The sequence below is a fragment of the Aythya ferina genome, assembly GCF_964211825.1.
Source record: "Aythya ferina genome assembly, contig: HAP1_SCAFFOLD_412, whole genome shotgun sequence".
NCBI lineage: Eukaryota > Metazoa > Chordata > Aves > Anseriformes > Anatidae > Aythya > Aythya ferina.
In genome coordinates, this window is record NW_028181162.1 from 983 (window position 1) to 63,714 (window position 62,732).

At 38.6% G+C, this 62,732-nt stretch overlaps 1 protein-coding gene across 1 annotated transcript; it reads right to left on the reverse strand.

Annotated features, from left to right (window-relative positions):
- Positions 1 to 8,893: 8,893 nt before the first annotated feature.
- Positions 8,894 to 60,131, reverse strand: LOC311429188 (vacuolar protein sorting-associated protein 41 homolog). Its single transcript, XM_084540313.1, has 22 exons — positions 60,016 to 60,131; positions 56,635 to 56,781; positions 55,384 to 55,450; positions 47,179 to 47,276; positions 44,697 to 44,826; positions 42,864 to 42,979; positions 41,192 to 41,248; positions 38,420 to 38,481; positions 37,594 to 37,675; positions 28,906 to 28,998; positions 28,289 to 28,416; positions 27,313 to 27,457; positions 25,989 to 26,030; positions 25,801 to 25,851; positions 24,458 to 24,595; positions 21,519 to 21,573; positions 20,180 to 20,320; positions 18,576 to 18,712; positions 12,011 to 12,110; positions 11,156 to 11,200; positions 10,758 to 10,837; positions 8,894 to 9,266 (listed from the first exon to the last, which is right to left on the reverse strand). The coding sequence occupies exons 1-22, from the start codon at positions 60,109 to 60,111 to the stop codon at positions 9,186 to 9,188; spliced, it is 2,091 nt and encodes a 696-aa protein (XP_084396439.1). The 5' UTR covers positions 60,112 to 60,131; the 3' UTR covers positions 8,894 to 9,185.
- Between the last annotated feature and the right edge of the window lie 2,601 nt (positions 60,132 to 62,732).

The window sequence follows — 62,732 nt, forward strand, 5'->3', positions numbered from 1 at the left end:
TATCTCCACTGAATGGTCTACTTTTATGGATTCATCTTGGACCTTTTTAGAAAATATTAGTGGCATATTTACTACTTTTCATTCCTCTTATAATACTTATAACACAGCTTACATACAACAGGTAATCATGTAGCATTATTCTGTCTTGAGATCCATCAGAATTTTAGGTGAATACCTACTGATGCATGTGGTTTGATACTATTTATTGTTCCCCCCCCCCCACACACACACATTTCCTATAGACAGCTTAACTTCAGAAGTTTCTTTGTTAAAAAAGGCTCCACTCTAGGCTTTCCTTGAGCACTTTCATAATAAATACATCTTCAAGGAACTCATTTACTTTTCCTGCTAGGGACTCTTTGCTGAAATCCTTTTTTGATTCAATTTTATACAGGTGGCCTTATCCCTCCGTAGTTTACCAATAAAATTTTTAGCCTTAGCTTTCAGTTTCATCATGTTGCCTCTGATTGACTCTTTTGGCCTATACTATTGTGGCTGGATACAAACTGCCGGAATGTGATGTTCTTCCATTTTCCTTGACACATTTTGCATTTTTTGAAGGAGATCTGTTTATATCTAGGCAGGCTCTTCTTTCTGCTGCCTATCAAAGCTTGCTTTGGAGAGATGCTTCTAAAAGTCCACTATGATGAATTTGGCAGTTTTCGTACCACTCATAAGCAATTTACTGCTTTTAATTTGCTGCTTTTATTTTTTTGTTTAAATTTTTTTTTTTTCTCTCTCTCTTTAAAGAGTTAACCTTTTCTGTGACAGATTACTTCTTCTTTTTGCTGCTGTGTCTTACAAGGATATTGACTTTGATCCTATTAAGAACTCTCTTCTTGAGCAGCTTGTCAGTTGTAGCATTCAGGTTCTCTGCAGTTCCCAGAGCAAAAATCAAGGACTGCTTCCCCTTTTGTGCTCTCTTATTAGGTGTTTTGAGAGTTAGTCATTTGCAGCACTGAAAAAGTATTTTTCTCATGATGCCTAATCCCGACTTTCACAGCCAACCTGGGAATGGCTGAAGTCTGACATTGTTATTGCTCCTCCTGTTCTCCTTGACTCTTCACTATCCATGCTACCATAGTAATACTATGCTTTATATGTAGACATAAAATTTCAAATCATTAATGACTGTGTTACCTGTTGATGGTATTCATTTATCTCCCTCCTTTGATTCTATATTTTCCTAAACATATATTGCCTGTCTTTCCCTCAAGATTTTCTCTGATACTTCTTTTACAGAATTTGAACCTCGGTATCAAGGTGTCTTAGCAACACGTTCTTCTCAGCAAACCCTTAAATGAAAGCCTGACTACAGAGATCCCTTTCAAACAGCATTTCTATGATACACAGTATGTTTTCCTTTGAATTTTATGTGCCCTGATTACAAGTTTGGGGGTTTCCTTTTGTTATTTTTTCTTCTTACGGTTCCTCAAATATATTTAAATCTTTTTGCTTTATTGAAAATATAATTTTTGTAACTTTATATTTGGAGTCTTCTGGGCAAAGAGTAACCAACTTCCATGTTAGTCTTTGGTTTAAAACACCTCTGACTTATTTCAGTTCCAGGAACTTTGTTTCATACTGGTTTAGGTGGAACCCACTTCATTATAACCTTAAATTCCCTTTCACCATGCTATTTTCTTGAATATATTTTGGGACTCTGCCTTTCTATGTTTCATGCTTCAGTGACTGGGAATATTTCAGAAGCGTTACCATGAGGATTTTAATTTCATCTTTTAACTGTTTTATATTCTTAGCCCATTTTAGGTTATTTCTCTTATATGATCATGTGCTGACAACAGTTACTATGAATACTCTTGAGACAATGCATCCACAATCACAATGGTCAAAAAAAAAAAAAAAAAAAAGTGTTGGTTCCTCCCCTCAAAAAGAAATTTGCTTTAGACCAGAATTAAATGATAAGCACAACATCATACTAGAAATCTGTGGCCAGTTTGAGTTTTTATTTGCTGGGATTCAACCCCAGCAAAATACATAAAATCATCTCATTTCTCTTGCCACTGCATGAATAGTAAGGCAGCCCATTCAGGGACATAGTTAGATTCAATTCAACATAAAATCTGGTTGCAGTCATGAAAGAACAGGCTGCAGTAGAGCACAAAAGGAGAGAGGAAGGATTCAATATCCAGCAAAATCTCTTTAAGAAAGCCCGATGATTTAATTTCTTTACCTAACCTCACTGTGCAACAAAACTCATTTTCATTCTTCAGATCCAAGAGCATTCGCCTTTCCAGTATAACACTGCAATGCAGCATACGGAAACAAGTGTGTAAAAACAACTATAACCATCAATATACTCATATTTCACAGGAGCAGCTGAAGGTATAACCTCTTTAAATGTGTTTATAATTTTGTTTTAATGTGGTTTTGGAAGTACACATTATTAATTAAAGTGTTTTTCACTGCTTCCTAGAACGGTAAATGACACTCATAAACCTCTTCTGCCATGAATCCTATAGATGACCACGAAGCTCTACTATTAAAATAATTTTGTACTATATGCATCTGGGCAGTTACAGACTATCAAAACCTGCTCAAAAAGAAAAGCTCCAGATCAAATTAATTTTATGGCGTTCATTCATAATACAAACTAGCAAGAAGGAGAACGCACATCCAGGCTGCCTTTTTTTCAGTCTTTTAAAGGTGAGTGGGTCCTATCATGAGAAGTAAACCAAAGAGAGCATCAGTGAATAAAAGCACCCTATAAAAGCAGAACTTTCATTAACCTCTAAAACAGCTGCAGAGGATTTTGTATATGCTGATGACTGCCCTCAGCTCATCACCTCTGATCTCTGACCCCTAGCATATGTGTTACACCCTGCTTTATGCATAGCTTACCAAAACAACTGTTTTTTAAGTGAAATAAGTACCTAAACCTCTATAGCTATCCTGCTAAAGGAACAAATTTTCTTCCTCCCTCCTCCAAAAAAGTGCCTGCCATTTTTTTCCTCTTTCTACCACATACAAAGTGTTTCTATTCATTCCTTTGTATTAGTTTGAGTCCAGCCTCATCTGTTATTCATCAGTAGTGAAAAGGTATTAAATATGCTCTTTAAGAGCTGATACAAGATGCGCATCTACAGACCAGCCTGGCACAGTTCCTTGGTACAAAAAATGGAGGAAGAGAGGATTTCCACTGCAATTCCCAGTCAGCGAGAGCTGCAAGCGCAGTTGTTGGCTATGTGAGTGAGCAAGACAAGAGCAGCAGCTTCCTGTGGAGGAAAAAGGCAGAAAAGGAAGATCTGCTGCCAGAAACATGCTCAAATGCACTGTGTTTTTACCAAGGCTAAGTAAGCTGGCACTGTTTCAGTGGATAAAGATTGTAAAGACTGAATAACATTTCTGCCAAGTGCAGGTGCTTAGGAACATCTGCCCTTTCCTTGGGAATCCTGATCTAACCCAGTGGTTATTTATACTGTTTTCATCTCTGGACTGGGCTGCAGTGTTATAAAATGCCCAAGCACAAGCCTTCAGCATGAAGAAATCACTCTTGATTATCTTTTAACAGTCATGACAATCAGAAGAGGTAACTGAAGGCTGGAAGAAAGCAAATGTCACTTTTCAAGGCCCTAGTCTTTATTTTAACTGATCCTCTGGGATACCATCATCTGTAGGAAGGGCAAAACATAGAATCTGGGGAACTGCAGGCTCATCAACATACCTCAGTCCCTGAGTCGAGCAATGAATTATGGAAATCATTTCTAGACACATGAAGGTGAAGAAGGTGATCAGGAACAGTCAGCATGGATTTACAAAGGGAAAATCATGCTTTACAAAACTTACTGCCTTCCACAATGAGGTAACTAGCTTGGTAGATGAGTGGAAAACAGAAAATACTGTTTATCTTGACTTTAGCAAGGCTTTTGAGGCTATCTACTGTAACATACTCATAGGTTAAGCTGATGAAGTAGAAGTTGATTAAGTTTTCAGGTAGACTGAAAACTGGCTGAACAGCTAGGCCCAGAGGGTCGTGATCGGCAGCACAAAGTCCAGATGGAGGCAAGTCGCTAGTGGTGTACTCCAGGGGTCAATTAACTCCACTCTGTTTAACTAAAGATCTCCATTACTTTGCAGAAATTCCAGATGAGGACTCTTAATAGCTGGTGATGGACCCTGTAACATGCTTCAGTGATGCTTGTGCTAGCATGTGCGAAGAGCTCCTGTTCAACAGATCCTGCAGAGTAAAAACACTATTGCCACCTTCACCTTTCAGTGCTACTTCTTTACTGTGTGCAAGGCATGGCATTTTATGTGGATGGTCGCTCATTTCTAAAAACATTTCCCCTTAATCTGATTTTTAAAAAAAGCCCATCACAACTGTTTATGTTGTGCTGCAGCACCACAACTCCTCATGAACACAACTCAGCAGCAGAAGCCACTGGCACCTTGTCCATTCAGATTGCAAGCTCTTGGGGGAAAGTCTCAGCCTGAACACATAAAGGTCTCTAAGACCTCCTCTGTTGCAAAAGCTTATTATGATCCCCCTGAAATTAAATTTAAGACTAAATTTAGGTTGTTTCCACCATGACTCACTGCCTTCTCTTAGAACTTCTCATACATTCTGCTTTCCTGTGTGTTTGATACCTCAGACACTTCAGATATCCTCTTTTCAGCATAATTTAATATTTGATTATAGTAAAAGAAAGCATGTGTTGTCTTGGAGAAAAGGATCATCTAGGGATTTCTCTAATGCCAAGACAAAATTAATCTTTCATGGCACAGTGGAGTAAAAATTCAGTCCCCAAAGTAGGTAATTACAGAGTTACTCCCTAGATGTGGGAATGACTCTTTACTTAGAAGTTTTGTTTAAATTGTTTTGAGAGTACAGCAATTGATTTAAAACTAGTATTTGGTGAAAACCTGTTTGGGGGAGAAGTTCTAGAGAGGAAGAGAATGATGATGTATCTAGTATTTGTAAACACAGGTAAAAGTAATGCTGCATGGATATGAAGTCAAAAGTGCACCCCACAACAGGAAAGAGAAAAGTCTTCTCACTGAGCCTTTCCTCAGATAAAGGCCCTCATTCAGCATTAGGTAAGAACTTTCTTGCAAGTTCTTTTCAAACTACTATCAAATGACACATGCAAGGACTGATCCAACCAACCTGCCAAGATGACACTGTATTTTCCAAGGTGACTGAGACATGTAAAACTTGAATGCTAAATCAGATCAGAAATGGGAAGACTCTAGCTCAATAACCATTAACTTTAAAGTGGAAAGTGAATAAAGTTCCAAAGATGAAAACTTGATAAGCCAGCCTGTGCAGTCTATACAGAGTATTGACAGTGACTACCCACCTATCAGCCAAAATTTAGAAAAAGATGTTGCAACAATTTCCTACTAAAAACACTAGTTACAAAACATTGCAGACAAATGGAAATTTCCTTTGCTTTATAGTAGTACTTGACTTGATTCTGTAGTCAAGCCAGTAGCAGCAACTGTCCATGAATTTCAAATAGGTTTTTCAACTAGAAACATGATGCGGATCTAAAAACAGGAACAACCCATTCTGTGTTGCTCTGACTCTGTAACACAAGACAATTCCTTCATTCCTGTGCCTCAGCACTAAGCCGCTGCCCTTAGCAGTCCAGGTTAACCTGTCCAACTTCTGTCCTTTTGTCACTTAGCCAAAAGAGCAGCACGTGACTTCCCTCTTGCATACTGACATAGTTGTGCATAAGGTTAAAACCTGAAGGGTCTACCTAACCTAAGGCATACAAAAAGCACAGTTACCCAAGGACCATATATGCCTTTAATTTTGAGTGTGGAATAGAAAAGCCTAGGGAGGCCAGAAATGGCAGCTACAAAACCAGCAGTTTTTGATGTGACACCAGAGTTGCTGCAAAGCAATAGTTGTAGGAACATGTCCTGCTGCTGCTGCTGTACAGCTAAGCACCCTCCATATACTCCAGTTCTGTGGTGAAACACTACTCCTACTAAATTCAGTGGTAAAACTTGCCTGAAACGCTCAGCTCCCCAGCTCTACAAAGCATTAAGCATCTGTCAGAGACCTAACAACTTATTCCTGTTCCTGCACAGGAGAGCCCCTGCCTTCAGGTTCCCCGGAGGAGCGTGCCTGTCAGATGCAGCTGGAGGACACATGGACATACCTTGTATGTGGCATGACTCCTCGAAGGATTAACTGACCCACTGACACGTGTAATGCGGGACAGCAGGTTCCTGCCCATGCACCAAGCACAGCTGATTCAATACATCGATGTTTCAGGAGCTGCTTCAAGCCCACTGAGACATAGCTTCCAGCCTGCAAACACAGCTGTAGTAGGAGATGCAAAAACCAATCATGCTTTTCAACGTCAGTAAGTCCCAAAAGATCTGCAGAGGTTGTCCCTGTCCCCTTTCAGACACTGTCAGCCATAAAAGAACACCCAATAAAACCCCAAAGAGAGAACAACAGCCACTCCTCACCTGGGACTGACAAAATTTCAGTGTGGCCTAATATTGACACCAAACCTATCACACACGCCTATTGTGGGTTTCAAACAATTGTTTTGATTTAAAAATAAATAATCCTAAGACTCATTATGACTTTTGTCTCATTGATATGGCAGACAAATACATTCCTACTTGGCCCATCACATATCCTTGCAGTTACAATTGGTTACAGCTGAAGAAATCATACAGAATGAAATGGATCAGTGAAGAAAAAAACAAAAATCCCTCGTTAAATTTACCTTAGGTTTACCTCAGTTTGAAGCACAAGCACTGTGATAAATGGATCGACCTATTAAATAACCTCTGGTGAAACTGGGTAGGTACTGTTCTGTGCTTTCCTGAAGGGCTATGCAACTTTACAGCTACTTATTAGGCAGAACTGTTCTCGAAAAGAAAAGCTCTTGGGTAGCTGAATATTTTAGACTCCAGCCTCAGACTTTTTCTATGATGTGAACGTTTCTTAGGAAGAAAAATGAATCAAAGTCAGGAACATGTGCTTCTTGCTGAAAGCTTAAAGAGGGGATTTGGAATTCAAGAACATGAAAAGGGTAGTCCCTGAAGCCCAAACAAAAGAAGCTTTGGATTTAGAGAAGATTCTGATTAGATTTTCACACACTGATTTAAAATTACTTGCATAATGCAAAGAATATGCCAGGATATAATGCACCATGGTTGCCAGTGATGGCAAGCTGTCACCAACTGCTCAAATGCTTTAGGGAATTTAAGGCCAAGCTGAAGTAAACAACATACTTGCTTTAAATTATCACATAAGTGAACTACAGAACACCTTGTGGCATAACTGTGCAAGAGCAATTTGACTTCTTTCCTCCTGGAAGCTGACAGCTTATGGTGCTGCACAGTTCATTCTTAGGGTATAACATGGAAAAGCTGCTTACAGCTACCGAGGAAAAGGTTTTAAAAAAAGTTTTTAAACTTGTTCACTGGCATGCAAGAGCTCAAATATCATGACGAAACAGACCTTGAGCTTACTGGACCATTTTGTTTACAAGGAACCTAAGCAACATTGCTGATCAGCATAGCAAAGAAGGGTTAAACGCACAATATACCTAAGAATGTGTACTAGCCACTGAAAATGAATGGCTACAGAGCCAGGCAGTAATTCTTGTGGGTGACGTTTGATGTTTGCAGACCATGCTCTCTACTACCAAGTTCCTAACCTTCCATTACTTCATCTATTGCTCGTCCACAAATAACCTGCACCATTTTTTGTTTTCCCTTCAGCAATTTGTATTATCACCATACAATATTATTGCTATGTTCTGAGGGATCTATCCTTTTACTGATAGTTCTGTCATATGTAACTATGCAAAGTTACAGCATTTATAATACACTTAAAATTGTAGCCTGGTACTATACAAAACCACATTGTGGACAAAATCACACATCAGATTGGTAGAGCAGCTCAGCCAACTGCCTGGAGGATAGCAAGAGAGTATTGTGAATTTACATAAACTAGAAATCCTTTTTTATTTTTTTTTTAATATAGATTAAGGTGTACCTACATGCTAATAAGGTATGGAAGAACTTAGAGGTATTATGTTTTCCAGTTTTACAGATACACTGCAGTATCACTACAGTGTTCTTTCAAAACTTCAGATATTAACTACTTGTTTAAACTCCACAACTAGTTGGTGAAGCAATGTACGTTTACTTTCAAACTTCAGTGACTAAATGGAGGAAAAATATTTGGAGTTCTGAAAATAACTTTTCACAGGGATGTTTGTGTTACTTAATTTCATCAGAGAACATTATGAAGAGATTACATTCTGTGATAATGTACTCTGAAAAATCACTTCTTTTGGATGATGAAATTAAAAATAAATGTGTTTTTGTTCATATCCAAAGAGACTTATTTAACTTACCTCTTTTGAGCTCCTAAGGACAAAAGAAAATCTTGGTTATCTCATTTTTGAAAGGCCGCATTTTTTTCTGTATTTAAATGAAGTCATATACTACATTTACACTTACTTTATAAGTGTAAAGACCTACTGCTGACATTAAAATATAAAGTCTCTGGATGGGTTTAATACTAGAAAAACATAACTGCATAAACTACTGCACTGTGAAGACTGAGTAAATAACCAGTTTATAACAAAATGAATGTGTTGCCATGCAAAAAGGGTATGTTCCCAATGCATGGAATTAACAATTAACAAGTTTGTTAATTTAATATATGATTCAGTACACAGTCAGCAAGTCCTTCAAGTCCTGAAGCAGCTCCATGGAAAGCAGTAAGACTCCTCATGGGTCTCACCGAAGTTAAACAGTTCACTAATAGAGTAAATCTGGATTACAGTAGTTTGGTGAGCTGAATTCACAGTGATTCATCTTTCTTTACATGACCATGATATGTTTCCAATATGTGAAGCACTTTAACTGATACCAAACACAAATCTCCAAACTTTTTTTCCCCCTTTTTATTTCCTTTTTCTGTTCCAGAGTCAAGTAATGAACAAGCTGAGCAGAGGAACAGTGAATATGAACTATAGAACAAGGAGTTCCTAAGTAAAGATTTTCACATCTCCTCTTTCCAGAAAGTACTTGGTAAGCAGGATAACTTAAAGAAACCAGTTTTAAATCACATTCAGAATTATATACAGAAGTGACAACTAAACAAAAACTACAGTAGCTCTGCATGGTCCTAACAGATTTGGTGTCACAGACTGGCATGTAGAACAAGGGGACTGCTATTTCTTCATCTCCAGGATTGCACTTCCTGGTCCTCGGTGTTTGGCACTGCATATGTTGCAGAACTGGACAGAAGATACCTGGAAACAAAAAAAGAAATCAAGAGCCTCTTAGAGAATGTGGGAAGATGAATGAAAATTGCCAATGTTTGTCCCAGTATCACTATTCACTCTCAGGCTGTTCCCTACAAATACTACTAATGGATAGGTTTAGGAAGGTGACGTAGTGGAGCATGGCAAAACAGGTTGTTTTGGAGTCAGAGGGCCGTACACCACTCATGCCACTTGTATTACCACCACTATCCAGGTGAGTAAGTCAAATTCTCTCCACAACAAAGATGAAAAATACAGACTCAAAATGTCGCTAATTATCTTCATACATGAAGAAGAGACTAAGTCACTTAGCTGGCTCCACTGACCACTGGTTGTCTTAGTCACAGTCACACCTGAACACCTTTCCATTTACTATCAAATAAGCGCTCATTTTTACTGCTGCGTTTAGCCCTCTGTGATGCTTTATGCACGCACTACTTTCCTTTTCCTACATCACCAGTAACCAAGTATCAGTAACACAACTGGCTGTCTAAGGCCAAGAAATACTGTAGCAGTGGCGAATTTGTTTCAGATATGGACAGATACCTTTATATTAATATGTAAAATAAATACTATGTAATATGTCACATTTAAAAAATCACATTTGATGAGTTACCCAGTCCCATCCCTGTCTCAGCCTACTGTGATTGCTAGATAAATTTTAGATTATTTGTGAGATAGTCACATTTGTGGTAAATATTATTTGAATAGATAATAGTTGGTGGGCTTTCTTGTGCAAGCTATCTAATATTCATTAAAGTTATAATAATTTAAGTATACAAGCTATGGCTATAAGCACTCTGCTTGGTCACTTTGTGGTGACTCAAAGTGACTTAAATAGATGCTCATTTTCAGAGAGAAACAGAATCAGCAAATCTTAAATCCCATTTCCTTTTTGATTTTAGTACTATTCTGATGCTTTCATTTCTAAATTCCAACATGGTTATATCTAGAAATTACTTTGTTTTCATTGGAAAAAAAAATATTTCCCTACTGAAGAAAAACATTCTAAGCATAAAAATAATTGCAAAGATATTTAAATATTTGCTTTCTGAAACACAAATTGGGATCGGGATCATATAATAAAAATCACCTGAAAAAATATCTTATTCTTTTATTTAATTAAACATACTTAAGCTGTTGCAATAGAAAAGAACTAATAAACATTCAACCATGTCATATTTTCTGTATGACTCAAAGTTGTGTTGCCCATTCAGACTGAAGAAATTGATAATGTACTTCTCAAACAGCAGTAATTTCTTTTTAAATTGCACATACTTAAATTGCACATGGGTTGCAGTGGCCCAACACATCTTTTCCCTATTCACATTCTATTATAACGTACCATCATAAATAATTACTGTAATTGTATTATAATTCCTGATAGAGCCATGCCCTTCTCCACAAATGAGAAAAGGAGATATGATTTGTCCTTTTGTCTTTGGCAAAGGTGACAGAGATAGTAAGCTAGTTCCTTACTGTGTTAGATACTGGGAGACACTCTTTGTGAAACATGTGTCTGCAGTGGAACACTACCACATTGAAGGACTTGGATGCATCTGGGAAAAAGAAAAGTAAATCCATTACAAGAGGACAATGAAACAAAGAATTCAGTGACTGTAGCTGTACACACCCCCATTCCATTATACACACGGTGTATACATCAAGTCATGTCTACATTACTACAACAAAAATGTTCAAATTACACTCTATTCCCACACTGGAATTCAACAGCAAGGTTTGCACAGGAGACTGAAATTTACACAGTGATTACCAAGGGAAGAGTATTACACGTTTCTATGAATAACAGCAAACAGTAGCTCCTCTTCGAATATAAAAATAGATGGGTTTCTTACTCTTCCAGAAAAGCATCCTACCTGAAGGAAGTATTGGAGAAAGGCATGACTCACAGATATTCTCTTCTGGGGAAAAAAATAAAAAAAAAAATAAATAAATTGTATACATTTGTAACAACTTTATTAACATACTCCATGTTTACTTTTTTTTTTCTCCTTTTAATAAAGCGGGCATTAATATATTGCTATTACAGAAATGGATCTTGATCTTAAAGTATTTCCTTAAGATACCTACCACAGATTATTAAAAATTAAATAGCAGTACTAAAGCAGTATTTCTATTAAAATGTTTCATTCCTATGATTTTGGTGCAGGCAGAAGTGCAGGAGCTAGACTAATAACAGGGCTGTAGAGGCACAAGGCAAACTCCAAAAAAAAAAAAGCAGCACAAGATGGGTTCCTGATTTCTCTGCAGTGCTTTCTAGCAGAAGCTCCGGTCTTCTGTGTTTCTGTAAGCTTTTGCCTCATGGCATTAACACACATCTTGCATGAATCACAGAACTTTTTGCGTACACAATTAGCACCCTGTAAAACATTTTCAACTATTTCTAAAAACTATCTTGTTGCAGCTTATTATTACCTGACTGTTTTGGCACTGAACAGCATTTTCCATTGTTACAGACTTCAGGACACAATGTATTACTGGCTATGCCGAGACTAAGAAAGTGAAAAGCTGCATGCTGGGTCTTGTTTTTGCAATACAAGTGCTTTCTTTGTGAAAGGGAAAGCAGCTAACACCCTACTGTACTCTACAAATAAGGTATAATACTCAGGCATTTCTGTCAGCTTCCAAATGGACTGTCATGTGGCTTAGGTTTATAAACCAAGTAAAAGACTTGAAAACCTTGAAAGTCACCACGTTTCTTCTGTACCCACCATCCACTAGAACACCCTTCATTTGAGTTCGATGCATTTTCTTCAACAAAGAAAGAGAGTCGGCAACAAGTATCTTCTTGCAACCTTCCCGCAGCAAGATCTATTGTGCAAAGAACACAAAATACAGCAGTTATTGAGTAGATGGGCATAGCAACTACTTTGGCAAGTCACCTATGGGGTTTTGCTGTTATAGAAAGCACAAGAAATGTTCAAGCAATTATATCTTTAGCAGTGGAGGCAAAAAGGAAAGGAGGAAAAGAGGAACCTCCTGCTATGACCACCTCTATTTCAATGAAAAAAACACATTTAAATAAATATAAAATCCTTTGCAAACATACTACTGTTGTAAATTACGACAGTCTTCCACTGAACTGCTCTTAAGAAAATAAAACTGAGAGACGTTTTTTTACATTGTCCCTCAGAAATGGTCTCTAAACCATTTCAAAACTTTCTCCACCCAAACCTTCCCTACTTACCTTAGGAAAGGCATTTACTAAACATAAAACCTTTCCAAAAAACAGTAATTCCAAATATATTTTGTTCATCTGTATTTCCTACTGAGGTGTCATTTAGTAAACCATATTAAAAAAGCCCAAGCAATTAATGTAAGATCTGGAGTTTGTTCCTCCTTAGCAAAAGTCTTAAATTCCTTTTTTTTTTTTTTTTTCCAAACTTATTCAGTATTTTACATTAGATTGACATGTCATTGTCTGTCAATGTTGTGAAACACAAAAAGGGCATCAAAATTATATAGAGCATTATTTCCCAATGCATAGTAAGGAAAGTTCATGAAAATATGACAAACCCAAATTAAAACTTGTGAAAGTTTTCTTCCATCCACCACATACTAAATTGATGTTTGGAAATTTGTTTTCCAAGACTGTAATTGTTCTGAAAAATGTTTTCAAAAAGGTTCACAATCAATTTTAATCTGAGCAAATCTACAAAAAAAAAAAGTGTTATAAAGAGGTGTTAAAAAGTGTTATAAAGTGTCATAAAGTGTTATAAACAGTTCATCTGTTTCTCCTGATTATTTGTACTACAGGAGACTTTGGAAAAAAGTATTATGAAAATGAAATATTTTACCCTTAAAAAAGCATAGGACCATAAACACAATTAGGACAATATGTTAAGGCTAGAGAATGAAGAGGTTTTAAGTGGATATATTACTTCACTAAATTAATGAAAACATCTGCAACCAAATCATTTATTGAGGTAAAGAATCTGATTTTCTGGCTATGCTAGAGAAGGTGCTACTGCAGAATGAAAACCACAAGCCATGAAAATTTAGAAAGTCCTGATTTACATATGTCTAATATTATCTTTAAAGGAAACCATTGCAGTATGCAGAAGGGTATACCTGAAGCACAAGAAACACATTCAGGCCTTGCTTCAGCTTAGCTCTCAACCAAACCCAAGTTTCTCAAGGACAATTACTTAATTGCTTCCAAAATGCGTCACAAACCAATCAAAAGTGTGTTATTTTTAGTCATTATGACCAAGAAGCAGGCATCCCACTGCGCAAGCTGCCATCTGCCCCCTAGTGCCTCCGAGGTGTCTGAACAGCAGCTTATTTGTATTCAGAACAGCCTAACAGCTTTTCCAGATGCTCTTTCAATCAGTGTTCATCAGATTATCAATGATGTCTGTTAGTTCATAACCTCTGTTGTGAATGGACAGACATGAATGATAGGAATGGAAGAATTATGGATGGACAGCCCCAGTTATACATCAGAGAGTTACTGCAGGTTTAATCCATGTTTAAACTAGTAACATTTGAGTAAAATGGCTAATCCATAAAACCTATGAATTGATTTTATATTTTAAAACTGGGGTGGAGGGGAAGTAATATTAGAATACCTACATATTTTGAAGTCTTTTTCTAAAAATTGTCAAAAAAGGTTCAGAAATTAGGCACATTGTTCTGAAATGAGGGAGGTGTTTGCATCTCTTCCAACAATACAAGCTTTTTGCATATTTCACTCAGGTATAGACAGAAGCTGAAAAGATTCTTATTTTATAAATTCAGAAAATGTAACAGAGTTACGGCTAACACACCAGTGTACAGATAAGGGACTTCTTATATCAGCCTTCTCTGTGAGAGAGAAGTGTGATAGAGCAACTATAGAAACTACAGACCTGGAGCATGATTACATGATTTACTTTAAGAAAGTTTCCCAGATTCCTAATTGCTAAGTTAAAACCACTGTGAGATCAGATAGCAGAGACTTGAACACAGGAACAGTTTCATATTCCTTTCCAATTTAATTCCCAGAGAAGTGAATAATAAAGGCAAATACAAAGACTGACTACACATTAGAGAGAGAAAGTCTTTGTTACGACTAAATCACTGTAATACTGATTAATTTCTGTCCAAAAATGATGTATATAGAAAAATAAAACAAAACCAATAGCACTAGTTTCATTGAGAAAAAAAAAAAAGAATTTTTGCTTTCCACAGAAATCCTAGTAAACATCAATTTTGCTACAATTTTCACATAAAAGCAATACTGACCTCACTCTGTTGGCTAAGGGATCTTTAAAAAATAATTGCACTGGTGAAGTCCTAATGGGAACAGAGGACATGTATGAGTCTAAGAAAAGTACCATCACTAAGTGTGGAAAGTAGATTACACCAGAACAATGATATCTTTTGGTGCTGATCAAGCCTAAGCTGTATGCATCCATTTCATTCAAGGGGCTCAAAACAGGCAAATACCATGCTTACTTAAAAGCAAGTAGCAAACTACCTGCATTTTCAGGATGGTCTTCAAACTGCAGAGCTTTGGGCTGCAAGAGCATGAAGCTGGCTGTCCATCCCTCATTTAGAAGCCTAAATCACTATCAGCAGATCCTGACCTGTTCTTACTAATGATACCTTGGAATGTGAAATAGAAAAACAGGCACCAGACTAAAAATCTGTGTCTACGAAATGCCTTTTGACAAGAGTTTACACATTACAGACTGAAGACAAGTTCGATATCCCAGGAGAAAGCATTCCTCCCACATTCAAATATTTCACTGTTGACGAAGAGTATTATAACTTATTGAGTCTCAGAACCTTTTTTTTTTTTTTTTTTTTGTAATTTTGTTTTATTTTTTCCCCCAGTGAAGGTGTTCTTATATAGGAGGTCCAGTTAAATAGAGTTTGACTCCAGAAGACTGTAAAAAAAAAAATGATTCTGACTGAATCCTGACTTTCAGTAGGAAAAACGAACTTGCAGATTTAAAGAATTTAAGGACTGTTGGATAAAAAAGACAATACAGCTGGCTGGTGTTCTGATATATGTGATATATAAAATATAAAAGTCAGTTCTTAAAACCACAACTTTATCTTGACAACTTTTCAATTGTACGGAGATATCTAAGTTTTGATTCTTTGCCTTTGAAAGCCCTTTTAAATGCAAACAATAAAGATGAAAAGTATTAAGCTTTTGCCAGGATATCAGTATGTCTTGGCTCAATACAGTTAGCCTGTCAGAGATTTGAATGGTATTTAGTTATGTTGGAAATGTTGACTGTTAAAAAAATGAACTAGGTACATGTTATTTCTACTAATTATGCATATCCCTACTTAAGAGAACATATCTTCTGAAGTTTATAAATTAAAAGGAAGTAGTCCATGGCCTATTTTATCTACAAATTTATGGCACTGAAGAACTAGATTGCAGGAGTTAAATAAAAAAAAAAGTTTTAGACTACTCTTAGTAACTACTCCTGTTGAAATGCAGACAACTGTAACTTTGTTTTTACTATGTCTTCATAACTTTGTCAATGTTACTGTACAAGAACACTAAAATTGCTATTGTTTCAGCAGTCAGTAAACTTCATCACTATAAAATATCAGTGGCACCCAATTATCTGTTGTTGTTTTAATACATTAACTTTGAAGATGACAAATAGAAAACATAAAAAATGATCCTTAGGAAGGGAAGGGGAAATAAAGGCAATAACTATCTGTAGTTTTATTCCCAGTTCAGAAAAACACTTGAATGAAGTGCTTAAGTCTGACACTGTTTAGGAAAATACTCAGGCCTATGCTCAGCTTTAGGTTGTGCAAAACTGCATTTCCTGAAATGGGAAAATAAAAATGGGCATTCTGATAAAAATAATAAGGTAGCTGATAGACCCCTACTTGTAAAGCAGAGCTGTAGCTCCACAGCAGAAGTAAATTAGTGATACTTATTTGAACTTATGGTCTAAGATCAAAGTCTCACATGATTAGCATCTTATTTTTATCCAATAGAATACCTAATCCTATCTTAGTGCCATGTTTGTTTGGCAGCAAACATTAGCTCCTTCACACAGGTGTAAGTTATCCACATTACTTTAGAGCTGAGGTGAACTTACGGTAGGTATCATTTGAGTAAACATTTGAGTAAAATGGCTAATCCATAAAACCTAGAGGTAATGAATCTAAATGAATTGATTTTATATTTTAAAACTGGGGTGGAGGGGAAGTAATATTAGAATACCTACATAAAACAGTTGCAGCAGTTCCTCTAATGGGCGATAAAATGTTAAACTGAACTGATCAATCTGCAATATACTAACTTTAATAAAAACTTACATTATTCAGGGAAGATGCCAGATTAAAAAAGAAGTTACAACAAATTTTATTGCATTACTAGACTTCCTTACTGGATTCGCTAATGCACAGTGCAAGCTACATATGGCATGATTTGGCAGCCATTCAATTTGATTCACTTAATTTTGTTGTCATGTAAATAATTGTTTTCAAAGGGAGAAAGTCTGTCTAAAGCACTGCTTTTAGCTCATACCTACATTTCAAATCACATCTAATGAAATGTTTACTGCTACAGAAATTTAGGAGCATAATAGGAAATTTGTACCTGAATACTTGCGTAAGTACAGTTTTGCATAAAACAATCTTACCAGGGCTTGCAAAAGGAGGTCACAATTAAATAATAGAAAGGCACAGCTGCAATACTTTTTGGGAGCTGATGTTATGACAAGATCAGCACAGTTTTCACATTTGGCAGTGACTTGCAAACCAAGCAATGGGTTCTAACTTCACTTATTCTCCTGCTTTGTGGTTCTTGGCACAAGATTTTCCTTTTTGCCTTTGAAAATGGGAAAGATGAGACTCACGCACGTACAAAACTGGTGATCTGAAGAGATCACACAAAGTCCTAACCAAAAAAATTTGGATCACTATACAAGTTTGAAGTGGCTGGTACATTAGGTAATACAAATCAGGAATTTGAAAGGAGTTGTCTCAGGCCAGAATAGAGGACATACATTCCACAGCAGGAACCTGCAAAACATGATGCAAAGAGGTGTGACCAGGCATCATGCCAACACACCAAAGACTAGCTTTGAAACAGCTAATGAGGCAGCAGTAGTAATGACGAAGTGAGGGTGGAATTGCCGTCTGCTAGGAAAGGCTGCTTAAGACATTTATATGAAGGTCTAGCCGTATCATGAAGCACATGCTTAATGCAAAAATGGTTCTGCTATCAAAAACTGAGCTTGCCAACATAAAGATACTTAGGTGAGCATGTTCAAGAGCTGCGATTGCATCTTTAAATTTCAGTGTAGACACACCATCTGTTTGTAACGGTGCACTTTACATTCCTGTAACACTTCAGGAGCAGTCTTATTTTAAGCTATAGCTTTAATTTCTGTAAAGAAAAATAGTCACTTTAATTTCCTTCCTTCTCTCTTTTTTTTTTTTTTGCTATATTGTTTTGCTATTGTACAAGCAAGCCAAGCACAATTTACTTTAAGCTTCCCTGATTTCTATTACTCCTAAGAGGTATAAATTTTAGCCCCAGAGCTATCCAAATCTACTTTAAAATGAATTTAACTTAAAATCCATAAAGCGTTTCAATGCTAAGAGCAAATAATTTTATATACTGCTCTAGAGGTTAAATAGATCCTTTTAATCCCAAAGTAATTTTGTTAAAAGCTATCTGTAGATAAAAAAGATTCTTTCCTCCCCAAAATGTGACCAACTTCATTAGTCTTGTATGAAGCCACCAACATACTCCACATATAGGCAAAATCACTGTGTGCAGACGTACAAAATGTTCCATTTTGATTTCCACAGAATGCAGCAACAGTGGCATCAGCACTGCAAGCAGCAGGGTACTGACAGCAACAAGATTAACATGCAACTGTTTAAACGCAGAATGTAATTTAGCATTGTTTTGGAAGGATAGTAGTATCTAATGAAGTCAATGAAAAACCTGTAAATAATGCTACAACATGCAGTACATACAGACGTGTACCTGTCTATCCGGAGTACCTCCTTGCACATTACAGATGTGTAGGGGAACAAGACACTTAAAATGCTTCTTTGAAATACTCAAAGTCATGATCTAAAAGAAATACCTATATCATCCAAGGTTTCAACATTTCTACTTACCCAAACAAAATGAACAAGCCTTCAGGATAACCATTTATCATGCTACTCGGTAGCGAAGTGGTTTCCTTTTTCCTTTTTCCTTTTTCCTTTTTCCTTTTTCCTTTTTCCTTTCCTTTCCTTTCTTTTTTTTTGTCTTTTTGAAAATGATTATCACAGTAAGAATGCAACATTTACCTGCAAGTTGTAATCCTGAAGAATTTTCACTAGAGAGTCTCTCAAATTAGGAATCTCCATCCCTTCCTTAATGCGGTGGATCAAAAGAATGGGATCAACATGTGTTCCAATATTGTTCAACAAACCAGTAATAAAAGCTGTGAAAACCAAGATACAAGTAAATTAAGATAAAAATCCAGGCAAACACTTGATCAAAGGATGTTTCAGTGACAGCTAGAGGCTTTGATTGTTTCTATGACAGTTCTATACTGAGAGATAGCATTAAGCCTCTTTTATATAGCCTTTACATCTTTCTTGCAGTTTTATTCACTTGAAAATAGGCCTTTGGGGAAGAGGAAGACACAAGAGTTTGGCAATTCACAGAACTCCTAGGCTATCTGGAAAAGAGATACTAGAGTATCCAGCTCAAGTCATCAAAAACACGACTAAATAACACATTTCAACTCAATAAAAATGGCACTTGTGTAAACAGAAAATTAACTTCATTATTTAAATATTCCATACTTAATTACAGGGTTAAAAAACATATTTGTAAGTATTTAACCTAACTCCTAGGGAACGTGTTTCTCAGCAGTGAAAAGTGTGATGCAAAAGTCTAATTTTTTGAAGTGCAACTGGCTAAATGGAACACTGGAAGGATGAACTTCAAAACAGACTAAGAGGCAACCTTATTGCTTGCTACAACTTTCTGAGCAGCAGAAGTGGAGAGGGAGGTGCTGGTCTCTTTTCCCTGGTAACCGATGACAGTATGTGTGGGAATGCCACAAAGCTGTGCCACGAGAGGCTATTATTCTAAAGGAATAACAGATTTTGTTCGCTGTTGCTTGTCAGAATTAGTGGTCAAGTGATGAAAAGATATATATTCTGATATTAATTCTATAAGACATGCGATCCTTTAGATAAAGAGATCCCAACAGAGATTTCACAGTCTTAATTTAAAGCACCAGAAGAGGTTGTAAAACTAGCAGGATAGTTAAAACAGTTTTCTATTTTCCCAGTCATAAGAATTCTGAATCTCCCTCCTAAACAAAACTGATTGCTGTTTAGGAGATTCTGACAGATTCTGATTCCATCTGAACTTTAAAGTAGAGTAGACATCCATATCATGAAGAGCAAAAATACTCTTGTTATTGCAGATCTTATCTTTGTGCCACCGAAACAAAACAACATAGTTATTTTATTGAGGGGCAGACAGGTGTATGCTCTTCATTTTCAGAATTTCAAAGGGAAGCAGCTGTAATAAACAGACTACACAACATCCTCATCAAGCCTGCTGACTATGTTTTGAACGTGTCTAAAAATAAAGCTTCATATACTGCCAAATTAAAAGCACCATTCTCTCCTTAACTTGATGTAAGGACATAACTATGCAGAGCTTAGTCAAGTGTTAAATCCCTAAGTACTCATTCTGTAGCATGCCTACATGCTGCCTTACTGGACATTTTTATGCCCAGGACAGCTATGGCATGCTCCACAAACCAAAACACCTCCCTGGCTATCCATAAACACCTTTGTTAACACGTGTGGATAATTCAATCCTTCACCTGCAATAGCATTTCACAAAAAATACAAATGCAAGGCTGCTAAGAAACTATTCTGCTTACGTGGTTTGTCAATAGAATATAAAATTAGATCTTCCCAAAGTTCTCCATCATCTTGTTCCTTGGCAAATTCAATAGCTTTATCTACATCTTGCAGTTCTTCCATTATCATCTTCAAGGCACTGCGGCTATTGCCCATTCTACCTAGAAGAATAGAATAAGTAAAGAGATTATAAATCCTAAAGTACTAAGCATTGATAAGCACTTAAGAAGCTTGTAGTGCTCTTTCCATACAAATTTTGTAAGTGTGAAGTTTCCTCAGATGAATTCAAGACCTAATCTAATCTAATTTGACGAAAGGTATGCTAATCCCAGAGCAGTCAGTATAACCTGAACATGGGCTCAAATACTTTGCTGGGCTGGGACCCAGAGACTTTCTTAAGGATGTGTTGGGTTGTATCAGGGGTTCTAAATGTCAGCAACATCTGATATAAGGTCGAGTGTGCGTGTGTATGTGTGCATGTAAACTCTAACATGAGTTACCCCCTGTTAAGAGCCTCCATGGACACACTTAACTTGCCCTAAGTATAGTGCAGCCTACACCCATGAAAAATGACAGAAAGAGGAAGTAGTAGTATAAACTCTGAACTGTTCTTTAAGTAAATCCTACTCTGTTTTCAAATGGTCCACAGAACTTTCTTATTTAAACAAAAATTGATTATGTCAATAATAAATGTTTTCCATTCTTTTTGTGACTAACACATAAAAATCTTAGAGTCATACAATGTCTCCCATTTAGATGCAGATACCTTGTCCTGCTGAGGAAGCTAACAATCTAAATTTAAATTTAAACAGTTTAAAATTAACTTTATTAAAAAAAAAAAATAAAATAAACACACAAAAAAAGCAACATAAGCAAATCTTCCACCGCAGCGAAAGATAATACTAAGCTTCTGAGATGCATACAGAGCAAAACATCTGTTTTATTTGTCCCCTCCCTTCAAACAGATAGGATTACTTTACTGATGATCTTGCAGATCATCACAAAAATAAACAATTCCTGCCCCCATAACCTTTCTCTCCAGAACACACCAACACAAAACTTCAAAACAAACAAACAAACAAAAAACACAAAAAGAGCAACAAAAAAAACAAACAAACAGAAAAACAACAAACCAGAAACACAATAACACAATACATGAATGTAAGACATCATACAAATAATCCAGTGCTTTGTTTTATTTTCTAAAGCATGTTATCTGGTTCTATTGACTATATACCAGCTTTGTCTTTGGGAAAGCAAGTTAAATGACTGTAGACAATACCTCACATATTTTCACAGGTTAAACTTTATAACAAGATTAAATGCATGTTATATTTTATCACAGCAAAAGTTACTTACTCAGAAGATAGACCGTCTCTTCTACAAAGTTCCTCTGTTGGCAGATCTCTAGAGCCTTGAATTTAAGAGAAGGGAGGAGGGAAAGAGAAAACAGGGAACCATGTAACATGATATTTTATTGATCATCAATGCTACAAGAGACTAAAGGATACTTTTCCATGAAGTTGCATTACTCATTTTGACAGGAATAGAGCTCCCTTAATAAGTACTGTCAGGTCCTCTGGCATTAATTAAAAGGAGAAACTCCATAGCATTTTTTGATTTTTCTCTAAAATAAGTCTGGAGACAGGATGCGCATTTGAGTCTGGATTTTGTCAATCCCTAGCTTTAAATCTACTGGCAACTTCTTTCTGCTTCCAGAAGTTGGCTAATCCAAAAGCATTAAGGTTATCTACTGGCAAGACTTTTTTTCCTGCAGGTGGACTTATGAGGTCTCTAGTGATGGAGGTCTACTTGACATTCATTGTTAACACAATGAATGTACATCTGTACATACCCACAGGGTAACCAGAATGGCTTGGGGAGAGAAACCTCAAAATTTTTTGTGAACAACCTCAAAGACAACAAAACAAAAAACAATCTAATCCAAGCATGAAAGCATTTATTGTAAATTTGGTTTAAAGACGTCAGAGCCAATGCCATGAGCAGTTACAAAACTTGTGCATAGTTGACCAAAACCACAATTACTAAAATTACCAAACTGATTACCAAAGAGTTTTTAGTAACTGAAGGGCTGGATATGCTATAAATGATGCCATGTCTGTTTCCAATCTTGTAGCAGAAAGCAAACTCAAGATTGATGGTGTTGCTACGAACGTTCACCAATAAAGACAGTTATACTTGGAAATAAAAAATGTAAGTTGATAAGATACAGCTACAGCTGAAGATATAGGTAGGAATTAACTCTTCCTTCCATTCTCAAATTGTTTCAGATGGGTTACTCCACAAATTAAAGAAACACACAATGAACTTCAGAGCAGGGGTAATGATTTCTCAACTAGATACTTTGGAGGCTTTGTAGCTATCCATAACTAGTAATGAATATATTATAAACACATCTGACAATCTTTTTTTCTCTCCGCTTAGAGGTTAAAGTACGAAGTATCAGGTATTCAGTATTTCCAGGAGCTGCACATTTACTGACTGTCATGCTCCCTCTAGAGGAAAATAGGGAACAACCATACTTCTCTTTCAGTTTGTTTTATAAAACAGTTGCTAAACTAAACTTGAATAACAGTGACTTACTTTTATAGAACAGGAATGATTTATTTTTGCGTGGTTTATCATTTATTTATGACAACAGTAAGTGTGAATTTGTTCATTATAAAGTGTTTTTTTTTTATTATTATTTTTTTTTCTTTTGTCAATTTTTACACAGCGCTGGAATCTGCTTAACAGGAATTGAAGATATGGGCACCTGGAAAATAATTTTTCCCCTTTTATTTCCTTGGAGCAAAGATCTGTATGTGGCAAAAAGCATTATTATATGATATATAGGGTAAGAAGTATAATTATAGATTATCAGCAAAAGTAAATTCAGTTAAGATTTGTACTTCGTTGGTATCCTTCCTCTCTTCCTTAGCTTCTTTCTTACTGAAACATATTCATGTTTTAACATAAGGTTAAAGTAACTCTTTTTCTAATATCATGTGCTATCTTCATTTATGCACTACACTTTTCTGTATCACCCATCACTGAATATAGGTGATTGGATCTGGAATAACTAAAATTAGTTTGCATCAAAAAGAAAAATTAGTGCAGGTAAGTTTTGATACATAAAACCATGATTATGCAAATTATACGGTAGACAAAAGCTAGAGAGAATCACTGTTAAAAAAGCAAGCATCACTGACAAAAGTCTCTAGCTGGAAACCTCTCAGGCTCATTGTCTAGAAAGATCACTGAGACAACCTAGGCTTTTGGTTATTTTCAAAGACCAAGGCTGCAAGGATAACACAGTATTTTCCAGTGTTCCTATTGCAGAAAAGACGACTGACAGTTTACAAAAAGCAAGCAAAATAAGAGAAAGTGCTAAGAATGCTACTGGTTCTGTTTAGAGTGTTAACCATGTAAAATGCAATATTTGATACTACATTTAAACTATTCCACTGGTATCATCATTATATTGCACACAGAGAGGAAACATTTCAGAATGGCTGAGCAGAGCAGAGCTTAACAGCAAAACCACAAATAATAAAAGAATGACCCAACTGAAGAGGAAAACTCAAATTTCCATTCTGCTCACCTTAATACTAGAAGGGTAAAAAACAAAACAAAACAAAACAAAACAAAACAAAAAAACAAGAACAAAAACAAAACAAACAAAAACAAAAACAAAAAACACACAGTCGAAATATGACCATCATCAGTTTGTTTAGCTTTTGTCTGATGAGAAAGATCACGGAGGGGAAAACATAAAAAGGTTAAAGAAGGTGGCAACACCATACTTTGTAAAACTCCAAGTCTACTAGCAGAAGTACAATATCAAAACACTTTTTGCTCTGATAGTTTAGTGACTGTTACATTGTGTAAACTACTGGAAAGCAACTTAGGACTTTAGAACACAAAGTCCAGTTACAGTTATTCATTTTTCAAGATCTGACACTGAGTAGCTTTAGGTTCTTCAAAACAAGCCTTGATTTCTTGCAACCACAACCCACTGTTTAATCAGGTCAGGTACTGATGCATGGATATGCTTTAGGTATGCATCAAGTGCAAATCTGGGAATTTTGCATTAAAAATAACCACAATTTCTGCCTTCTGAGCTAAGAGGTCTCAGCTATCAGCCAGCTGTGGGTGCATCACTTCTGCAGGTGATCACAAATTCAAGGGATTCCTCCTTTTGGCAGTAGAGGGCAGTACCAGACACATTTACAAATTTACCAGACTACAAATGACATAAAAATGAAAGACTTGTTTTTACGTCTTGGGGGGCTTACCTTCTCTAGTGGACAGTGTGTGCTGTCTCTGAGAAATGGTAGTAAATTTGGACGATCGTATTCAGCATAAAGACTGATCTGTTTCTCATGATATCGTTGTCCTTTATGGTGATCTCTTTTGAAAAGCTTGTGCAAATACTAGGAATAAGAAAAAAAGAATTGGAACTAAAAACTCTTATAACATTATTTGGACTCTGCTGTATAAAAATGTCATCCAAATTTCCTCAGGAATATAATAGTACATACTAAAATGCACAGAGATTAAATACCAATTCAGAAGACTAATTTTACATTTTTCTGAAGTACCCTCATCACAGCAGTCTCTGTAAACCAACTCTGTTAAACAGGTTTTCAGCAACACTCAAGTAAATGTCTTTAACTTTCAAGAAAACTACTGAATTTTGAATTTAATAGAAAACTTTGGAGAAATATGTCATATGAAACATTTTGGTTATACAGATATGTTTGGCCATTATGGATAAGCAAAGATTATGAAATATTTTAACTGAAGTACTCATACTGTAAATAGTGAGGCAAAGCTCCTTCTCTCTTGATGAGCACAAACAAGTCGTAAGAATAATCTGGATGGTTCCTTTTACCCAAAGGGAAGCAGGCTCACACTTTGAAACTAATACACTTTCTCCATAAACTGACGGCCAGTCTTTGTAAAGCACTTGGGCTGCAGGCTGCACACTTCATAAAGCTGTTTGCTATAATCAGATCTCTAAAATATAAACCCACGCTCTCTAGCAGATCGATGCACTGAACCCCAGCCAGCACACAGCAGCAAGTTAAACTTCCCTCCCTAATAGAGCCCAAGACTGCAGTTACACGTTACGCATTCCACTGACAGCACATTCCAACTGGTGCTGTTGGAATAGCAATGTGGAGCTTCCTGTGATATCGTAATTCTGCACGAACCAGAACAATCCTGAAGTGTATGGAAGTTAGTGCTCTAGAAAGACAAGCAGTTTACTGCTTGGAACAGCAAAATGCTCTTCAGAGTTGCAACCACCATCCAACACCGTTTTAGTGTAGGGGAAGAAGAAGGATGCAAACAAGAAGTAATTGACCAGAGAAGACAAGCATCCACAACGTGAATAAGGAATACCCCAGACGATGTTAAGTAGTAAGCAGTATGTTATCAAGTTCTCACAAATTAATCACTTTAAGATTATTTTACTACTGGCAAAATGCTATTGACATGGTAAAAAGTGGATTATATATGCAATTTCAGTGTCACATGCACACTGACAGTGTATCTATAAAAGATGTATCCTGCAAAGATCATATTCAGCTCAAAGTGAAACTAGCAGAATATAGAAATGCTGTAGTTCAGGTACCACATGCTGTAGTTCGGGTCTGTTTTCTAACTCTTCAACAACTCTGTCGATCTGAAAAAAAAAAAAAAAACAAAAAAAAACAAGAGATCAGCAAACTTGTGAAGAACATTGCATTCACTGGACTGAAAGCAAGACGGAAAAGGCAAGCAAGCACTGGAATTACCATGCCATGAACTTGTTATACTTACGGAAATTTTATCTTCATTGTCCAAAAGCATGTCTACTGCTTTCTAAAGTAAAGAAAGAAAACCCCGTTATGGAATAAGTTTGCACAATTTCTCACTTTTGATACAGTATTATACTTGTTCACTTCTTGGTATCCAAAGGACACTGCAGACCTACTCTTTTCAACAGCATTAATTCAGAGAGTAGTTTGCATAACATCAGCACTCTCTGACAGCAGAGCATTACAGGTAAACACATCGCATGTTCTTCCAGAACACCTCTCCTAAGTTTCCACATTATCACCAATCAATTCTATACACTTACATTGCAGGTAAAGTATGCCTATTGAATCATGGGTCACAGAAGCCTACTGGCAAATGCTGTACAAATACTATTTACCCCATTGCAAAAGGGGATTTTAGGGTGACGACCACATAGGAAACACACAGCATAACTTGCCTCACAACTAGATTCCTCCAGCCTACCTGTACACTGACACAGCAACACAAACAAACATGATCATGTAAAGCAGAGTGGCCACCAGGGTTCCTTTTCTGCTTCCTCTTAAAAGCAAAATTTGCTTCACATTAAAAAGAAAAAAATCACAGATGCCTCTGATACAACTTTTTTTTTTTTTCCCTTAATTTATTAAAAAAAGAACTATACAGTATTTGTCATACATAGTTTACAAGGAGCATACCAGAGACGGTCATCTTTGGTATAGTCCCAGTGCTGCAACAAGAGCTGCACTGTAATAGCAATCTACTGGGTTTTCTCCCAAGGATCATATGCAGATTGTTTCCCCAAGGACCCTATAGGTTCTTTCCCCAAAGCTCACACTTTTCCACTAAAGCTCATTTGCTGAGGTTTTAGCCAGATGGGAAGAAAGAAGGATGAATTCAATACAATATGCATACTTCTTGATTTGGGGGATTTAACTCAATAATCTTGCAACGTTTGAGAGGTAGATTAATCAATTGCAATGAAAGAAAAGTGGAAAGTACATTTAAAGTCTGCCTCACAATAAATTAACTGTTTACTTTCTGTGGCTCATTAATAGTATTATTTGATCAAAAACACAGAAAGAATATCATGAAAGTCTACCTGAGAATCACAACAATCTCAGATACAGCACTCTTCTCGCTGTGAACAATAATTTGTATGGAAATACAAAATAAAATTTCATCCTTAGGTCAATTAGTCTAGGCAAACATCTCCTTATCTCAGAAAGTATACAAACATAGCAAACACACTTCCTGCCTCAGCAGTATCTTTAGCTCATTTATTTTTCATCTGTTAAAATATCTCTAGCTGAAAGTGAATATAAAATCATTAAAATCACCGTACCTCTGAATCAAAATCCATGAGCAGAACAATTTTATCTCTGATGGAACTGAAGAGATTGTGCTTGTGGATCAACTGGAAGACATCTTTGTGCCTCAGAGTTAGGTAAATTTCTAGGGCTCTGCCATAGCGCTGGTCATAAGTATACCTGATAAAAAGCAATGTTATAATTTACTTGATCTAATTGTAGGAAAATTACCCGAGGGGAAAAAATAAATATACCCTAGGATGTGAAACTTATTAGGATGCTGCTTGATTTGAGGAATGTTTGAATAGTTGCCATGATTCACTTTTGTTGATGGGGAACTAACACTGGGCAATGTTATTTTCAATTCTGTTTACAGAACAGAACACAAATATGTGGCTGTTATGTGGTTCTCTGAGTTTTCACTATCCTCTGTTTTCAAACCACAGGGGAAGCTACACAAAACATTAAATTTTCTATTTTTGGAAGCTAACTGGAAGTCACTTCAGAGCTAAGAAAACATTATTCTCTTAAAACTTTGGGATGGGCTTTAACAGAGGAACAGACAGTAGTAGGTTTGCTTTCTTCAAAGAGGCAGTATGGAAAGAACTTAATATAAGACTGTGGCTGAGAAAAATGAAGAACTTATCCTTGGAAGAAGTAGCCTAAAACCATACCAGTTTTAACACATTTTTCAGTCACATATTTCCAGCCATGCAGCAAACTTCATATACTACTTTTGAAAAAGAGGGAAAAAAACAACTGTTTATTTTCCCGTGGATAATTCTGAAACACACGCCTCACAAAAGAGGCTTCCTCTGACAGCACAATGAAGTATGCTATTTGTTTTGGAAGAAAAGTAGCAAAAGCGATCTCATATGCAACTCTTTGCCTTCATACACTGCAAAACTGCAGAAAAGCAAGTATTTCTGTTAAGAGAGTTAGGTTATTTATAACCTACAGTATACTATCTCAAGCTTACTTTTTGTAATAGGAGTTTGAAATTGTACTCACAGTTCTGCAAGTGTTCTTAGCAAAGTCCTGTTCTGTGGATCTTTCTTCAGGTGATCTACTACAGCTTGAACTATGATTGTGTTGTTGTAGAGATCTCCAGGCCACTCTTTTATCAGTGTTGCAAACCCCTAAAAGTATAAGAGATTGTAACAGAAACAGAAAGAACTGCCTAAGGAACATTTCAAAACATCAAAGCCTCTGAGATGATACCTGCTGTGCTTCACCTCTAAGCAACTTTTACGTGCCCAGAGACCTGCACAGTGTAGAGCACAGATTTTCCTTCTTAGGGCAATGTTATCAAGATTCATGAAGCTGGGTCTCTTTCAGGTGCTGTACGCTTTGTGCAGCACCTGGACCACTTGTGCTGTATTAAACAAACTAAAAATAGAAGTATTCATAATAAGTAAACAATCTCACAAAACTTGTGTGCTCTGAAGAACATCCTACTTATTCTTCTGAAAACAAACAAAATCTGTCTTTTTATTTTTGCGCTATCATGAAGTTGTCCACTGGCAACCTGTTTGAACACAGTGGAGAATTTGTAATCGGAATTCTATGTTGCTGAGGGTATTTGGCTGGCAATAGCTACTACATGTGGACATGTCAGGCTGCAGTACCTCGTAGTCACTCTCCAAAAACTCATGCAGGACCATCTCATAGATAAGAGGTTTCAAAACTGGATCCCGTCTGGGCAAGTAACGACTAATTGCCTATAGGAACAAAGAGAACAAAGAGTAAGAAGGAGCATGATAAGTAATATCCCAGTACTTCAATTATATGAAAAAGAATTATTGTGAACCAAACAATAAAACCATGTAGAAAATACTAATAAACACTTGATAAACATTGGAAGCATTGTATAATCATATTTGTAAGTAGCATTGTAATATTACTTGCTTTAAGATGGCACACATCAGAATCTTATTACTTACCCTGAAGGAATTTTCATTAGAAAGACAGCAGTAAGATACTAGTTGGTGGAATCGGCTAATCAGCCACTGGACTTACCGAGGTGTGAATATTTACTGACAGTCATTAGAAAATAAAACATACACAAGACCCCTCAGAAGATGAAAGTCATCAAAATCCATTTTATCCAGCCTTGATATTAAATATGGTAAAAAAGTATGAGCAGTCGTTAGCTGAAAAACTTTTACTGAAATGGTTGCTCCACACTGACAGGAGCAACGTCTGCCAGGCTGGGGTCCAGGCGGGGAGCTTGGAATCAGCCTGGGAGCCAGGGATGTCCTTGACATGCAGCTGGACACCTGAGCACCAGAGACATCCTGAAGAGACCATCAATAAGGAAACAACAAGAATCTGAGGAACAACTTGTTCCTCAAGTTGCGAAGGTGAAAAAGAGCCTGGGCATAAGGAAATTGGCCCAAGAAAGCAGCAATGTGCATGAGAAATAAAGAGATGTTTAAAAAGTATGAGGAACATCGTCAGCTCTTGGCTGTCCCAGGAGTATGGGAGAAACAAATAGCATCTCCTGGTTTCCTGAAGTGGTGGTGTCCTATGCTTTCTTAGGCATAACATTTATAAATGGTATAAAACAGGCCTGATTTTCACCCCAAACAGAGCTCCTTTTGTCTGAGAAGCTTCCTGTGCTGCTCCGTGGAGAGGAACCCATGCTTGAGCAGGCGGCTCCTGAAGGACTGCACCCTGTGGTACAGCTCCCAGGCTGGCACTTTTCAGGCCGACAGGCATTTTCTTCTGCCCCAGGTTCGGGAGACTTTCTGTCAGCCTTTTTCCCACTAGAGCATGGTCACCTTTATGGCTCCTCTGACCACCCACACTTTCCCATTCCCCTCATGACTTCCCACCCCCACATTTCCCACAGGTGCACACCACATGTAGCCATTCCCCTTCCCTCCGTCCCCTCCAAGCTGCAGCCGACATCCCCAAACCAATTTGTGTCTGCAGACAGAGGCTTTGTGAAATGGAAATTGAATTTAAAAATGGAATTTATTCTGGTTGGAAGTGTGGCTGATGCCACCATCCCGGCCCCAGGCAAGGTCTGTCTGCCCGCACAGATACTGGGCCGGCACTTCTCAGGCCGGCAGGCATTTTCTTCTGCCCCAGGTTCAGGAGACTTCTTCTGTCAGCCTTTTTCCTGTTAGGGCATGGTCACCTTTATAGCTGCTCCCCACACCCAGTGTTACAACACCATGATAATTTCCCATCCCCAAAATGACTTCCATCTGGGTTGCTTTTTAGGATTTATTTTTTTCTTAAATGCCGGGCCCGGCCTGGCGGCCCCCATGGTCACCAACCCCCAGCTCCTCCTGCCGAGCCCTGCGCAGCCAAGATGGATCCTCGGGGTTGATGTTCAGTGGGGACCGGGGCTGCCTGCGCCGATCCTGCTCCCAGTGCCAGGAGAAGCTGCGGACGAGCTGTCATGGCATGGCGGGGCTGCGGTCCCTGTGCCTGGGCGAGACGCTGCGGGACCGGTAGCTGTAGGGGCTCTGCCGTCACTGTCGTCGCCGCCGCACCGGCCCCATGTTGTGCTGGAACCTTCCCCGGGGCTGGCGGGCTGGCACCAGCCTCACGATGGCAATGATGGGCTGGCAGCAGAGCGGACAGGTGGCTCTGTGTGCAGCCCAGGGCTGGATGCACTCTCTGCAAAAGCAGTGCCCGCAGGGGTCCACATGAGCTGCATCAGCCAGCGGGCCCTGGCAGATGGCGCAGCTCTCTTCTACGGGGGCCTCCGCTGGCTGCTCCTGGCGTGGCTGGCTCATGGCGTCTGCGGCTCCTCTGGTGTGGAGATGCTTGTTGTTCCCGGGATGCTGCTCTGATGTCAAGTGGGTATCAAGTGTCTCTGGTCCTCAGCACCTCCCTCGGGGGTTGCTAGCAGAATCTCAAAGACTCGCGGCCCACCAGCAGCACCTCAATGACTTGCACTCCACCAGAAGAACCTCGATGCGTTGCCTGCAACCAGAGGGATCTCAGCATCTCACATGCCCCCAGAAGGACATCAATGGCTCGTGTTCCAGCAAAAGGTTGTCGACATCTTGGGTTCCAGCAGAAGGACCCGTATGCCTCACCTGCCACACAGAAGCACCTCGATGTCTCTTGTGCCACAAGAAGAACTTCGACGTCTCGTCTCACGTTCCACCAGTAACACCTTCACCTCTCACGTTCCAGCAGTGAAACCTCAACCTCTTGAGTGCCACCAACTGGACTGAACACAGGCTGGACACTCAGGGCACTTATAGCCACCTGCCTTTTGTGATGCTGGAGGGTGGCAGTGACTCTGGGGTGACATCACTTGGTGTGCCCCTGATGGCAGCACTAACAGAGGTAATGCGACTGTTGTGAGAAAATGCTGACATGAAATGGCTGCTCCACACTGTCAGGAGTAACGTCTGCCAGGCTGGGGTCCAGGGCAAGAGCTCTCTCTTGGTCTGGAAACTGTGCCTCAGAGCCAGGGACATCCTTGACGTGCAGCTGGACATCTGAGCAGTGGAGATATCCTGAAGAGACCATTTAGGAGGACACAACAAGAATTGGGGGACCAAGTCATCACCTGGGAAGGTGAAAAAGAGCCTGGGCATAAGGAAATTGGCCCAAGAAAGTGGCAATGTGCATGAGAAATAAAGAGATGTTTTAAGAATATCAGGAACATGGTCAGCTATTGGCTATCCAAGGAGGATGGTAGAAATGAACAGCATCTCCTGGTTTCCTGATTGTGGTGGTGTCATTGTAGAATCATCAATGAACCACAGAATGGTTGAGGTTGGAAGGGACCTTTGAAGATCAAGTCCAATGCCCCTACCAAGCAGGATTACCTAAAGCACATGGCACAGGATGGCATCCATGTGGGTTTTGAGTATCTCCAGAGAAGGAGACTCCACAACCTCTCTGGACAGCCTGTGCCAGTGCTCTGTCACCTCCACTGTAAAGAAGTACCCTCTCATATTCAGCCAGTACCTCCTGTGCTTCTGTTTGTGCCCACCGCCTTTTGTCCTGTCACTGGGCACAACTGAGAAGAGACCAGTTCCATCCTCTTGCCACCCTTCCCTCAGATATTTATACACATATGGGGGACGAGACTCTGGAGAGCAGCCCTGCAGAGAGGGATCTGGGGTTTTTTGTTGATAGCAAGCTGAATATGAGCCAGCAGTGTGCCCTGGCAGCCAGGAGGGCCAACTGTATCCTGGGGTGCATCAGGCATAGCATTGCTAGTCGGTTGAGGGAAAGGACTGTCCCACTCTACTCTGCAGTGGTGCAGCCTCATCTTGAGTACTGTGTGCAGTTCTGGGCACCATAGTACAAAAAGGACATGGAACTATTTGAGAGTGTCCAGAGGAGGGCTATAAAGATGGTGAAGGGCCTAGAGGGGAAGATGTATGAGGAGCGGCTGAAGTCACTTGGCCTGTTCAGCCTGGAGAAGAGGAGGCTGAGGGGAGACCTCATTGCGGTCTACACATTCCTTGTACAGGGAGGATGTAGTGGGTTTATGTGGCAAGGTTTTGGTAGCAGGGGGCCATAGGGGTGGCTTCTGTGAGAAGGATCTAGAAGCTGCCCCATGTTTGGGAAGGGCCCCACTGCTGACCAGAGCTGAGCCAATAAGCGATGTTGCTTTGCGCCTCTGTGAGAGCATATTTAAGACAGGGGAAAAAAATGGTGTGTCACACAGGAGCTGGGAGAGTGAGAGGAGTGAGGAAAAGCCTTGCAGGCGCCAACGGCAGTGAAGAAGGAGGGGGAGAGGTGCTCCAGGCGCTGGAGCAGAAGTCCCCTGCAGCCTGTGGTGGAGGACCATGGTGAAGCAGGATGTCCCCCTGCAGCCCATGGAGTACCACAGTGGAGCAGAGTGCCATGCTGCAGCCCGTGGACGAGACCACGGTGGAGCAGGTGGCCCTGCACTGACGGAGGCTGCCGCCTGTGGAAGACCCCTGCTGGAGCAGATTCCGGGCCGGACCTGTAGCCCGTGGAGAGGAGCCCACGCAGGAGCAGGTGACCTGGCAGGAGCTGCTGCCCGTAGGGGAGCCAGGTTGGAGCAGTTTGCTCCTGAGGGACGGACCCCGTGGTACAGACCCATATCTGGAGCAGTTCTGGAAGAGCTGCTGCCTGTGGGAAGCCCACACCGGATCAGTTCATCAAGGACTGTATCCCGTGGGAGGGACCCCACAGCACAGGGGACGAGAGTGACTGAGAAGGAGCGGCAGAGAAGAAATGCTGTAGACTGACCATAACCCCCATTCTCCTGTTCCCCTGTGCCACTCAGGGGGAGGGGGTGGAAGAGGGTGGATGGGGGGAGAAGGTGCTTTTGGTTTCTTTCCTTTGTTTCTCACTTCTCTAGCGTTTTAGTAATGAGCAATAAATCTTACTGTCTCCCTATGCCGAGTCTGTTTTGCCCGTTACAGTAATTACTGCGTGATCTCCTTGTCCTTATCTCAACCTTTGAGCCCTTTTCATTGTATTTTCTCCCTGTTCCTCTTTGAGGAGGGAGAGTGAGAGAGCAGTTGTGGTGGAGCTCGGCTGCCCACTCGAGTGGAACCACCACAGGGGAATGAAGGGGCAGGTGCCAATCAGTTCTCTTTAGTGATCAGTGATAGGACCCACGGGAATGGTGTCAAGCTGCAACAGGGGAGGTTCAGACTGGATATCAGGAAGAGGTTCTTCAGTGAGAGGGTGGTCTCGCACTGGAACAGGTGACACAGTTATGGCACCAAGACTGTCAGAGTTTAAGCAGCATTTGGACTATGCTCTCAGTCACATGGTCTCAGTTTTTGGGTAGACCTGTGTGGTGCCAGGAGTTGGACTCAAAGACCCTTGTGGGTCCCTTCCAACTCTGGATATTGTATTGTATTCTAATTTGTGACTTACTGTGAGGCCACTACATTTTTGAAGAGTTCTGTTTCACCAGATATTTTTACAGATCCAAATAAAAATTAATTTGAGAATATATCTCTCCAAGGAAACATTGAATGAGTGTGATCTGTTGCTCTATAGGACTTGTAAAGAAACTGCATGCTGGCAGTCAGGAAGCAAGAACCTGCTATAATTATTCAGCTCATGCCATTGAATTTCAGCACAGTATCTTATTAGCACTATTATTCCATGCACCAAGAGGCCAAGGCTATTACAGCTTGCCAAAATAATCCCTACCACTATCAGCCATGCTGGTACTCCTGGGTTTGTAGCTGAAGGCCCAGCACTGATGAAATTCCTCCAAACACTCAGTGATGTTGCCTGTTGCCCACTAACAGTACATGTTACAGTAGCATTTTGTTATTAAGGTTGCTTGAACAAAGCTGGAAAAATAACAGCTCACTACAACATAGGTTGTTGGTTTTTTTCCTTCCAGTTTTACAAACAGCAATGACTATTCACAATAATTCCTCCCAATATTTAACTCAACAATTGCTTAAGTTACAGATTTCATGATAGTCTTCTGTCTGCAGGAAAAAAAGGAGGTTAAAAGAAAACATTGACAAAAAAGGAATTGTTAATGACTTTGCAAAAATTAGAAGTTCATTGCTCACAGGACATCTCTCCTCTCCCTCACAGTTTGAGCTCGGCCAGTCTTTGAAGTGTAGCATGCTGCCAACATCAGCTCTCACCATCTGTCACAGAATTCAACAGCTAACTTGGAGCACACTCCTGCCAGCTGCCCCAGGGAACCAAATGCCTAAACACAAATAAAAAGCCTTCTTTCAACAACCACACGGTAAGAAAGCTGGAATATCATCTGGAGACTTGAAGAAGAGGACAATTCTAAACTGCTGTTTTCATATCACTTTTGTCTTCCTGCCACCTCCTAGGCAAACAGCTTCATCCAACAGGCTTTGCTGCAACTCTCGGCTCCAGTTTGCCAGCACAGCTCACTGCAGAGCAGGGCAGCTGCCTCATTACATAGGGCCAGGATAATGTGGGAAGGAAATCACTCCTGCCCAAAGTCCCACTGCTACAAAGGAAAATCACAGCCACCTCCTGCAGTTGCCAAACTGCCCAGCAAAGACAGAAAAATATCCAAGCTATTTTTGAGCCTAGGCATAAAGCTGAACCAAGACATGCTGGAGGTTACAAACTCTTCCTATTTTATTTTTACGCAGTAGTTAAAGAGTGAGGTCAGACCGACAAAAAGCTCCAGAATTGGGATGCCTTTGTATCAATTCCTGAGCCATGTTGGCAAAGTGACTTTAAATGAAAAGAAGATACTATACACAGAAACATTTCCTTTCCTTCTTTATTCTTCAGACGTGCTTTCAGACTTCTGATCAATAAAAGCAGGGTATACACAAGAAACTATATAGAAGGTGACATGAGATAGCCTAAAACATCTCACCAAGAAGCCCAAAACACAAATACATATTCCTCAGAGGATACCTGTGAGCTGAAACGGGCTGTTTGAATAACGCTGCTCAGTGCTAAGCCCACCATAGTCAGGTGAAGTTTTTGATGTGTCCCCTAGCCAACATTTTGGTCATTAAAACATTCCTGCTGCTAGCTGATCATCCTGCACCCCTGCTGAAAGTCAGTGCTGCCACAGCAGAGTCAAAATAACAGAGCATATGCCTCATGCCACAACCAACAGCACTCACAGAGTTTGGCCTCTTCCTTCAAATCCACCTTCCTCAGTTGTTGGAGCCGAGTCCCTGGATGTTACACTGAAGTGACTCATGCACAAGCACGTTAACTCCACCAAACCACAGCTGCTGGGGGAGGAGTGGGGCAGATTCCCTTTTTAAAGGCACAAGTAATCTGAAGAGGGACAGTGTAGCTCCAAAGCTAAGTACCCAGCATCCAAAGTTCTTGTAATTTCATTTCTTGATGCTAGAAAACACTTTGTCTCTAAATCTCAAGTACAGTCCCCTCATCAGTGCTAAAAGACATTACAGCAGTTACACTTTTGTGTAATAGCTGCTTGTTGGGTAAATAGGTAAAAATTCCAAATAACATAAAAGAAACCCACGGCATTTCAAAAACTTACAAAGGATAAACTAAGTTAAGCCTGATCTAATAGTCTGGTATCTTTAGTAACTTGGGAAAACTTACTTTTCATTGCAATAGTAAAATAAGCAAAGCATCTTCTAGAACTGCAGCTTGAAACTGAATAATGTACTGCATCTTATGTTTTTCTAAGTCCACTTTCAATGGGCTGAAAACAACCAACAGTTTAGAAAGGCAGTAATTTAGCAGAGATGTTTTTGCAGCAAACCTGCAAATATTTTTATATTTTACAGTCTGCTGGATGACATAAGTGGAGTCAAGAAAAACATCCATTCCAGACGCTTGCATCTAAAAACAAAATAAAACCAAGAGGATGAAGAAGCAGTGTATCAAAATTTCACCTGCACCTGCACTCAGGCCTTTTATTGGATTGAAATAAAGAGACAGAAACATGAGATTTCATCTTCCAGTGTGGCAGAGTGCACCAGACCACTAAGAACTCATATAAAAGGCAAGGCTGTTCTTGCACTGGTGTGACTCTAAAACAAAAGCCAGGCATTTCTAAAAACAGTAATGCTGGAACATTTTCGCTCTTTGAACAGAATTAAACAGCTCAAGACCAGCTATGGACTGCATGCTGTGAGATCTTTATAATATGTCCTTTTTGGCTCATTGAGTTTGAATAGGAAGACATAAAATTCAGAAATAAACGTACATGCGTTACTGAAGGGAGTGTGCATAATGTTTTCTACCAGTTTGGCAGTGACAGCACTATATAGCCTTATGTCCTGGGCAATTTATTAACTGAGAATCTCACACTAAGCATGTACCATTATGGTAGTTAGTTTCCTAGGAGGGAAAACACAAGACAGAGCAGGCTGCTCCTCTTTTGCCACCATTTCTAGCACAGAGCATATATTTTCCCTAAATTACTTTGCCATTTTTTTTTGCAATTACAGCTGTGTCTCTGTTGCAAGAGACTTGGATTTTCAGGAAAGGTTGACACCAAAGAGGCTCTTTTCCTTAAGAGTTGGGGCAGGAATTTTCAGGAGATATTGGAAGGAAGTGGAAAGTAAATGAAATGATGTATTTAACTGTAAGCATCTGTGAAAGTAAAGGCCCTGGGGGTGGGTCTTTTACTTGTGGGCTGTCAAAAAGCTAAAAATAGGTAGCTGAGTACCTGGGTGTGGTCTGCCTCCAACCCTGTTTGGAGGCTTGTTAACATATACATATCAACCTGAATGACAACTGTATGACAAGAGGTCTGGCCCAGGAAATTTAAAGGCAGTGCTGTCTTGTGCTGCCACATTAGAGCCATTACATGTCAAACCTTTAGATACTCGGTCAAAACATAGAGGAAACAGAGCATGCCAAATAATTCCCTTCAGAGATACAAATTAACTTACCTTAAGCTGACCTATTTCTTTAAACTTGTAAACTTCAAATTCCCAGAGTTCTGTGTTTTTGCCAAGAATTTTCTGGCACTTTCTGGAAGGAAGATGAAAGGGAGAGAATAAATTATAAATACACAGAATAATACAAATGTGACAGCATTACTGCATGATTCTTTCCTCCTCTCTTCTCCCTTATCAGAGCTCTTTCAAAGGTCACTAATTTTGGCAAGCACTGCTTCAAGCAGAGTATGCCAGGTAACTCCTCCTGTAAGGGCTTACAATTTCATTGCATTCGGGAGAACCTGACTGCTTACTATGCATTCGGTCTTATTGATTAGGAACGCATTAGCTTAATGAGTGAAAAATTTAAGTTTCAGCTAAATAAAATTAAGTGCTTAAAGATATACATACACATACATATGAAAATACAAATCTCAGGTGATTTCTTATGCTTCAGATAACCAAATTTGACATTTTGGTTACATGCATGGAAACACAAATTATCTTCTGAAGATCTTACATGCATTGACATAGTAATAAGATCAACATCCAAAGAAAACTTCGATGTTGAAAATCTAGTGTGGTTTCGAAAAAATCACGGCTTATTTTCAAAAATATGTATGTCCCAATTACAATTAAACTTAAGATTCCAGTAACTTTTGGGTCACTACAGGCAACAAAATATAGAACACAGTAACATATCTATATGTTTTGATACCTCAGAGACTCCACAACACAAGGAAAATCAACATTTCAAAATATTTCAAAATCATTAATTGCTTCCAATTTTTCTCACTGACACATTTTAGCCAGCAAAGATGATCTCTTAATATCTTACCGAGCAGCCAGATCATACTCTCCTTTCTCTACTAGGTGATTTATATAGGCTAAGCCAATGTCCTAAAGGGAGCAAAAATAAGGAGTTAGTTATAAAAGTTTGGAAATCAAGTACTTTACTGCTACAATAACTACCATTTCAGCTGTAGGCCTTGTTGTTAGGTTAAGCACCAGGCCCTAAGTGAATACCCCCAGTTCTTTAGATGTAGGGCCCATGGAATAGTCAACACAAAATGTTTGCCTAGATCACTAAAGGACTCAAATTAAGATGCTCTTTTAAATAATTTTCATAATCTCATTGACACTGAGAAGAGTGTACCACTTCTGTATGTTAAGGACGGTTCAAAAAACATAGCTGATCATTCAGTACTTGCATTATTTATCTCAAAAATAAGAACATCAACCACTGTCTGAGACACCTTCTCTGTCAACACAAAGTTTGCATTCAAGAAAAATGTTGGTGGAGAATGTAAATTACAGAATGGGTTGGGTTGGAAGGGACCTTAAAGATCATCCAGTTCCAACCCCCCTGCCATGGGAAGGGACACCTCCCACTAGACCAGGTTGCCAAAAGCCCCATCTAGCCTGGCCTTAAACACTTCCAGGGATAGAATATCTACAACTTCTCTGGGCAACCTGTTCCAGTGCCTCACAATCCTCATCGTAAACAATTTTTACTTTATATCTGATCTAAATCTAGCCTCTTTTAGTTTTAAGCCATTACTTCTTATCCTGTCACTACACAAAGAGTCCCTCCCCATCTTCCCTGTGAGGCCTCCTTTAGCTACTGAAAGGCCACTATAAGCTCTCCCTGGAGCCTTCTCTTCCCCAGGCTGAACAACCCCAACTCTGTCATCACAGGAGAGGTACTCCAGCTCTCCAATCCTAATGAAGTTTTCCTGCTGCTTCATAAAGTAAAGAAATTATATATAATAATCTCACAAAGTTCTCAGTAATAACATGCTAAATTCATCTTCTCAAGAGTTTATCACATAGGTCAACTGTAAAGTAATTTGGTAGGCATTTAATACATTAAGTCAAACCACCATGCCTTATATTGTAATCCCCGTGGTAGTGTCAAGGTCAACATAGACCAGTGTATTCACTGCATAATGGAAGAGTCATATTGCTAAAAACGCATTTTTTCCAGCCACAAAGAGGGCTGTAAAATGAAAGAAGTCCTTGTTTCCTGAAAAGACAGACATTTGGGAAGGTCTTCTCAGACAGAACATACTTTTTTATGATCAAAATCAAAGACAGTACTGAGAACAGCAGAATGTGAATGGAGATATCCAATAGCTTCGATCAGTCAATCTATTACAAAGCTGGAAAAAAGAAAAGCCATAAATATACTCCAGACTTTTGGATTTCATGCTACTACATGAACCATCTCTGTATTTTCAACTTCACCATTCCTGAGAATGAAGATTGCTGGCAGCCTCTCTCCTGTAGGCCAGTCTCCCAGCAAGCAGAGAAGACAGTGTAAGGAAAGGGCTGCAGTTGTGTAAGATCCGTGCACTCTGCTGAGGAGGTACAGAGGGGCATGCTCATTCCTGCAAACTAAAAAAGGCCCAAGACATCCACCTGACTTGGCAGGTGGTGCAACTGTGGTGTCATTGGTCTGATCGCTGATAGGCACTGAGAATATGATTTGTTGTAAATCCCTGTACCACCAAGACTTTACTTAGAACTTGATATCAACAATTTTTCCCTTAGGTTTTGCGTTAGGGGCCAAATACTCAATGACTGTGCTTGTGTATACCCACAATGAATTGAAACCTAGTGGAATAAATTTTTGCAAACCAAGAGAAAAGCATAAATATATATATATTCTAATGTATTGTCAGGATGTCCTCTAAGAATTTTTACATCTTCTGCAAGGGTCATGAAGCAGCTAAATCACGCAAGCTGTGATAGGTGATGGCATGCCATTAGGACTTGATTCAACTTTTGGACGGCATCAGAAGAAAAGAATTTTTAAGATGTATTTATATGCAATGTGCATATTGTAGAAATAATCTGGCTAAAAATTAAACACCTCTTCAAACACTTTGTACCTGAAAAGAACACTTCCATTAAAGAAACACCAGTATTAACAAAATACCAATGTGTTCATACTGAGGTCAATTTAAAAATAAAATAAGTGAAAATTAGTGATGCTTTTGTGGCTGTTATATTATCTCCCTCACTCTTTTGTCTATAACAACAATATCCTTTTTTGTGCTCTAAAGGAACTATAAACATGGGAAATAACTATACAGGGGAAAAGAAGCTTAACTATGTAAAATAATGAGAATTGCAAAGCAACATGAGAGAGCTAGATGTGAAACTGCAACTGAATTTCAATAGCATTTAAAAGGTCTTCCGACGGCACCTTTGAAACTCCTGCCAAAACCCTGTCAAACATACAAGGTAAAAGTTAGAGAAATGTGTCACCCCCCAACCCAATCTCTAATATTGTAATACTGTGTTACTTGAAACAACAGAAAATTTAAAACAAAAGCAAAAGCAAACAAAAACCCCATGAGCAATCAGAGAAGTGCAATTCTCTTCTTTTTAATGTCAATAGCACCTTCATAAAATCCACATCCTTTTGTGTTTCACACACTAACATTCCTGTTCTGCAGCTGAAACCAGGAAATCGAATGCTAGTCAGAGTATGCCTGACAGCTATTGTCTGGTGTGACACAGAACAGGGAATGTATTTGTAGCATCTCACAGTGCTCTAAAAGAAATCAGATATTTTGTTTTGAATAGAAGTTTTGAGACTTACCAAAATCTTGTGCTTTTTTATGGTTTTCTGACTGATCTCAGCTGCCATCAAAGCTTCCTATATTCAAAAAGTAGAAAACTGAGATACTAGCCAAATACACAAACTTTCAATACAGAAAGCTCTAGAACTGCATAAATCAACTATTTCTTTTTCAGAGCAGGGTGTTTGAAGCAGTAGAATTTTTAATGCCATGGCTGAATGAACAGCTTTGAATTCATACTCAAACAAAAGCAGTCAACCAAAGAGAAAACTACTTTTGTTTCCATCTGGGTTCACTCCACATTACTATATTAGGATCAAATCTCAAGATTGCAACGAAACAGACAATGCAATCCCATTGGATCATTTTCAAATGAGAACCCTTCACTACCAAAACCTGTGAAAAAAATCATCAGGATGGCATTGGGGGAAGGGTATGCTTTTCTCTTTTGTACCCAAAAAGCCTTCTCCAATCAGTATGATTTATATTTAAGTGTCATTTGCAGTTCCTCTCCCTCCTTCAAGTGCATAGAAACAAAGCTGGCACTTTTACAAACAAAATGAAACCTTTAACATACATCATAACACACAAGCTATCTGCTACCTTGAATAGCTTTCACAAAGACACGCACACAGCTGTCACTTGCAAATTACTGGAGTCTTCAGGGACCAAATGCTGTGATTTACATAAACGGCATAACTGTGTTCATCATGTGAGTTTTTTATTCAGATGCAAAATCATCCTCAAGGATTTAAACAAATCTGCATGAGGAATATCATGACAGCAGTAACGGAAGGAGCAAGTGCTGAACAGCAATTTTTTCTTATAATGGGCATCCAACGAATAACACGTAAATAAGGATTTGAAAGTTACTTCATGCACAGTAGCAAGTGTTTTTAAATTACTGGCTGCAGGACAGCAGAATCCAGAACACTGGGTGCATGTTGAGATTGTCTGTAAGAATTTAATATCGTTTTAGGTGTTAAGATACAAATGCTTAAAAACACTAATATTTAGAAAACTAACTGCTGAGCTGCTTTTTCAAAGGGAGTTATATATCCTTGTTTTTCAATATTGGCTCTGGTTTTTTTTTGGCGAATAATACTGCTTTCAGCACCAACACCTACACTTGGAACCCATATTATTTTACTTTTAAAAACTTCAGTGTTGAAGGTAAGTAACATGGAACAACACGCAATGCCCTAACACCATTTTTGTTCTATATTGAAAGCAATATAGAATGGGAAAATCTAATATCCCTCACTATGTCCATTTCCCTTCCCTCTTTAGTCAGAAGAGATCTAGAAAAACACCCACACTGCTCAGTAGTCAACTGTTCTGCTGCTTTAAAGTCAAAAAACAGCTTTAATAATTTTTAGTAACAGATAATTTAATAACAGCTAAATTAATAACAGCTGTTTAGTAACATCATATCTGATGCTGAGGGCAGTATTCACAGCATTTAATTCATCCACGTCATTTGGGTGCAATTCTGACGAGTTTTTCCAGTAAGAAGTCTAACTCTCCACAGAGGCAATGCAGAGATGTATGGTCAACACCTGCCCTCACAATCATTTAGACAATGACTGAAGGAACAGAAAATATTTAATCCAAATGATCTAGCTAAGTTCATCACCCCACCACAACTTCAAAACCAGGTAAGTCTGAAGGAAAGACTGTTGTAAAAATTACTTCATATTTCTTCTTTTCCAGAAGCCAGTCAATGTGGTCATCTTGGTCCCGCTCTTTAGCCACAACCACGTCTCTTGGGCTGATGATATAAAAAAGTGATTCACCTTCCGAATACTCTGCAAATACATACACGATTTTATTATTATTATATTTTCCTTAAGTAAAGCTCTGCTTTTTAGTACACCCTTGAGGGGAATTTAAGAAAAGGAAGCCAGCAAAGCTACTCCAGCAGAACATGCTTCTTTGGGAAGCTGGATTCTCCAATAAATTAGAACTGGTTTAAATGGCAAAATAGCTTTCAAAAAAAAATCACTACAGCTTATTGCAAATTCTGATTCATGCACTACGTGTAAACTTTATGATGGTTTAGAACACATTATTATACTTTTAGAGGACTATTACACCACATAGCCTGCAATAAACTTATCCTCCCCATCAAGGTCAAGGCCATCAAAAACATAAATGATAGATGCCATAACCCCTGGGGACACAGCACATCATTACAGCAATGCATTTGCAATGCTATAAGTTAAGGTTGTATGTATAATGCATTTGCTTATACCATAAGTCTTTATTTTTGAGTAAGCCCAAAGTAAAAATGTACTTAAAGGTAAAACCAAGCACAGAAGACTGCTGTTCAGAATAATTACTATTTGCAGAGAACTCATGAAGAATCACTATATTTTGTGGGTATGGGAAAGAAGCCCATCCCCCAGCCTGTAGCTGTATCTATGCATGCATACAAATACAGTCCCGAACCTATAAGCAATCCACAAAATACTGCTTGTTTTAAAGCCATCTAAAAAAATCTAGACTTGTCAGGTTAACTAGAATATTCATTAAGCATAAAAGTAGAACTGTGGGCATCAGTGTTCTGCTTTTGGACAGGTATAAAGTAATCTCAATTCCACTGATAGCAGCAGAGATGTTCTGGAGATCAGGAGGAGATATAGTTTATTTCTAGTGGCTTAAGGGCACTGATGAACACAGAGGCCTGCCAAGCCTATGATTTGAACTGTGCTGCCAGAGAAGTTGTTTAATAATCAGATTCATGGATTTTAAAAGCCAGAAGGTATGTTTCTGTTTAACACTGGCTATATCATCTTCACCAAGGATTTCTGCATCAGCTGTGCCATGCATCTTCCTGAACTACAATGCATATATCAGAAAATCACACTGGCTTATTTAAAAAACTGGTATATGCTGTGCCAGAGTTTATTCTCCTTGCCTGTTACATAATTAAACCCATCTTCAAGGCTGAACTAGCCAAACTCCAGTTTCTACTCATTTTACCACTTTAAGGTCTGTCATATGCTGGAAGCTTTATCAGCACAGAAAAGCTAAATAAATACTAAAGTGAACCTTTTAAGCTGATCTTACTGCTGAAATCATGTTTATTCCATCTTGGGCTTTAACATAGCTTTTCCAGACACTGTTTCATTCATTTCAGTATTCCTGAAGCCCTTCTAGGTTTGCCCAATGATATGGAAGAGCTCCTAAAGATCATGTTGAGTAGGGCTCTATCAAAGATAATTCTTTCCATGACACTGCACATTACACAAGATCTAAATTTCTCCCTACCACACTATGTGTGGCTTAATAAATGGCATTGAAAATCATGTGTAAATACACCCCTTTGCAAATAAAGCATGTTTGTGTTTTTTCATCTGACTTGTTCTTGTGGACTTCAGCGTACACTTCAGTGTCATAAGCAGTTCCAGACTGTTATTCAAGGAGATAGCAAAAATGAAAAAGGAGGCTCAAAGTATTTCCAAATCAGGTCATTTTAATTCACTTCCAAAACCACAACAAAACAATATTAAGGACACCTACCTAAATGATAATCTCTACATTCATTTTCCTGAAATCCTCGTACTGTTAGCGCATCAGAAGAAATCTCCTCACAAGACTCAGGCAGGGGCTGTACAATGTCCAGCCTGGGCCGCGCACAACACTCCACCTCCTAGAAAAACACAAATGTCTTAGCTGCATCCTATACAATTTACTTAGCAATACCAGCTGATGGTCACCTATGAATAAGGTTGAAATTCAACAACTGCAGCCATTCCCAAAGATGCAGTATCAGTATTCTCTTGGCACTAGGTACTCAGTTTCGAACCACGAGTTGTAAAAACGTGACCTACTGAGGAGCTGTAATTGCATCTGGAACACAAAGGAAAGTTATCCCAACTCTTGGCTTGCTTCCCTTGAAAAGGAGATTCAGCCAAGACACAGGTCTAAATTTCTAAATTCTACCCCGAGTCTGACCATTATTTTTCTACTCTTGGTCACAGAAGTTTCCAGAGCTATCAAAGATGATCATCAACCACTGTGTTCAATAAACAATGGAACAATTTCAGAGACTTGTCAGCTGGGCTCAGGCCCTGGAGGACAGAGCTCTAAAAAAACAATGTTATTCCAGTACAAAGATTAACTTTTTTTGAGGTGTTTTGTTTGTTTCTTTGTTTTTTAAAGAAGTTTGCACTTCTAAGCATCCAACAGCAACAGAGCTAAAATTAGTTTGAGAATAAACTAAAACCTTTGCTGTGCTGGTGATATTCAGTAATGTGAACTTTGGCAGTGCAAAGTAGGTGGTTAAGGTAAGATGACAACACAGAGAAATCACTGGCTTCAGCTAGCTTTATTTTTAATTAGGTTAAGGTCCAAGATAATGCATTATTTCATATTTCTAGCTATGAATACAAGCAAAATACAGAGTGCGAGAACAGGGCAATGCAAGAAGTGGATTTACACAGCTCCAGCCTATGCATTTGGCTGCAGCATCACTTGGGTCTTTCCCTGATTTAACTGTTCCAGAGCAAGTGAAAAATGAAACACAGCCATGAGTTCAACTCAGATGCAATTTGTAACAACTAAGAAGTTGTTATTTGAAAGCTGTGAAATCAAGCGTAGCAAGAACAGTGTTCCTCACAACCCAGCAGCATCCATAGTGAGTGATCAGCTCAACCAGCCTGCGCTCCGCGGAGCTGAGGTGGTAAGCAGGGGGCTCCCATCAGGCCAGGTCACAGCACAGTGCTGGGAAGAAGTCCTTTTGTCTCCTTGCTATAGGTACTCAGGGGACTGGGAGGCTATCAAAGTCCAGCTTGCAGTTTGCTTAAAAGGCTAATTAAAGGCAAACGCATGAGAAATTTCTTTCCTATGTTCTATTACCATTGTATTACCTGACATGCTCTTTTCATCCTTCTTCCCTAAAGCAGCCAGAATGAGTTTCACCTTTCTCAGTTACTACTGGCTTTCCACTAGCTCCCTTCTTCGTTACTGACAACTTCCCCATTTCCTTGCTTCCTTGCGTTCCAGCCCGCCTTTTCCTCCCCCTTCTCATCCCATTTGTTTGCCTCCTTTTCTTTCGCTGACTCTCACACACTAGAGGACTACTACGCCGGCTCTCTGGGGAAACTGTGCTGTGACATTATTTTTCTCCTTCGTATAAATAAAGAAATAATAATCTGACATCCTGCAGCAGAGCTGGAAGCTAACCCTATTGATTTCGGCAGGCTCGAGCGTTTGTTTGAACCTACAGCATTTCATCGCCTAGCAACTTGTGCACCCAGTTGCTCGAGGTTACTATGGCGATGGGTGCCTAATGCAGACGTGCTATCAAAGAGATGATCAAGAGCATCTGCCACTCTCACACTGCGACTTCAAGGGTTTCCTCTGCTACCTCGCCTTTCATTCGGCAGTATGAAATAAATGTTGGAGCCAGCCGCCATGCGCACCCGCTCACTGTAGGAACAGCTGACACAAATCCTAATTTTTAGCTATCTATGCGCGGATCTTGGTGCAACACAGCTAAGGTCTTGGAGGTGAGGTGAGCAACAATGCTACTTGGCTTGCACCAACGCATCCCACCCAGCACCGTGACTCCTATTGTCTGAGTTCATCAGCTTCACTGCTCTCATTACTTCTGAGGCGCAGTGTCAGCAAGGTGCTTCTTCGGCTATAAGGATCCTTCAGTTCTTTTGGTGCAGAAATAGCAGAAAGAATGAGAGAAAAGGAGAGGAAAAGAGAGAGGGAGGGGAAAAAGGAAGAAAAAAAGCAAGACTACCTAGGGACCTTCTCCATTTCCTGCAGGAAACAAAGGAACCCAGACAGGACTTTTAAAAGGTAAATCCATTAGTCTTCAGCGTGACCTCCACTGCCCTGATTTGATAGGTCAGAGAAGTCTCAAGCACTGCTCACTACAAGCTGACTACAAACTCTTTCATGGGTAATCAGATCTGTGTGACTGGTGCAAGCCCTAACTCACCAGACGTGGCTTGGCACTGTGATGAAATTGTAACATAAAAACAATTACCGTTTTTTCTGAAATCTCCTTTACATATGAAAGTATAACAAGCTGGTCACAAAGAGGTGCGAGCCCACTGATATAAAACTCAGTGTCAAACTGGAAAACTGAAACACAGGAAAGAAAACAGGTTGTTAGGCAAACAAATGTATGAACTGCTCCCTAAGAAACAAACACAACTGATTTTTCAGAGACAACCACTGGCACCCAGTATCAGTTCAGAGAAACGAAGACGTGATACATATAACAAACCTACAGTCCTCCCAGTTGGATCAGCAAGATGATGAAAAATTACATTTAACAGATTAAATTCCATTAAGGCTTGCAAGAAGAAATGTTTGTGCTCCAGGACATGCCAGAGATGAAATATATTAAATGAATGGTCAGCTAGACTTTCAGTAACTGCGCTGGGGGGGTTGGGCTGGGAGGACTAAAGAAAAAAACATCACCAAAACTCAGTAAAATAGGTAACGTATGAAACATCTTTGTAGGTTTGCATATTTGCAGCAAGTCATGTTGCCTTAAGAGAATCACGCTTGCTACATCTGATATGATCTTGCTACATCTGATATGATATGTATGATAAATGAAAACACAAAGCTCATTATTAATTTATCATCATGAGAAGATTTACAGATACACTCGTTACTAAGAAAAGATACAGTTAAATAGTGGCTTTGCTTGTTCTTAAAACTGAAAATGTAATTTCCTAAACTGTCTTATTTCAAGACCAATTTAAGTGTGGATTATTTTGAGATAAAAAGAAAAAGATTTGAACTGTATTTACAAAAAGGCCCATTGAAGCACATGTCTTCCACAGATATAACTATTTAATTTTTATTATGTATGGGTTTAACAGAACAGGCATTAAACATCTGGGGCTCTCTTTTTTCTGGGTGACTCTCTCATGGAGCCCAAACACAACATTGGGAATTTGATGAAGTACCAAGACCAAGTGTTTTCATTAATTAGTATTTGTATTAGCAAACTTATTCTTGTAAAATAAGGTATATCAGATCCACCGTAACTTTCTCCCAATAAATGGCTTCAGGAAAATCTAAGTATAAGTAGAAAATAAATGTCTCCTTGCTTTCTAATTAGCAAGCTACATTACTATTACCTATCGTTCATTGAAATAGGTACTAATTATTTTAATAAAGAAAATAGAAAATACAGTATAATGACAGTAAATATAGAGTTAATTTTCTTCAGCTATGGTAATAAGAAGAAACAAGAGAAATAATCATCATCCTGCAAAAGAAGAAAAAAAATACTGACAAATAGAATAAAGATTTGACATCTGTCTTTCCCTGAATAAGCAAATGCTGTTTTTCTCTTAATGACCGTTGACACTTTGAGATCACTGGGGGACCAAAGCATGGCATAAGGGTAAAACACAATCTATTCTAGGAAAGAATAGGTTCACGTTTGTAATCCTGAATGCAATTTTTTTTGTTCTATCCTGCAAGACTGATGAGATTACTTGTACTGCACCAACATAGTGCTCTGAATGGTGGCTTTAAACCAACCATGTTAAGAACGTCTATGTAATAAATCTTATTCCCAGTTTACTACCTAATATTTGGCATTCTACAAAAACATGTGAGCCAGACACAAGAACACAGAAAACTAAAATGAAGCGAAATCCAAAGCAGTAGGTAGAAGGACAGCAAAGAAATATTTGTTGACAGCTTAAAAAATGACAAGAGAAGGTTTTAGAGGCATCTAAAATATTGTCATTTGAATTTGGAGAGAAAAACAGGGTGGTGAATGGTATCTTTATAAAGATTATAGGGGCAGTTTTCAAAAATCCTATGTTTGACCTGCACTGGAGCTTCAGTTCCTTAGCCAGGGAGGCACTGCTAAAAACGATTGTAACACCCCTGTAATGGTGTATTTAGGATAAAGCAGCACTGCTGTTCAGCAAGACAAAAAAGAAAATCACTTGAAGCTTTGTTTTTTAATAGAGTTTAGTTTCCTTGGTTTCACTTTCAGCTTTCTCTCAGCTCATCCTCCTCAAGAGGCCTTGTGGAAACACAATGCTCCAGCTCTGCTGCGACAGCCTTGAACAAAGACCACCTGGCACAGACAGTGCTTCTTGACCTAGCAGAAACCTTTGAGGCAGCTCATCAAAAACAGTTTTACTGAAAAATTACAGCAGTTATAGCTGTACAGAACACTACGAGGTTAATTTGACTTATTCTCTGGACAGTGTGTTGTGAAAAAGGTGGGGGGAAATCCAACACGGAGGTATTGCAGAAATGCTGCTAATTTGAAAAAGATCCAAAACAATTAAACCAGGTGTATCACTGAAGTAAATGGAAATGAAAGCGGTATTACCATTTGTCATGCATGTTTATGCCTGTCATAAGAAAGGACAGAAGATATGCTGACAGTGGATCTACTTTATGTTCACCAGCTATATACAACTGTCAAACAAATTACTAGGAAGCACAAAGACAAAACCTGTAAACCACCTTGCTCATTAAATGAAATGTACAAAATACACAATACAGTACATGCTACCTTGTTTACCCAAATAAAACTTCTTTCTCTGTGTTTTAAAGATACACAAGCAGTAGACTGAAACTAAAAAGGTCTGTTCTGTTTAATCAAATCTCAAAAAAACAGTCCCTGCTTCTCCACTGCAGATTTAGCATGTGAAATTTTGTTTACAGTGATATCAGAAGGTTTTGCCATTAATTTCAACAGGGCCAAGGTTTCCATGTTATCTTTTGAGAAAGTAGCCAGGAAGCTGCATAGAATGAACGTGAAACTTAATGTGCAGATGAAAAGAAGTCTTGTTATTGAATTTTATTTTATTTTATTTTATTTTTTTAATTCCATATGATGTATGAGAGAAACCTACCATGAATTCCGGTGCACTGCTACCTGCTGGGGTGATGTCAGTATGCACTCCCAAACTACCTTTTCACCAGCTACTTCAAGCACATCTGCAAATTTTGCAGTCATTTCTGCTGGCTGCAGTATAACATACCCTTAAGTGTTCTAAAGGTAGCATCTCCAACACCAGTGTTTTTACTGAGCTAGGTTGTTTATGCAAAACAAATAGTATACTAAATGGCATGCTTCGATTAACTATTACTATCAGGTTCACGCAGTTGCATTTGATATAATTTTTGCCCCACAGTATATGCATTCAGTTCCAATTACAGGACCAGCAAAGGCTTTTGTCCTACATTATCATTATTTAAGTTGTCTTGAGGTGCATACAGGCAAATTACATATACACACTTTACTTTTAAAGAAATAAAAGAATACTACTACTTTTAGATGTGTTATCAACATAAACCTTGAATACAAACCTCACATATCTAATATTAATAATTTTCTAATATTCATAATTTTCTTTGAAAATCATTATATATTAATACCTGCATCAGCATTTGAGTTTTTCTGTACTCAGATGGTTTCTCTCTCCTGCTAGGCTCCACAACAGTCCTCATAAATTCAGATTTCCAGGGTAGACTAGGAACCTGAGCAGAAAGCTCAAGATGTGCCCAGTTAATGAAATGTCAGCCACAACTCAAAAGGAAACAGAAATTTCTGGGGAGGACCAGTGAAGTAACCACGTGAGTGTCCTTTATTTGTGCTCAAGTATCCTTACAATTGCCTGCAATTTTTCTCCCCATATAAGTGAAAATTAAGCAACTATTTACCTAACCATATACATGTTGCAATGACATTTTAATGGACTGTTCCCTTCAGTAGGAAGAGCAGTAGGGTAGGATGCTTATCAGTGGTAGGACCTATACAACAATGATTACAAAAACAGAATTCCTCAGTTTATGCTCCCAAAATCACAATTCATAGCCTTCACTCTTCATTTAAAAATAATATATTAGAAAAAGTGTGATCTTCAAATTTATTTTTGATGGCAGAAAGTTTGGAAAGGCTTTAAGAGAAAAATTAATAGTGATCAATTAATCATTCTTAAGATAACCTCAAATGCCACAGAGCAAAGAGGATGAGCATTTTCACTGAAATAAATCAGGGCACTATAAATGATATTGTAAAATTTAATATGATGACAGAAAAAAAAAAAAAAGCTTAAAATCGGTGAAAAGTCTGTAAAACCTCTATAGCTGAAAGTTGTTGCCTTACTAGCTACCAGCACAAAATGGAAATAAGCAAGAATTTTGCTACTGAATATAATTTATCTCAACTACAGTATCACACGAATTAGAAACATCAAGAAAAAAAAAGAACAACAAACAAACAGAACAACTGTTTGGTCATGCCAGTAATCACCTATCTGGGGCATTCTGCTCTTTCAATTAAATTAGCAAATGTTTTGTGTACTGTAAGCAGTGCCACAACTTGCTGTCTTACTTGCAGTCAGGCTTCGTGAAATGGCAGTGCTACACTGGGGCTGAAATCCTCTTACCCCTATTTTTTCCCACACAACAATAAAATCATCTTCAGAAATATGGCAATTGTCTTTACAGTTCTGCAGACAGAAGCACCTGCAACCTTTAAGCAAATCCCATAGAAACCTTGATGACAGCCGGAAAGTCAGAACCTTAAGTTTCAAAGCTTCAAAGTTGATTTTCTGAAAAACTATTTTTTTCCATTACAGACTGAACTGAAAAGACTTTATCAACAAACAGGGAAAATATCCAATAGTTTGATAGTAATTAGTTTGATAGTCTGAAATATTTTTTTTTAATCAAGGAATTTACAAATGATCAGTTTTGTCTCATGACAAAAGATGACGAACAGAAGTCTAAGTGGATTCAGTTATACAAATGGATTTTTTTTCCTTTCTTTTTTTTTGGCAGTTTGCTTTTCAGAATGTAGTCAGACATAGTCCAATTAAATGTTTGCATAAATCAGCATATAAAATTGATGACATTTATTCATCATTGATTTACTGCTCACCCTATTTGTTAAGCAAGCTTTAAGATCTGTCTATGTAAAGACAAATAAGCTGCTATGGTAGATCCCAGTATCTCACTTTACAAACCAAGAAATAAATATTCCCATGTTTTCTTTTCAGATAAAAGTGTGTGATCTCAGTACTTGATGGTAACTAGGCATGCAGCGGTACAGCTATTCCCTCACAAAACATGAAGATGTGTTGTAACAAGAATATCCACGTGCAATTCTTATACCAGAAGTCTGCTTTGTCAGGAATGCGGGGGAATGCACATGGGAGACAAGTGCTCAAGGCACTGCTGGCTACTTGGAGCCTGGAATTAAGCTGAGATTCCTCAGATAAAATCTGCACTAACATGAATTGAATAGGAAGTCTCTAATCTACTTCGAGTCTTTTACTGACTTTCAATGTTAATTTTTATTTTCCGCTATCATTAGAGAGCCAAACTGCAGCATAGGTAAAGCAACTCACGAAGGATCCATAAACTTGAGCTGCCTGATAAAGTCACCTGAGGACTACTTCATGCTTGTAAGATGCACAGTTTCACTTTGAAAAGGAATTGCATTAGCTGCAAAGTGCTAATTAGTTCATTAGGAAGCAGCCTTCTAGCAGGCTACATTTGAGTAGGGCTCCCTGTTTAGAACAGAAGTTGTCCAGCATTACAGCTTTTGTACATGTAGAGGGAGCAAGCAGAGAGGTCAAGCAATCTTTAAGAACGATCACAATGGCATTTAGTCCACGTTAAGCCTGTAATTCAATACCAATACTTTCTAATCAATACGCTACTTCATGGTGGTAGCTGACAGAGCTAAACTGATAGGATCTGCTCAGCTAACATACATTTAAAACTAAATAGAAACATTTCACCGGAGTTTATCTTTGACACTGAATGGAGACTCATGTAAGCAATGAACTGTAACATGGAACCAGGGACAACAGAACAGATTAATAAAGAAAAGCACCATTAATACACCAAGATGTACAAATAAACCTGGTAATATCATACAGATCTCAATGCATGAGAACTCTCTATTTTTTTTAATTTCTCTTGCGTGCTACCACAGCATTATCTTCTTTGAAGTACAACATCCACAACTGCTCAGTGGTGGTACTTTCCCACACCATGGGCCATCTGGTTTAGAATTTGAGTAGGTACCATATTTACTTTCTGCCTCAGAGCAAATACGGCTGCGTGTCAAGATAAAATCCTTGCACCACAGGATCCTGTGGACCTAACTTGCAAGGCTGGAGATGCTCTGCTTCCTTATTCACTGGGCTACAAGCCACTGAAGAAATATTTACAGTCTACTGATGCCACCAAAGTTTGCTATTGTGTTATTGTAGAACTTTGAGGTCTTCAGAATGTCTCTAAAAACACAAATCTGAAACTGCTGAGATATGAGAAATCACCATATTGTCATAGGATCCATACATATTACCCTGATGAGCTGATGCCAAGATGTTATAAGCCAAAAGGATATGTATGGCAGGGTAGCTGAATATCCTTCAGATATTCTTGTCTTGTGTAAATTCTTTACATTATGAGAGTAAATCAGCTTACACACCCACTTAGGATATTAATACTCTTGCAAAAAAACTATACAGGCTGCTGGTCAGTCTGCCCAATAATAATTTCAGACCTTACAGCTATGCATTTGAGAAGTAAAAGTTTAAACTATAGTAAAATTGAAAAAGATGCCGTGGAATAACATAACTCTCAAAGACCTTCTGTGTGATTACATCAAAAGCTACTGTATTGTCTATTGAGACTTGAACAAATATCTCACTTTTCCCTCCCAGCATACAATACACGTTCCAATGAGTAGTACTGGCAGAATTTGGCAGAGCCATTTCAGTGCTTTGACATGAAACCGGAAATAAAAATGTCAAGCACATCATTAACAGGCTAAGTGAGATAAAACTGCAGTCCTCAAGAATACAGAGAAGAAATTTAGGCTAAAAATTGCATAAAAATATGTAAAAGTAAGTTCTGCAAAAACCTCTAACCTTCAAAATTGCACCTAAATAGTTTGATGACAGCTTTTTATCATTTTTCAATGAAGTTCCAATAGACAGTCTTGTAAGGCTAGCTCCCTCCCTGTTAACATACTACAACTGAAGTTGTAGAAGTTCCCTCTGTTCACTTAACACTATGTAACTCACCTCATTTATTTCCTAAAAGCTACTTAGACGTACAGAAAAGATTTATATAGGTGTTCTGAAGGTAAAACTCAAGGCTGAACTTTTCCTTGACATAATTCTCTCAAAAATCCTAGAATTCCATGGTTAATTGGTTAATTATTCTTTTGGGACTATATACTCTTTACCAACAAATAGCTTTCAAGAAGTCTCAGTTAATGGTCAGGCATGCCTTCACTCAGTATCCAGAATTCCTAAAGAATTTAATGTCAGAACATCCTCGCTGATTTTCAAAAGCTACTTTAGAACAGTTCTTTTCTGAAATCATAAAGCAGTATGCATCTGCAGTACGCATATGTCATGTACCACTCTGGTCAGCATGCTCACCTGAGTCAGGATTTTGTTTGAACACTCTTGTTTACAGTCTCATGTCATCACAGTCAAGACAAGGAAGCACAAAACTTTACAAACAGTTGTCTATTCTGCACTGCAGAGTCCCAGAGGGCCTGCTTATCTTGGCAGTGTTACCTCTTCATAGATCTTTCCTCATCAGAAGCTTCTTCTGGGAACAGAATAGTTTTTGTTTGCCCCCCGCCCCTCAAATTTTGTTTGAATTTCTTGACATTTTTTGTCAAGACCTTTTCCATTAATCACCAATAACAAAATTATTCACATCACCAGAAGAAACATGAAAGCAAAGTACAAAATGCAGAAGCAAAAAAAGCAACAACAAGAAATTCAAATCAACTTTCTAGAGCTATACTGAAGAGATGCTCAGAAAAAAAAAAAAAAAGTTATGAGCAGGGTAGCTAAACAACGAGTAATTGATTAAGCTCGTGTCTGTTTTCTCCTTATATCACTACACCCCATCATCATTTAACCAAGACTAAAACCCAAGTTCTCTGTAAAACTTTCTGCCTGAAAGGAAAGTTGAGACATCCGCTCTTTCTTTACACAAGGCTCTCTGATTTTGGGAGAGCACAGAATTTAAGACCTTATGATTACAAAAAATAAATAAATATGCAGGACATCATGACAACCTCATCAAGTAAAAACGAGGAGACATTTATGTTACATGTTGTCTCTGAACTCTAACACCTTTTCAGGCTGAATGTGAAAACAAACCTTTGAAAGCTTATCTGATTGTGAAAAGGCACATGTTCACACAACCATACCTATTTCCACGTAGCGGTTTGGAAGGTCACGCATTTCACTGGCATGCCGCTCCTTTACTGAGCAAATCTAGGAAACAGATATTTGGATCATTATGATGAATACACATTCCTAAAATTACGCTAACTTTCCCCAGAAACTTTCTTACTGAGGTGTTCTTAGACAGGCAATTCTCTGCTTTGAAAAACACTGGCTTTAGAACAGTGATGATGCATCACTGAGGAAGAAAACCCAACAGGAAAGTTGTGACTGTAGCCCACAGCCTTATAAATATGCTGGGAGAGGAGAAGATGGGCCACCAGACAGAAAGAAATCTGAAAGCACATGCTCACTACCATTTCTTAGAGCAGCATATGAGTTTGGTTTTGCTATCTTCTCACACTTAGTGTCTCATTACCTTACTATTTCAGTAAGCACATGCTACTGCAACTCCAAGTAACAGGAGGAGAGCACATATGTATAAAGAAATGCAGACACCCAAATGTTGTGAAGCACATGTAATACAAGGGGAAAGACAGATGCCAAACTTATGACAAACCTCCTCATTTGTAAAACTCTAAGTTTAATGCTCCAAAAGGTTTTTATGCTTCACCTACCTCACTTCACCCTCCCTCTCCATCTACTCCTACCAAGCACTTTAATTTCCCACTGTGCAATGATGTAGCAAGCTGTTATTAGAAAACATCTAACAGGCTCTAACAAACTCCTGTCAGGTGCTGGTCTGTACAAATCAGTCTGCTGTGCACAAGTTCGAAATGCCAGTTCCCTGCTGAAAGCGAAGCAAAGTCCGAAGCAACCTGTCCCCCACCCCCTCTTTTCTTTCCCCTTGGCTGACTGAAATTCTGTGTTTGTATTAGCAACGATGAACTCCTCAGCCCCCAAAATAAGTCTCTCCAAAAATAACTCATGATAAGTTGTCCTTCCTTAATGCTAATCAAAAGAAATGAATTCAACAGCCCCTCTAAAAGCTTTCAAAAGAGGAAAGCTCTTGAAGGCACAAAGGAGAGAAGTGTCCCTGAGGATTACACTTGCTGCATGCTCACACACAGAAATCTGTCTGACCGCTGGGTGTCTTATCACTCCTCCTCCTCCTCACGAGGGTCAGTCCAATGACATTTCTATGGCAGCAGGCATTCTGCAGACTGTAGTCAAACCAAACTCTATTTTTTTTTGATTGTCTTTGCTTTTCAGAAATAATCCTCTGTTTGTCTTTGATAACAGTAAGCATTTATTACAAAGACAGGTAATTGCACCTTTACTGAATTTCCCCAGCCAATAATCAGCGTTAAATTATCCTTCCAGCAAAGGCTGCAGGGATACATATCGGGGCGAAGGCTTATGTCATCTCGAGGCACGTTGGTAATTCGTTGCTTGGAAATCATGTCAAGTATCTTCACGCCCTGAAAGTTTAAATACAAGAGAACTTTATTCAGTATGAAAAACTCTTACCCACCAGAGCCCATTTTATTTTGCACAGTAAGACAGTCATAGCAGCTTATGGCACAAGTTGCAGGGTAGGGATGAAAGTGCCAACACAAATAGCTGTTGATACGAAGACCAATCTCACCCAGGAGGCGACAGGAGAAACGATGAGATTAGAGTGAGTTAAATATTGTAAATATGCATGCTAAATACAAAGATTTCATGAGTCAACAAGTGACAGATTAGCAATTCCAGTCATGAACCAGACCAGCTTGTTTAGGCTGGTGCTACTAGTGGAGAAGCAAAAGCATCTTCCAAAACATTCCCCATCAAGAAACAGAAATTTCCACCTCAGAAAATAACCGAAAAGATGAAGTAACAACAAATTAAGGTAAATGAAGACAATCTGTGCTTCTATAAAAATGTATTTATACTCTTATGTTGAAAGAAAAAAAGGAAACATACTTAAATGATGCTTGGTTTTATATGGTGTGATTTTTCACTGCCTCCTCAGGAAATATCTCAAACTAACACAACAAAAAGTTTAAAGACAGGAAGATTAAAGTCATTTTAGAGGGAGGGAGAGGGGGAAGAGACATCGATTGAATTTTTCCATACCATTTAGAAAATGTGAGCTATAACCTTTCTAGTAGCAAAATGGAGATTAATTTCATGTTAAATAATAACTTCTTTCTTTGTGATTTAAAAACAAAAGTTGCCAACATAAAACCAAGCATTTAAGTAGATATTTCCCTTAAGCTTGGTGAGCAGAAAACCACATCTCATGATCACAAAAAAGGGATGGAAAGGACCTTGAAAGGTCAGCATCCAGGATGCCATTCCACGTTTGGATTTTTGCAGTTACAAAACTGATTCAAAAGATTCCCCTGCTTGTTTCTGCCATGCCTGCTCTCAACCCCTCAAGTTTCTGTGTCCCCAGCTATACCAGTTCAACTGTTTTTAAGTAAAAGAATCTAAACACAAGGGTCATGATCTAAGCCAGATCTAAGCTAGAAGCTTGGTTTTCCCTCCTCCCCACCCTCTCCTTTTCTTAAAAAAGAAAATCAAACTCCTTAAATTTCTGTGATTCTGTAAATCTTTAAATCACAAGGAGCAGTAAGTAGTATGGAGGTGAACAGAAAGACTCCTATTGGCATCTTTTAGGTTAAAGGTCATCAAGCATCAAGGTTTCAAAACAAACAAAAAAGCCAAAAAGAAACATAAAAACAAAGCAACAAAAACTCGTACATGTCATCTGCAACGTACAGAGCCCAGATCTCAGGATGGCATAAAGAAGGAGCTTATGCTTTGTGTTTTCTAAACTCATCTCATAACGTTTGCAATCTTGTTTGAACTGCATTTTAATAAAGCTGTCTTTTATTAATCTCACCACTTTGTCTTTAAGTATGATTTCCAAATTAGTGACCCATATCACATCTCCTGTTTTTCAACAAGGCAGCAAATTGAATTCTATATGGGGCAGACAAGCTTACATTTAAAGTGGCTCTCCAACCAGCACGGTAGAATCCTCTATAGTTAAAGCATGCCATTTGCGCTGTAACTGAAAGGACTTCCAGTCTCAATTTCCTGTCATGAAGGAGCCTAAAATGTGTTTTTGTGAGAGTTAGGCAAGTTAATGCTGCTAAGGATTTGGTCCTCAGGTGTCTCAGTCCGTAAGACTTGTACTCTTTGTCATGGAAGAAGGAGAAGAGAGAAAAGTGGCAAGCATGGGAGCAGAATCAGACCCTGCCTAATTAATTGGAAGCCCATCTTGGAATGTCCAATGTCTAGCAAGCATGCAGACAGTGTGCAATAAAAAAAACAAAAACACATGAGAAAATAAGAACTAGATACAGACAGTAAATGGCAAGGCTGTAAATGATTTTCTCTGACTTACTTTGAAAGAAAAAAAAAAAAAAGGAACAAATACCTTGCTTGAGGAGAGAAATTTTTAAAAAGGTAAAGGGGGAAGGGACGGGAAAAGGCCAATAACCAAATATATTAATCTTTTGGAGGGCAAGTGTCATTTCATTTCTCATTGAAAGATAGGCCCTGACCATGGCTTTTTGTCTCTGACAGATGGCTCTCAACATTTTATTAGTATTCTGTGTTCTGATGTGACACATCATCTCTAGGGATAGCTCTCCTCAACTGTCCTATCTATTCCCTGCAGATTCACCTAGAATATATATTTTAATTGTATGGCTCTGAAAAAAAACCAAAACCTTCCAAAGGGTTAATGTTACGAAAATCAAGCACTTCCTTAAGTTATAGTGCTAATATATAGTCATTAAAGGGGAGCAAATAAACACAAAGAACACCGCTAACAATTTCATATCAAGCTGTTTTTAAATGGAATAAAAGAACAACGGCTTTAAAATATTTTAATAAATGCTTCCTTCCAGGAGGGAAAAAAGAAGGGAGAAAGCAAATGCTTTCAGGAATATCTTCACCACATTTTAAAAGAAAAATCTGGAATTTAGACATGATACATACTTAAAAATGTATCCCTCTCTGCTGAGCTTTGAAACACAGACCTTGACCCATCAATTACATATACACTGTTAGGTGAAATGCAACACTCAGCATGAAAGCAGGAGTTCCCTTTAAAATATGAATTACACTTATAGCAAAAAGGGCTTGTTTTCTCTTAAGTCTAGCCTTTTCAAGTAGCTTACCAAAATAAGGAATTATTACTATCATTTTTTATAATCTGCTACATTAGGAATATGTATTATGCTGTTAGTTCAATACAAATTTCAAAATTTAGGCTTTTTTTTTTGGGGGGGGGGGGGGGAGAGGGGGGAAGAGGGATTAGGAGGATTTTATACTTACAAAGAAGAGTTCACATTAGCATTCCTTCCTCAAGCAATTTGCTTCAACAAATCTCACTGGCCGAAACTCCGATATACAATAGGGTACAGCTGTGACTACCCCTAGCATTTGTATGTATGTAGAGCTGCTTTTCTAAATTCCTTCAGAAACTGCAAGTCACATGGAGAACACTGAACAGACAGCAATAAATGCAAACAGCAGGGCTCTCTATGAAGAAATCATATGTAAAGCACTTCAGTGCTTCATGTACTGGATTCTTCTAACGTACCAGTTTTCAAAGGAATATTTTAGCAATTAACACCATTTTAAAAACATTTCAAATATCAGTGTAAATCAGCAGTATTTCTGCTCATTCAAGAGAGGTGACAAAAACTTACCATATTATTGGCCCAAGCAATTAAATGTCCTCTCCATTTTATGTTTCTTATGTTTCCTTCCCCTTCATGTAAAACCGAAGGCTTCCATCTATTCATCCAGCCTCTCTCATATAGCAGCAACTGTGAAGAAGTGCAACAAGAAATATTTCTGTGACACAGTGCTATATGCAAACAAAGGAGTTTTTTCCTTCCTTATCTCTTACTCCACTTGCATTTGAGGGTAGGGAGAAATACACAGCTATGACAAAACAAAAGCAAACACAATCAAACACTTTCATATAGTACATTTACACTGACAATCCTACATACTAAAAAATCAAGTGACTTTCATGATTACATTAATCAGCAGCCTTCCTATCAAGTTTTTTTCAAATAATAGTAAATATATTTCTTTCCATTTGAAAGATAAAGCATGTAAGGCATTTGAGAACCTAACAGCACTTGTGACAAGAGTTAAGAAACCTAATAAAGAAACCAGGCTGTCTTACACCTATCCACTGATCTGTTGATAGGCTTTCTTCTCTCCAAAAAAGCAGGAGATAGTAAAAAACATCTCTTATGCTTGTGCTAGTCAAAATTATTGAAGACCTCCAAGCCTGAAGCCTTTCACTCGGCCCCATATGGAACTACACAGCCTTCAGTAGGGCTCTAGAGATGCTGCACGGTCCCACTCATGCAACTGCATTCACAACAAGCACTGCTGATTGTAAGACTTGTGTGATGGGGGATCCCAGGTTCTGCAAATATGGAAGGATTTTACAGTATCTAGAAAGCACAGACTATTTTTTGTAATATCTTGCACAGCAAAGAAAAGCACTACTACATGCAGACAGTCTGTGTGACAGTCCAACTTCTTTAGCGTTCCTGTGTGGTTTCAGGGAGTTATTTAACAGGATTAAATGACAGAATCACTTCAAGCAATGCAAAGCCCAGTGCTTGGAGGGGAACAGGAGTAAGGTACCAGTCCTGACAACTGTTGCCACAATACACACAAATGGAGATGCGCACAATGTGAACCCTAGCTCATAAAATGCAGAAGAACCATTAAGAAATGTAAAATTACAAACTGCAAGGACCTAATTTGAGTGACTATGTTGCTACTGTTCATATATGCTTTTTTACACCAGGCTTGTCTCCTCCACCTCTATTTGCATAAACAATGATAAGACACGAACTGTTTAAAATAACATCTTTTAATGAAGTAAAGGACTTTTGATGGTAATTATACTGACTGCTCATCTCTCCCACAGCCACAAGATGGCACCAAAAGACAAAGATTTTCTCCAAAAGTTTGAAGTAGTCACTATCCAGGTCTGTCTCACACTTTTGCATGGAGCACACAGCAGACATCAGAGCACACCTGGCCACCTTAACTCCACCTGAAATGACCCAGTGCCTTTCCCACAGCTCATGTGAAGGACTCTCTTTTAGACAGTCTCAGGGATTTTTCCACCCGTGAAAAGGCTATGCAATGAAACAAAACCCAAACTAATCAGCTCCCCTCAGAAGCTGAGGATGTTACTTAAAACTGAGTACCATGCTGATTCTGACTTTAAAATTAGTTTCTTCCAGTTCACAAACTTCTAAGGGGAAGCCACTCAGATGCTTCTTTCAATACAATCCAGTGGAGACAGCAGCAAATACATAGCATTTTCACCTGGACTTTCTGCACAAAGTTGCGAAAAATGATGTGGATGACGTGAAGTAAAACTGGCTGATATAAGTTACAGTAACCAATCTTTGTTCTGCTTATGACTTATGTGTGATTTATGTTTATTTAGCCTACAGAATCCAGCTGTTTCATGCAATGAAACACTTGCAATGACATTTTCCAGCTGTTTTGTTACTGTTCTTTGCTTGTGAACATCACGCTTTTTTCATGCCTTTCTACCTGAGTATGAAACTGAAAAAAACAACTGACCTGAAAGTGGTGAGGAGAAAATTAAAACAAAATCCTGCTTCAGCCTATGCTCAACTTTACACATGCTTAATTAAATTCTCAAACCAAGGACTATAGAAGACACCAGGCTGATCATGCCTGTAAAAGATGGAAAGTGAATCTGAATAACTGCAGCACCCCAAAATTCCCCAACTCACATCACAAAGTGCAATATAAGTGAAAGGATACGCAACATTATTGCTTCAAGACAAAACCATTTTCATCTCCAAACACACTTTACTACTTTACCTGCAGTGGAATTATCTCCCTTTTACTGATATGTGATTTATTTATTATTTCCTACAGCGACACCTGGAAACTGAAATACTGAACATACAACTTTGCTACTTGCTTTGGAACTGCTATCCACTGAACGCAGCCCTCTCAAAATAAGCAGACTAATTTATTTCTCAGTCTTCCTTTCTGTCTTTATAATGAAATATTTACTGCACCAGAAGGCCATTTAAAACTTCAATAGCAGCTAGACACATAACAAAAATCCACCATTCCTGAAGGGGTTCCTTCTATCACCTCCCACTCTTTTTGGGAGGTGAAAATATTTTAGGACTTTATTTCCCATAAATCCCCTATTTTGGCAGTCAGCATTCCCAGTACTTATATTTCAACAGCAGCCACAAAATCACTTTCTTGCATTCTGTGCAATAGAGTTTATACTTTCCTCTTTTTGATTTGCTCTGGTAAATCTTTCAAGTTCTTTGTTACAATCCAGTAGTGCTTAGAATGCACTTCCAGCACCTCTCGCACGTACCAGAACACG

Bases quoted from the DNA above. Each gene is read 5' to 3' on its own strand.
- LOC311429188 (XM_084540313.1), bottom strand. From the start codon at position 60,111: ATGAATAGATGGAAGCCTTCGGTTTTACATGAAGGGGAAGGAAACATA. The intron at 24,596-25,800 runs GTACCTGAACTA...TCTTATTCCTAG, and splicing joins GACCCGAACTACAGCATGTG to TATTTGCACAAGCTTTTCAA. The intron at 10,838-11,155 runs GTAGGATGCTTT...TCTTTTTCCCAG, and splicing joins TTCTCCAATACTTCCTTCAG to ATGCATCCAAGTCCTTCAAT.